Raw genomic sequence first — 72,089 nt, 5'->3', positions numbered from 1 at the left:
TCAGCAACAGAACCCAGGTTCAGATGTAAAATAGCCAACAACAACCAAAAACATTCATCAGCTCAAGTGTCCATCCAGAAACCACAGAAAGCTATACCATATTGTCTGCTGGTTTTCCCTTAACACTCACAAACAGCAGTCGAATAGCTTGTTATCAACAGAGCCAAGACACAACGGAACGCACAGGTTTTCAGGGTTGACTAGGAGTCTTTTTTGTTCCTGCCCCAGTTGTTCTGGAGATTCCCTTCCTTCTCCACATGTCCAGAACCCAGAAGAAAGACGGGTAGAGGAGAAAGACCTAAGTCCAGTTAAATGAGTCTCTTCAGGCATCATCTTGAGTTTGATGTAGTAATAACTCTCCCACTTGTCTCTTCTCCATTCCCCTGAACATCAATAAATATCCTTTGCACTAAAAAGAAAAAAAACATGAATAAGGAGTCAAGACTGGAGAAGTTCATCATTTCATTTCCATTTATTTACAATCACACATTCCAGTCTTTTTCTAAAGACTAAAGCCTCAACTTATGAACTAAGAAGTTACATAAAGTCACATCCAGACTGTAACTACAGGCTACAGCCCTACTAACATTGCTCCATGGCCACCCACTACCTCTTCCCTCAGTACACACGTACACACATACGCACAGACACTTCTTTGCAGTAACTTTCACTATGAAGATGTGACAAGCATATTTGGAAAACTGAATGCCTAATGCACTCTCCTTCAGCTGTAATAAAAGAAATGAAAACCAGACATCCAGTCCCATATTGCTGTAAGTACAGTGCAAAACATCAATGCGGAGCACAAATGTACAACTGCTGTTTTGCACTGTACTTACAGCAATATGGGACTGGATGTCTGGTTTTCATTTCTAAGGACATTTACCAGGACTTCCTAAGAAAGCATTATATGGAGTCATGGACAAGACTGTTTATCACAAAAGTTGGTCAAAAAAGTGTGTCTCTGTTATGTCTGTTATACTAAAGAAAATAATATAGAAAGAAAAAATGACTGTTTAACTTTTTTAGATGAGCTTCCACAAGCTTCATTAGTTAAATAATGGATAACTGATTTAGGGGAAGGAAAAAGAAGCTGAAGTTACATGGACCTTCACACGTTTCCCTGTTTCCCCTGCTCCCTCCATTTCTCCAGGTTGGACACAATGCAGGCCATATAACACAGCAGAGTGGTAAGATCAGCTGCCAAAGCAGCAGCTGAGCAAACTCAGTCTCAGGAGGCAGCAACACCAAGCTCCCAGGGCCAGTCCAGCTGTGACACCTTATATTGTGAGAGATCAAATGAAAATGTTCTTCAGCCCTAGATTTCCAGCACTAGGCTAGTGGTGCAAGAAAGCATTGCCAAGACAGAAAAAAAAAAAAAGTACATGGTCTTCAACCATATACCTATCACCTTACTATATTTATTGTCTCGTAAGATCCAGCTGCAGTTAGCAATCTGCTGTTTGTGCTACATTAGTCACTGCATAAAAGCTAGATAGCAGCTGTTTCGTTTTCTTACAGCACATCTTCTGGGCATGAGACTGAATTTCCAGATAATCACCTTATTAGCTTACTACACTAAATTAAACCTCCATGCAAGAGTGGTAAAAACATCATTTCTTGGAACCATCCAACAGCAGAACACATTCTTGCAAAGTGAATATGAACAGAAGTATTAGCTAATTGTGTTCAGGTGCCTGGAAACTGTAATATATTAAAGGTACTCTGAAATTCAATTCTCAGCAAGACCTGCAGGCAAGACAAATATATGTAGATGTGTATGCAAACCCACCACATACACATTGGGAGAGAAGCAAGGGAAAAATGTACATTGCTGTGTACAATGTACCCCTGATGTACAGTAGCTATTTTGAAATCAGATGAATACTCAGACCAGAAAATCTAACACATATTTATATTCTCCACCTATTTACTTATGGAGAGAGGCAAACAAAATCAAGAGGTACCAAGATGCATAGAAGTTCAACAAGTTACTTTGTACACAGAGAAAAAAGTGCTCAGATTTTAGAAGTTAGCATCAGTATTTCATATACACACAATAGCATACTGTTTTCTCAATTTGATACAAAGCAGGTGGTTGGGAACAGAGTTTTAGGGACTGACTGCAGTGTGGAGTAAGCATTGAGAGCACACGTTCACATTACCCCAACTGTATCACCCATAAACTTTTTAAGTACCAGTTGTTTGTTAACAGAGGGCAAAGGAACAACTGGGGACATAACCTGAAACCCAATTATCCACTGCCAATAGCATTTCAAAGCTGGTATCTTCACTATATTTTTTCCAGTCATAGGGCTGTGTTTACTTACTGCATTGCTACTCCGGTAGTGCACTGAAATTTCCAAGCACTTTTCACAAATGGTACTTTGCTAATATCATACACTTAAGTCAATATGATGAAGGAGGTGTTAGCATCAAATAACTCATTATTTCTTTTTCATTTCTAGAGTGGAATTTGCAGGATAAATTAATATTTTATTATTCTGTCTTTCTTACCCCTACCATACCCACTTGTTTAGTCATTAGAGGATAGATGGCATCTAAAACACTTCCTGTTTATTTTGAAAATAGTTAAATATTATATTTATCCAGCACAATATTCTTCCTCACTCAAGTAGTTTTTTAAATAGTGCCATTTGGCCTTAGCCAAACAAGAGGGCACAAGAGGGTAGTTAAAATATTTTATGGCAATAAAAGTGGGAAGTAAATATAATGACTTAAAACATACAGTTAACAATTTAAACTATGGTTTAATACCTTGAATTGGAGAACAGCTCAATTTTACTTGAAACCTAGAACAATAAAACCAGTTTCCAAAAGGCAACCAAGAAAAAAAGAGTGGCCTCATACCACAATTGTACATGGTTACTATAACATCTAGGATACAGAAGATAGCTGAAAACTCCTGCTAAATAACAGAAGAAAACAAGAGAAGTAACACAACACAAACTAATAAATCCCATTGGCAAGACCGGTTCCTGGCCTTTTGTGGGAAACCATCGACATCATGCAGGCAACAGGAGCTGTGATGTTTAACAACAAAACAGATCAGGATAAAGACTAATTCTTCCCGCACATAGAGACGTATTAAACACAAATACAAAATCGTAGCTCTTTTTAGAACTGACAATGGGGGAAACAGGTGGAAAGCAATTTAGCCAGGAAAAGCAATAAAAATAATATTTGTCATCCTTAGAACTGAAAGGAGGTAGAAAAGAAAGATAAATCAATAGACTTTAGAAAAGCAGACTTCTATAACCTCACAGACTTAGTAGCTGACGACTCATGGGGTGGATGTCTGAAGAAGAGTAGGGAAGACAACTAGACAGGCTTTAAAGGAAACAATAGTTAGGGCAGAAGGGAAAAAAAAAGACAAAGAACACTAGGAAGACACTGACTTGACTAATTCTTCAGTGGTTTCAAAAAGAAATCACAGAGTTGAAATTAGGTTGCATTATTCTTTGATATGATCAATAATTCAGGCAAGAGAAGACAATCACCAAGCAAGACCAAGCCTCAAAAAGTTAAGCGAAAATAAAGATTATTTTGTAAGCAAAAAAGACAATCAGAGATTGGCATGATACAGAATAGGAAATGCTATTATGCCATTCTTGCTGACTGAAGCACTCCATACCAATTTGTTCCATTCTTGAAAGAGGTTCAGGTACGGTAGGATGGTGAATAGGACCAGGAAAGGTCAGGTAAGAACTAAGGCTACTACAGGTTACAGAACATGTTGCACATTAGGCATTTTCGATATGGCAAAGCTGTTGAAATTCTCTTTCAAGCACCCTGAGACTGAAGTTTCCATGAAAATGGAGCAACACTAACAGCACGCAAGTGCCAAGAGGGGAGGAGAGGAACCTGCCTCCTCGCCAGCAGCGTGCTTTTCATTGGCTCACAAAACCAGCCCTCTCCAAAGGCCAAAGTGAGCAGCTCCAGATGTGCAAGCTTAAGTTACCATTGAGAGTTTAAAAGGACCTGGAAGATCTCAGAGAACTGAGGACTGTTGTGTATCTTTCCTTGAAGAAGAAAAAAAAAAGGCGAGGGGAGGGTGAAAAGGAGAGAAAGAGAGAAAACTTCTTCTTAAGAAGAAGTTAAAGGCACACCAAGAAAAGCATCACACCACCAAGGCACCACAAAGGCAAAAGGAGGTGACACAGAGCTACACAGAGTTGTAGCAAGTCACTCTAACCTCCTCTCTTCCTCTGGCAGAGGCATATGTTCTCCTGGACAGGGAGAAAGTAGTAAATGTTAAACCTTGGCTTTTAGTCTTGATTATAAATCTGTTTGAGATTACATCCCCATGACAAAAAGCAGGAAAGCAAATTAAAATACATAAGGAAACAAATTAAATCACAAGAGTATTATCAGTAAGTTAGAGCCAAGTTGGAACGCTGGAGGGAGTGAGGTTTTACAGAGATCTGTCCCAAGTCCAAAACTGTTTGGTATTTTCATTCCTAGCTACAATAAAAAATACAACTGATATGCTTGGTAAATTTACAGCTACTGCCAAAGTGGAAGGGACTGTAAATTGAAGGAGCGGATTTGAATTCAAAATTGCAATTAATTGAATTCTGCAGCACTAAAGAGGAGGTTGGGCTGAGTAGGAGCGGACGCTTGGGGATAACCAGCTGCACAGCTACAGGATAATGGATGACTGGGCACGCAGCTGCACTGCACACAGGTCCAGGCCTACTGCTCAATGGAGGAGCTTGTGAGCTGAGGAGAAAAGCATGGAACAGGCTTCAACACCCATGACAACTTCTTTGCATTGCCCTCAGGTGGACGGGCATGCCTACAGATGCTCTCTTTTGAGAGCAGATTGGACAACGCTCTGACACATGCATTAATACCTGGCAGTCTGACTTCCTTTGATTCCAGCTATGTTGTTATGAATAAAGACGAAGTTTGAAAGAGAAGTCTTTAATTAGCTGGCATAGTCTGTTGAACTATGTGCAAGTAGATGCAGCACCACACCAGTTCTCAAAAAATCTCAAAATGAAGTCAAATCAAGTTAAAAAAAATGGTGCTAAGGGAAAAGGTGAGAGACTGTCCTATATTCACATATCTGAATTATTATGAAGGATATCCCATGCTACAAACAGTTATCTTTTCTTCCATTGACTCTCAGCAACTTCTAGACACAACTTTGTGTTAATATTGCCGTTTTATTCTGATTAAAGAGCCAATTTATGATATATATTCTTTGCAATGCTAATATTACCTCTGTCTTCAGGAACTTAATCTTGAGAAGGATGAAAATTGATCCAGTTCTATTGGTATCAGTAATCTTCACTACTGCAAATGTTGCCACAGAATCAGAGAATCAGAAGACAACTGACTGATAGGCAGCATCTCGTCTAAAAATATGTGTCATCTGAAATGCAAAAGACTTATCTCATGTTGGGACATACAGAAATATTCTTTCCAGAGATAATATTGCTCGCCCTGCCCTTTGGAGTACTTACTCATGCAGATAAATTAAATGTGATACCAGAAACATAACAGTAGATGGCATAATTACACTGTGATCTTGGGGAAATTTCAGCTCCATATTTTTCAAACACCACTTTTGCTTAAATTCTTCAGACTAAACAATATAAAAAAGTGCTCTATATCCAACAAATTTTCTTGAAAAACAGGAAAATGGATAACAAAAGAAAAACACAGTGCAATGGAAAGCAGAGCTGTTTCTTTCTGCTAGAGAAAACTGCACTCCAGACTCTTACAATACCATAGTAGTTACAATACCATAGTACAATACCAAGAATCAAACCTTAGATCTGAGTAAACACTCTGATTTGGGTAAATTAGCATTTGAATTGAAAAAATTAAGGTTTGAATTGAATCAACATGCAGCTGCACCCCTCAGAGATACTGTGACTGAAAATCCACTGCCTAGTGATTTAGCCCCATGCTGGGGTTCAGCGTTTAGATTTCTTGCAACTGCAAGCAGCAAGATTCAGAAAAAGACAACCATCATTTCTTATGTAGATATATATGCAATGTAGTTAATATTACTCACCATTTCTTTAGATTATTTCCTTCCATGTGGATTTTATGGGTGGGTTGATTTACGTGGACGTTATAGTTTGTTAAAAGAAAACAAAAAGATAATAAATACATTTAGAACTATAAGCGTGTCTGAGGTTTTTGTTTTATCTTTCTCAACTATCAGTTATAATTACCTCAGTGCATTTCAGACAATTATTTCAGAGATAAGTACATATTAAAGCATGTTATTATAAAAATAACACCATAAGCACTGTACATACCAGTAATATACAAACTTTACAGACAGAATTAAGTTTCTACTACTGATAGTGGTGAGCAGTATATTGAACTGAATTGCATGATGCTTCTAGTCCATGAAAAAGGGTCTTAAAACATCCTAGCTTGCAATATTCTTTCATCTTTCTAGTGTGCAGAAAGAACTCTCCTGTAGACATCAGCATTACCTTTCCCCATATGATCCTTATTTACTGAGCTCTACCACAGACTTTCAGAAGGAAACAATATATGTGATATATGTGATCTGGCATCTCGATGCAGCAGCATTCCACAGGCAACACTGATCCCTCTTTAGGATCCCAGATCCTGTTTATTCTCACCATGTCTCCATTTCTCAAGACATCTTTACTGCTGCCTTCCCTCATTTAGGGAAATGAAGGAAAAAGATAACAGCTTGAAGCTTTTCTTTAATTTAGACTAAAGTTCTGAAGATCTGAACAAATAAGATGCTCTTACAGGAACCTCAGGCAGAGAAGCGACATTACTCTGCTCCCTATTTTCTTCTTTCTTAATACATGTAGACACAACATAGCTTGTTTTTAAATTACACATATAACCTGACATTCAATGGTTTGTTCTCATGGCTTGGTCTGAATCATCACACACACTTCTCCTGTTCCACAAAAGTCTAATCTTCGATATACCTCAGGTACATAGGATGAGATCCTTCTCCAATGCTCTGGGATAAGAACACCACAGACAGAGAAAGACCTTCTAATGGAAGACTATACTAACAAGAGCTCACAACTTTAAAATGCAAACTACTTTCCACAAATGAGTTCTATTGTTTAATCAGTTGTGACTGCATGAACTTCTCTGGTCATACCATTTCAACTTTTTCTCACTCCTGTTATGCACTGCAGTAGCCTTAATTACAGAATCAAATTTATTTTAATAAGTGAACCCAAGTCATTCAGCGTCTACAATGCTGGAGGTCAGCAACCTAAGCCTACTTAGGATTTTTTGTCACTCCATATGCAGCCCTACAAATTAACACATTCTTCAAACTCAACCCTGAACACCAAATACAATTTATCTCATTGAGGAAAGTGAAATGTCATATGTTATTATATTGTCTTATTGTCCTCTTCCAAACAGACCATAAAGTAAAAAAGCATAATTCCTTTAATTTATTCCTTTTCAAAAAACTAAAGTGCGAGTGCCCAGGTAACACAGTATGACAGCTTCCTCCCCGCTGTCCAAAGTAGCACTGTGTGATTCTTTCCATTCACCAGCATTTAGCTAAGAAGTATAAGTTTGTTTGTGAAGTGGCATACCACAGTATGAGGAGTAGCATGCTATTTTTGAGGAAATTGGGTTTGCTTGTTGATTTTTTAAGTTTGATTTAAGTGGCTAAGATTCCAGTAAGATTTTGTGCCAGACAACAGGTCTTATTTGTAAGACTTCTCAGCCTTACATCAGTCCTGAAGTGTCTGCTTATCACTTAGTCTCCACAAACGTCCACATTTCAGGTTTTATACCTGAAGTGCTTATAATCCTCTCTTATAATGTACTGACTATATAAAATACAAGAGAAAAAGCACTCCATGTAACACTTCCCTCATACAAGAGTATGTTATGCATCTTCTTGAAAGCTGTAGTATTCCCAAATCAGTTTTCAGAGAGCTTGGCAAGAGTGCAACTATCTCAAACATCACAGCACAAGCCTCTGTGGTATATATTGAAATCTCTGAAAGAAAACAGCTGCCCCTGCATTTCTTTCACAGCCAGAAACAGTTTCAAATACATATAATTGAACCTTTTCAATTCAATCATGTTGACACTGCTTGGGATGCCTTGCAACATGCCTTTGACTTGAGGGCGTCCTTATAGAGAATATTACTGTTTCCAGAGGAAAATAATTTGATGTGAGCTGACAGCAAAGAACTCCTCTGACCTTGCCAAATCTATTCTCACTCAAGCTCTATCAAGTTACACCTTAGAGGGATTTAATTTAGTTTCTAACCAAAACAGGCAGCTTTTGGGAAAGTGTTTTGCAACAGCAGCAGGTTGCGCAATTCCTTTCCCACCTTTCTCCAATACATCTTGGAACCCCACTGAAACTTCTGGAGTAGAAAAATATTGAGGATTTGGTCCCCTTCTAAATATTTCTCTCTTTGTAGGCAATGGGAATGGAATAAGTTTGAGGCCAAGCATAAAACGGGTCTAACAAGATATCCTCCTGCTACCTATCAACTGTAACACTGGTTTGGGGTGTTAGAAAAAAAATAAACAAGAAATACACACCACATACTCCATCCAAGTCCTTTGAAACAAGAAATATGTGCACGAAGTTGATAGGAATTAGTCATTCCACCTTTTTAGGTACATCACTGCCATGACCAAATCCTCTCTACCCTAGGAAGGTGTTCTCCAGTTTTCTCTTACAATCACAATCTCTAAACGAATGGCTTTTACATTTTTATCCAGTAACAAGTGTTCACTGCATCAGTATGACCTCATGTAGCCTGAGTCCTAATTTCCTATTTGTCCATAAAAGCCAGGTCACACCACGTACTTCACAGAAGATAATATTGTTCCCTGGAACCAAATAAACATTTCCTTTTGTGTCAACGGCTTCCTTCAATATTAAGGCTACTGTTTGTACTAAGACACTTGACAGACTATAGGCAATATTGAAAAAAAAATACTGTTTACTCTAGGTCAACAGCTCAGTAATCCACATTTTGCTATAATTTCATCTATTACACTTAGAAAAATAATAATAAAATAAAAATAATAATACAGCTTCCAAAAGCTGTATTGCAGTTGTGGAAATTTTTCCATGTTGGGCAAACTGTGTTGAGGCTTGCAAATACAATGGTAAAGGTGTGTCCCTCCTACTGATTGTAGAGCCTGTGCATTTTTGCTGGAGACCAGTTTGAAGTTCCACAGGCCTATGTGTCGTTATTTTCCCTTTCATTACAGTTTTCCAAACATAAAGCCACTTCAATTGTGTCAGGCATTATCTACCTTCTAAAATGGATCAAATCCATCACTTGACAAGTTCTACCTACTCTGTCAGGCATTAACTCCATATTCCAAAGTTTTTATTCACACTCTGATCTTTTAGTAGATACTGACATCCTTCCACATAATAAAAATTGGTTGCTCAAACATTCCAATCTTATTGCAGCTCTGTCCCTGCACCGATCATCTATTCCCCATGTTTCATTTTCACAATGAGCACTAAGTGCTTCGTGTTTCTAAACTGTAAATCCACAGCAGAATCTGGGCAATTGATGCTCTGATTTAACAGAATGTCACTAGACTTAACAAATCCCTCAAATATTCGGTACCAAAACTGAGACTCCTTCCTGAAAAATCCTCAGTGGCTCTCATTACCTTCTCGTAGGGTCATGCGTAATTTCATCTTTCCCTGTTTATCTCTTAATTGCTCCGTGCAGAAGTGTTAGTAAACCACCAGATACAGTACATAGTAATTACACAGAAAGAAGTCTGTTTACACAGAATTTCAACACCAGCTGTTTGCAGAGCATGAGGGCAAGCTTTGGCAAAACAGTTCTTCACCAGCTCCATGCTGTTTCTCAGGTGCCAGGGATCTGCAGCTCTCCTGCAGGAAGCAAAGAATTTCCTGAAACCACTTGGAAATTACCCAAACTGCTCCTGAAGAAGGCAACCCCTTCACGGAAAGGCAAGCTAGAGGAATGTCTTTCTAATGTCTTTAATTTCTTAGTATGTGCTAATATATAAGCCACAAGCCGCTTAAAGAGCATCTGAAGAATATTGTGAAGACGGTCTGACCTTTTCAGAATAAAATTAAAAGCCTCCACCTCAGGTTTTCCAGCAACTATTCTTTAAACAGAATTTGAATTTTATGCAAGGTTACCTGAACCAGCCCTTCACAAATCAAAGCACAAGGGACTCCTGCATATATTTGTCACAGGCTGTAGTTTTTTCAATTAACTATCCAATTTTTCATTTTCGGTTTCCTGGAATACTTCTGGATTCTTTCCACACACCCCCACAAAATAACACTATACAGTCACTTTACTGAACCAAGAATACTTTTAAATAGTACTGATTTTATAACATTACTTGAAAGGAATAAGTGTGCAACAAAAACAGACACTTCACAAAAAAACACTATATTAAAATACTATAGCTACAAACCATCCTCAAATCTATCCACAGTGATCAAGCAAGTATGGGCATTAAAATTAGCTCATAAAGTCCTAAATGTAGTATTAGGGGTTGGCCATGAGATAGCAGGTAAGTGCCCACATACATAGGCTCATCCTTAGCTAAAATTCTGGCACAGATTGTGCACAGGTACGCTCCTGAGCATAGATTTATGGGCCAAGACCGAGCAACAGACACCAAGCATATTGTGACTCCTGCTATAAATATTTGAATAAACAACTATTTTGTCACTAAGTAGGTAACTCATTTATTATAAATCTGTCCAATTTAATTCAAATTAACATTGTAACTAGAAAACAGTTACGTATATTAGACCATGGCACCTAGTGTTTTCAATATAATTGGATCATAATGCTGAGATCAGTCACAGCAAAGAAAAAGGAATGGAAAGTTGTCAGCATTTCAGAACAGATGAGCCACACGGCCCTTAAATGACCAAAAGACATCCAATACAGGAGGTATATAACTAATTAAATAATCAACATTAGCTGCTATTACTAATTGCCAAAGGCAAAGCTGAACTCCTTCAGCACAAGCATAGCGTGTAACAGGCACACAGACCCACATCCTAGCTCTACCCCTCCTAATACTAAAGCCCCAACAGCGCTCACTGCCTGCTACAGGCTCTGCACACTGGGTAGGATGCAAACACAGTGGAGAGAACAGATGTTCCAGTCAAAAAACAACCCACAGCCTGTGGAGTGATTTGCTCAGAGATGAAATAAGAGGTCCTGACACAATCAGCACCTGCTTATGCCTCTGCCCAAAATATGAACCCACCCAGCAACCGTTTGTTTTTCTTGTTTTGGCGGGAGGGAGGGCGTTGTTTGTTTTTTGTTTTTTAATTAAACAATTTCAACAAGCACCCTGGCAAGCATTACCAAATCTATAGTGTGTTTGCAAACAGCAGCATTTGCTCCAGAGAGAGTGCAGACACCCTTTCCTTTTCTGCATCCTGAGGCTTTGTGGCATGAAATCAAGCTCACAATGATATCAGAACCTCCTTGAGTCTCTCCTAACATGCAGCAGCACATCCAGCTGCTACCATAACAACGATGAAAGAGGCAGTAGAGGAGAGGTTATATGCTGCATAGAGATATCCAAAGAACTGCTTTCCTCAGGAAAAGAATAAAACGGCACTAAATATTGCTTTCTTCAGTTGTGAATAATTACAAGCCCACACAAACAAAAAGCTGCTTTCAAAGCTGCTTTTCAGTACTGCTCCATATAGAATTGTATAGCTCAAACGGGAAAAGAAAAACCCTAAAGATTTTTGGACTTCACAAGTTTACTTCCTTTGACACCTGAACTTCCCCCCTGTCCCCCTCCTCCTTTGGATGCTTGTAACAAACATCTGTGAAAACAAGTGCTGTGCATGCTTTCAGGAGGAAAACTGTTAAATATACACTTTTTATCAAATGTAATTCGGACAGAGAAGTAATCTGCCATTAAAGCTTAGCCAGTGCACAAACCAGATAGACCTTTAAGTACATGACAAACAAAATATACTTTTTATATCCCTAACACAATGCCTAACAGCAAGTGAAATCACAAAATAAACCAGGATGAGAATCATGTTTATATAATCTATTCCATGAGCTGGATAGTTTAAGAAGTCCACAAAAGCATTTTAGAATAAATTGAGATCTTTTTTTCTTCCTCCACAGATACTACATACAGATAGGTTCAGGATCGAAAAATGCTCCCTTGGACTGCTCCACACTACTGTTATGATTCACTGACCTACACGTACATTTTTCTTGACCAGTTGATACTTGTTTATTTCAGCTTTTAAGGCATTCAAAATACCATTTTCACATTATTGATTATAGCACGGCCTGTGAAGATTTTGATAGAGAAGGAAACCTATAGCAGGACAGATTCCACTGTTCCCAAGGATCTCCCGGTTAAAGACGGCTCTGCACCCTGTTCACGTTTCTCTGCAGGCACAACAGAGCAATATCATCAACGGCACCTCTCCAGCTGCAGGCTTGGCAACAACGTTCATGCCACATTTGATTCACAGGCTCCTGCATTAGTCTATGCCTGCAACCTAACCTGCAGCCTTCAGGTCTGTCACTGTAACAAGTGTCTTCCAGGAGCAGAGAGAACTGGGGATTACACACTTATCACCAAGGGTGCGTGATCAAGCACAAGCCCCCGGGCACATCCAGAAAAATTCAATGCCAGAGCTGCACCTCCTTTCATTTTTTTAAGTGTCATTTAATATACGAAACATCTGATATCTTAAAGCTCTCGCATGTGAATTGCAGGGATCTTGGTAGATGATGGTAACAAATATCCTCCTGGAAGGCCATTTAAATAAACAAACAAATAAATAAATAAATATAAAAGCACAATTTTCCACTGGCCCAAATGTTTCTTCCTCATTTTTTCCTGATTTGAAGACTCAAACTATTAATCTGTAGAAGTTACTTTTCATTCACCACAGTCTACAGCAGTGGCTGCTGCTCCAAGGCTGAGTCCCCCCACCCGGGGGACAGGACCCACTAGATGGTGCTGCTCAGCAGTACGTTTAGGATATAGCCTTTAGGCAAGGAACACATTCACTGGAAAGAAGAGGGGGAAAAAAAAAATCTTTTCTTGGAACAAAAGAAAGAGGACGAAACTTTACACAACTATTTTATCGGCTTTCTCCTTATCAGTCCTCTGCAAGCAGTACCAGCGCTATTATTTGCACACAATTCCTTTGAGACATTAGAAAACTAAACTTTTTCCAAGATTTAGAAGCTTGGGAGGGGGGTTGTCTCTTTTTTAACTGTTAGAATTATTTAAGGCTCAGATTAGCAACAAGCTCTATTTTCAAGTGAACACTCCACCGTGCCACAAGGCTCCTATGTTACTAACACAGAGATCCTAGTAATATTTACTCTTGCTGAAAATAATTTACAAAGAAAATACAGTCCAGGCTGGAGATAATAGAATGTGATATATGTTGTAGGTAGCAGAACCTGACCTTTTGTTTTCCAAACTTTTTCCCATTTACACGCTGATAAATGTCACAAATTCACTGCGCACAGCTTTTTCCAGATGGCCTGCATTTTGTCTTCGTTTCAAAGTAATAGTCTGAGCCCTCACCTGCCGCTTCAGGGGACACATATGTAATCACTGATTAGAAGATGCAACTGATGTCCTGAACAAAATTTAAAAAAAAAAATCAAGGAAAAACATAAACTAGGTAGTTAAAAAATAATAATAATGTAAAGGTGGTGATTCCAACACAAAATGAAGTAACTTTGACCAGGAAAAAGTAGTCGTGTACATGCAGGATCACAGGAGGAGGAACAGCGGGTTTGGGCATGCAGGAACTTTACCGAAAGAGCGGGAGAAAGAACATGAAAAGTGACATAAGAGAGCGTAAGCATTAAGAAAGATAACAGCCATGACAAGACAATCACAGAATCACAGAATGGCTGAGGTTGGAAGGGATCTCTAGAGATCATCTAGTCCAACCCCCCTGCTCCAGCAGGGACACCCAGAGCACGTGGCACAGGGTGGCATCCAGGTGGGTTTGGAAGATCTCCAGAGAAGGAGACTCCACAACCTCTCTGGGCAGCCTGTTCCAGGGCTCTGTCACCCCCACAGTCAAGGTGTCTCTAGGCATACAGTAATTTATTTGTGATCCTTATGCTTTTAGTTCACTAGCTAGCTTCCTACAGTTTGATCATTGGAAAATATGTTTTCCTTGGAGTAATGCTCTACTGAAATATCACCCAGTTTTATAACATAACATGTAATCACTGACAAGTACAGAAGGCTTGTAATTTAATTTTCAAACATACACATTAAAATTATGAATGTGATTAATATTTGAGATATTTTCTTTTTAAAATTTATTTTATTTTACAAGTTGCCAATGCTGCTGTGTTAAATAGATGTATTTTTATATCATAGTACAATCTCATTGCAAGGGATTAGCAAAAATTGTCAGGAAGAGATTAAAAGAGACTTGCATAAAACAGGTTGTTAAAAATCTAATCCCAGTCACCATCCCTTCAGGGATTTGTGCTGAAATAAACAGATCAAAATTACCATGGTTCAGCTCCTCTTTGTAAGGCCACCTACTGCAAAGTGAGCCAAAAGGGAGTGTAGGCAATTGATGGGAAGCAGCAGGGACTCCCTTAATTCGAGCTGAGAAACAGAAATTTTCAAAGCATCCTCCCAGTTGCTCCAGAGATGTGGGCAGTGTGAGCAGCATATTCTAGCACTCAGCATTAATTGGTAACAGACACTAGATCAAAGTGAAACGAGTTCCTTTAACTGTCCCCAAATACCCTTAAGTCTTCAAGTTTCACTTAACCTAATTGTAAAACCAGCTAGTGCTATTCAACTCTCCAAAGGGTAGCATTAACTTCATTAGTTGCTGTTTGTACAACATCTAAGTTCCTCATTAAAACACACATACAGGTATTTTAGGCTAATGAGGCTGCATTGTTATAACCTAGCATTGCATAATTCTGATTGCTCTGAGTAGCTGAAATGTTCTCTTAATACTGACACAAAATGGAGTTTTCACTGAAAAGTGCTTTTTAAGTCCCTCTCATTAGGCAAAAAAACACATGCCTACAAGCTCCAGACAAAGAATGAAAACAAAAATACCACCCACACCAACACATGTCTGTTATTGCACCATGTGAGATCCTTCCCCTTGTTTGCCTGTTCATTTTTCTGCTGTATTTTGTCGGGAATACAGCATCTGCTTTCAAGGAAGTCTTTTTCTAGTGCTTGTTTGTTTTTTAATCCAATGATTATATTTAATTGTAGCAGAACAAGGTCCTGGCCTGGATTGAGTACTGTAGTGTAAATAAATAAAAACTTGCTAAAAGAGAGAGTAGTGGCAGGAAGAAAAAAAAAATACTTAGTATATGCACTTCAGACTTCTTAATGTAAAGAAAAGCTTCAGGGGTACCCTTGGTGCCAACATGAAAATCTCAGGATTAACAATTTGCATTTGTGGCTCTATTCTCATGGGAAAAAAAAATGATACAGTTGTTTTGAGGAACAGGACTTACAGCTTATCTTTAGGCAGAAGCAGTAGCACAGTATAGTATTTCAGACACCTCTCTCGTCATTGAGCTGGTGATTCACTTTGAGGTACCCAACTCTACCCAAGCATAACACAAGGAACTCATATCTTTGTGCTGAGGTTTCAGACACCACTACAGCATTCAGCCTGCTAAAAAAAAAAAAAAAACAGTATCGCCACGTTTAACTTTTATCCATCAAGGTTTGCTACCAGGCTATAAATTAAACATGCCATTCTCAAATCACCCTAGGCAAGTACATCCAGAAGGATACCCAAAATCATCCAAGACAATTTATAACCGGTTTCCATTCTACCCTCTTCTGCACTAGACCCACACCTCACCCATCTCTCAAAGAGCTTTGCAGGCTCTTTCCTTCTCCAGGAACTAGGAGAAGTCCTAGAGAGGACTAGGCCACCAAGCAGCTCCCCAGTCTGCGGCTAAGGTTGGACAGGCCAATGCACCCATCCCAGCTCCTCACCATCTCCCACTGCCTGCTAGGGCCACTCATACAGGACATCTGAGGGCATCTGCAAAAGAAGGGGAAAAACAAAAGCAAAAACAAACAAAAAAGCTTCCCACTTGCAAACAAACATGAAGTTTGCTACTGTATTGGCCTACACATCCAAAATTTCTAATTTTTTTGCCCTCAAGAAAGAAGGACCCCAGGCTTATGTAATTTAATTTTTGCATATATCTAACGGTTATTATCATCTTCAAAGGAAGAGAGACACCTCTAAAACTTAAGTCCTCTTTTGCCCTGACAAGACTCTTCCTAATTTTGACATTTGGCAAAAAAAAAAAAAGCATTTTTAACAGAGTTGCATAGAGAAAGACAGAATTTCAGATTAAAATAGAATCTTATATATGTAGGAACTGGAATTTATTGCTGAAAAGACTTCTCAAAGGGAAACAAAATTCATCAAGTTAAAAAAAAATATATTTTAATTTCACTTCTCAGGGAGCACTGCACTGTGCAATCACTCCAAGTTAAATCTGTCTCCAACATTCTTCCTTCTATTGTTTGTGTAAAACACAATAAATCACAGAATCACAGAGTGGTTGAGGTTGGAAGGGACTGCAAGAGACCATCTAGTCCAACCCCCTGCTCCAGCAGGGACACCCAGAGCACAGGGCACAGGGTGGCATCCAGGTGGGTTTGGAAGACCTCCAGAGAAGGAGACTCCACAGCCTCTCTGGGCAGCCTGTTCCAGGGCTCTGTCACCCTCACAGGAAAGAAGTTCTTCCTCATATAGAGGTGGAACTTACTGAGCCGTTACCCCTCATCCTGTCACCAGCCACCACAGAGAAGAGCCTGGCTCTGTTGTCCCTACAATCACCCCTCAAGTACCTGAACATGTCTATCAAATCTCCTTTCAGCCTTCTTTTCTCCAAACTAAACAGGCCCCACTTGCATAGTCTGTGCCCGTATGACAAATGCTCCAGTCCCTTAATCATAAAAATATATGGTAAGAGGTAGGAGTGGGTGTAATGATCAGTTCTGTATTCTTCCCAGAGCTACTAGACAGCCGAGCAGCAAGTTGCTACATTTCTTATAACGAACAGAAAAATACATCTTTTAAGTGCTTTAAATTCCTGGATCTTTTTGTCTTCTCCATGTGTAACTATAACCATATGCTGTGAGAACCAAAGCACAAAGCAATAAAATCCATCATTTGTTGAGACTGAGTTTATTGATTAGTGCAGGCAAGATAGTGCTTCTATTAATTAAGTTGTTTTCCAGGCTTCCTCTCCACAGATTAAGTTCACTGTTGCAGCACATGGTTGTCTGACAGAGATCTCATTATTAGTGAGATATTGGAGCTTTTGTTCACTTCAGCGGTTTTGTATATTGCCAAATGCCCATCTCCTTCCAACAAATTGCTTTTACTGCCATGTCTCTCCAAGTCTTGGTGGAGTTTGAATCCTATTACACCCTGTTGCTGTTTCAGTAACAGGGGTGTTGCCAGCCCTCGTCCCAGCGCAAGTCCCGCCATTATTCGTGCCTTGAGTATCTCCCTGGTGCTGCAGGAGCATCCTTGAAATTTCACATCTCGTGCAGCCAAGCCCATGGTCGTGGCTGTGAGGCGGCCCTTCAGAGCCTGACGCTGCACAGAGCCAACAAGTGTATTATGCATGCACTGTGCCAAATGGTTCCTTATTTACCAACTAAAGCACCCAATAAAGCAGGGGTATCTAGGTAGAAGATAGCTGGCATGAGTTCACCGCAGAGAAGGTGACAATACTAGGGGTCAGCAGAAGTTTTTACCATTTTGAGATACTGTTTATTGAACTTGTTGTTGCCTTGCACATCAACAACTGCCAGGCTGGTAAAATATTTCCCACAAGAGTGTTTTGCAGGCCCTAGCTATAATCCTCTTGGTTACAGCAGCAAGTTTGAAAACATGACCTTGGCAAATTCGTTACATATCCTGATTATTTTTGTTAAGTCATCTTATTATAGTACACAGGGAAAAGGAAAAAACAATGCACATTTTTGTAATGCCTGGACTGATAGTAATGCAAGCCTCTAGACATTACTCAAAGAGTAAAACACACAGCTATTCACACAACTGAATTACTTTATTTTCTTTTTAAAGAACATCTTCTACATATCAGTGAGGTATAGACAGCACCCTGCAAAAAACCAGGTGGTAGTAGCTTACTTTCTTCATGTGCCTATATTCTCTACCATAAAAGCAGAATCTCTGCTCGCATTGTCACCCAAGCTATTCAGGCCAGGCATTTTCTCTTTGTGGTTAGCAAGAGCCCTTCGATCAAAGGGCAGGTGTATTTTTGGTTGTTATTGACACAGCTCCTCGGGAGGGGACAAAAAACTCCAGGACTGTATTTCTTGTATTTCATCCTGTATTTCTTTATGAGCCCCCACTGCTCAAGGGACTGTACATGACATTTTGAACAGACCTTGATAGTTGCTAACTTTACCTTAAAACTTTTAAAAACCTCCTCTTCCCCAGTTATTTCATTCTCATTTTACTATTGCCTTGTGTAACCACATCTCATCAAATGGTCTTCTCCACCCAGGTGTCTTTCTTCCAAGGTCACTAGGTGTTGTTGGGTTTTTGTGTTTGGTTGGGTTTTTTTGTTGTTGTTGTTGTTTTTTTTTTTTTTTTTTTTAAGCGGCAGGGGGAACACCTTCCTGCCTGGATGTCGAGGTTCCCAAGCACGGTTCTGGCTGAGTGCTCTCAGCTCCATGTCAGCGCTGTGCAGCTCCAGAGGCTGTGTGAGCCTCAAGGAAGCTCTCGGGGCCAGGTCAGCACAACCGCATCTACTGAGGCAGCCACCCTACTAGAGAAGAGAAAGGAGGTAGATTTAAGTGCACGGTCCTATAACAAGATTAATGAAATGAAAAATAGCCATAGACTACCACAAAAGTCATGATAGCATAGTCATTCAGTTCTTTGTATCATTCCTCTACACATAATACCTGCATGCCACCTTTTCACCTACTTCGACAAGGGCACCTGTCTAGTACATGGAGTCTCCTTGCTCAGTAAATGAGTTTCTCCCTTGCTTGTTTTTTTTTTTTTTTTTTACAGTTTTTCTCTCATTTACAGCAGCACAGAAAAACTCACAGCAATTCCAAATATCTCCTTGCAGCTTCCTAAATGCTTAACAAAGTATTGGTTTAAGTTCATGCAGAAATAAGTTCATGCAGAAATACGCACAACTCACTGTATACAGTTTCACTGCATCACACTGAGCATAGAGGTGAAGGGATCGAACACTATCTCAGCAGCAAAAATGGGGGACATAAAATTAGAAACAGGAATTGAAGGGATGCAAAATAGTTACTAGAAATGTCTCGATCAATTTAACAAGCAAGCTGATCCATGTTTTGTTGGATCTATCTGTTGGAACAAGATAGTTACACTTGGAATGTACAAACCAGAGCAAACTGACTAGTTCCTGCACAGGCTTGGTGCAGGCAGCAAAAAGAAAAGAAAACAACTGGAGGCAATCCTAACCAGGAAGGACAAGGTCGGCTCTGAACCAGAGCAGCTGCTTTTTTATGTACAGCGGGAAACAAAAAAGGGAACCAAACCCACGAAGCCAGGCCTCAGAGCCTCAGGCTGTTAAATAGATGTAGGTTTTCCCCACTCCTCAAGGGATCATTACAGACTAATTATGAAGATTCCTATTCCATAATCTTATAGCCCTGTACATCCTGAGATGCAGTATGAACTGAAGAAACACCCACTTCTCCTGCTCTTTATTATAAAATCTAAAAGGCTTTGTGGGTACACTTCAGCCAAGATGTGAAATGTTACAAGATTGTACATAAAAGCCTCAGCTATTATCCTGAATCACTGGTATGACATTCTGTCCTGAACACAACTGCTGGTTTATTGTTGATTTAATTTTGATTCATTCTTGGATGGTAATAAAATTGAATGTTTTGCTCAGAAAATACTCCCAGTTACCTTTGTACCTTTTCTTTTGTTACTTAATATATGTATATGTACAAATATATACACACACACATATATATAGAAGACTGACTATCATCATGGAAACTTGTAGTCTCTATTCAGTTTCTTATCAGTTACATGGTACATAGCACAAAAGCTTTCTCAGCACAAGCAAAAGCCTTCATTCTGAACACCCAGAATTCATCTCTTTTTCCTCCTCATCTGTTGCATGAGATCCCTTAATAAGACACACGAACTTACAATAGGTGCAACACAATTGCTCTTGTTAAGTTATGTCCTTGTATGTCTTTCCCCAGAAAGACATGTCAATTCGGGCATTGAAAAAGTAAAAATAACCCATCATTTCTTTTAATGGAATAACTCACTTTGAAAAAATCACTAGAGACATGAGGTTAAGAAGAGAGAATTATAATTTATTTAGGACAAAACTGTTACCTTTCAGTGGTGGCTGCACAGGCTGAGAATAAAATTGTGTGAGGTTCAAGGGCACCAACTACTTTTTCCCCATCTGTCTATCAGAAGCAATTGCAACAGTGCTGAACAGGATATAGCCTAGCAGGTAAGCAATGACTGAGTGTTGGTGACAAAGGTCAGCATTAAAGGACATAGCTTGATAATTGAGGAAAACAATGATACTCGTGGCCAAGTAGGCATATGGAGCTGAAGTAAAGTGAACAGAGCAAAAGAAAGAAAAAGTAAAGGGAAAAAGGCTGTTTTCATGACACAAGGCATCAAGAGATGCGTTTTGAGGACAAGCCACAGAGCTAAGCCCTGATGTCACGTTACCCACTTCTTCAGAACGTGATGAACAACTCTCTGGGGAGCAGTGTACAACAGATAGCTACACCGCCAGCAGTATCAGCTTCTCCCCACACCTGATCCACTGCATCAGACCGAAAAGATACACTGACAAAGTGGGTGTCTGTTAACTAATGCTAAGAGATCTGAAACAACAGACTAAGAAAAGTAGGCATGGCATCTACCACAGGTCTTTAGATGTGATGTTTCTAGAGGGATCTGAATCTCCACTGAAAATTTCATGAATATCAGGGTTTGAAAAGACAGAGAGTGAGTGGCTACCCTAAAAATTTGCACAGTGCTTGTAAACAAGATTTGCAAATACTTGCATCAAAAAGGCAATCCCTGTATCCATCAGACAGCAGAGACTCCCTTCCAATAAAAGTGGCATGAGCATAAGTCATACGTCTTGCAGAGGCATCATCAGATGTGCCCACATGGGCTAACTGCAAACTACAGTCTCCTTATCCAGCTCCTGATCAATCTCCAAAACATTTCCTGACCACAGTCATGCAAAGCTACTAAAAACCAGTATTGAACTCAGCTTTGCCTGAGCCTGACAGGGAGAGGGAATCTCCATTTCTTGGACCAGCAACAGCTCCACTGTCATCACCTGAGCTCCCGCGAACTGCATTTTGTGGGCCCGCTTTCCTTCTTTCCACCAGTCCAAGCAGTTGCTGTCTCAGCTCTCGACAAATGTGAGAACACTCCGTAAGCAGCTTAGCAAGAGCCTTAAGCCCTCATCCCAGACAACTCTTTTGCTTGGCCACGTAACTCCAGGGTCCATGCTACAAAGCTTATGTAGCCATGTCCAAGCTAATTGCAACTTAGCTTATGCAGTAATACCTACTGTGTGCCATTTCCTGTGGAGAATGAAAAAAAAAAAAAGACGTTTGGCTCCTCAGCTAAGCACCTAATGGGGTTAGCATAGCAGTAACTTGCAGGATTAAGAGGCTACCTTATTACAGGTTGGAAGGCATACACTTACCTTACTTAGGATGGCTGCAGTGCTCTATAAGAGAAGCTAACTCTTTTGTAGACAAAAGAAGGAACATACAAGCTTCAAAGGAGTAAATCATGTCATGGCTGTTACTCTGAAAGTATTCCTGTAGCTACCCTTTCAAGGGAAAAAAGGTCAAATGCCCTCCTTCTTGCTCTTTAAGGAGAAACACAGTTGCCATTGGACTTTTCTTAAAAGGTTTTCATTGCATTTACTATACAAGCAGATTGTTTTCAAAGCTAAAGATTAATATTTATGGCTCTGGAGTTCAGAATGTCACAGAAGCTTTCTAGTCAGTTCTAAGGATATTTGCATATTTAAAAAGAATAAAGACTTCCCTATCAAAAGTGGATATATGTGAACCAAGCAAGGGAGCCAAGGCCAATTCTGCTTGTGACTAGAGGAGGAGAATAGCTTTACCTTGCTGTATTTGATGAAGGTTATATTTCTGTTTGTTTGCTTTCTAAAAACAAGACTAAAGTACAGAGATAACCAGGCAGTCTTGTGTTTTTATTCTACAGTCAAGCAGAATATGAGTAATTAAAGGCCTAGGTGGCTGGAAATTAAAGTGGCACTAAGTTCTGGAAAGAGCCATTAACTGAAGAAATTTAGCACAGGGGAAGCAGTAGTCCAATACAATTTTCAATCTGTTTAAATAATGCCACTAAGTACAGTCAGTTTAATGTGTTGCATTTCATAGCAAATATCTAAGAGAATCAAGAGTATATTTCATTTCTTTTTTGCCTTCCTTTCTTCTTCCAGGATTTCACATTTCTTATTCCCATTTGGAATTTCAGCCTCCAAGGTAACGTGTTGTTTTGTCTGACATTTGCATCTTGCTGTTGATGTCAATCCTGTATTCTAATAGCTGGCCTCTGTTATTGCTATTATTTACAAATTTTGTTAAAATTGGCTTAATACTGACCACAAAATAAATTCCATTAAAACAAAAGAGGAAAGACCATGCTTTTTTAGTCATACAAAGAACTGACAGAACAAATTAGGCAGAAAGACTAGATTTCTCTGAGCTGACCAGTAAAACATGAGAACAGCCCGACACATTTGGATTGTTTCATAATCTGTTTACAGATGCTGAGAAAGAAAGAGTGAGCTACATTCCACATGTTTGTTCAGTCTCACAGACAAACCCTTACTACTAGGCAGACCCTAACTGAAAGTTTAAGACAATTTCTAGAGGTCTTGAGATATTCATTGCACATTACAGCAGCACTTAAAATTTAAAGAAACACTGCACGACATTTTCTTCAGTAACCTAATCTTTATAGTCATCTTCAACAAACTAAAAACTGTACAAGTTTGCAGTTAATGTTTGCCATTTCCTATGGGGAAAAAAAAAAGCTAGGCACACTGGCTTTGTTCAGATGTTTTGTGATAATTCAAGAATTACATGATAATCTGTATTTGAGCTGAACTGCAATGACTTCATTTTATAAGAGCTATGTGTGTGCATGTATACAAATCTTTTAATGTGGAAGTGCAATGCACTAATTTCGACATGTCTAAAGGGTTGGATACAGTCACTGCTAAAAGATATGCAATTATGTATTTCGAACCCAGATAATTAAAGGCAGGTAGTTAATGCACAAAGTAGAATATATGAGAGGGAACATTACCATTTCTGAAGCTAACCTGTCAATGAAATATCACTTGAATTAGTGTTATTGTTCTACATCCCTTCTTTACTCATCAAAACAATTTATTGTTACTAATAATGATACCCCAAAGACATATTGCACCTGAAATTGATGAGATCTGTTTCAAAATAAGCCTGTGAAGCACTATGAATAAAGGGAAAGCCACGTTATGATGTCATGTCAAAGTTACTTATTAACTGATTTAAATAACCAGCCTGAGCTGGAGTCACACCAAGAATGCACTTCCTATAGCAGTGAGAGACTGTGCTTTTGAAAGATCACTTTAGAGCTGAACTTACTTAACTGTGGCTAACGCCATTACAACAATGAGAAAAAAGAATTTCTCGGAGGACTCTGTTTTCCATTTTGAAAGTCAGAACAGCTTCCGAAATTCAAGTAATGACCCTTCACGCAGCCCTACAGAGAGTTTGGGATCAGTATTTTTAAGGTAAATTCAGATCTGTGTTTGAGTGCTGTGTGTTTGATATCTGGCAGGTGAGGGCAGCAATGCAGGAGAGCGTTGGGACACATGTGGTTATGAAAATACCTTAATGAGGAAGTTTAATTTGTGAAGGCGATGCATGCAGAAATGGTAATTTCACTAGTGTTGCTGATTGTGCTGGGAATGGAAGAGGTAGTGTAAAGCAGAATGTGTAAGGCTTGTTCTCTTGTGTAAGGGAATGTTGTTCTTTGCGTCTGCATATCCATTACGATAAAGTAGGACTTGGAGTATGTATAGCACAGTTCACTAATAAACTAAAGTCTTAAAACACTCCTCTGCCAAGTTACTGAGTAAAATCGAAGTGGATCTGTGTACAAGACAAAAGTAAATTATGTTAAAATAGATGATTTGAGAAAATATTTTCATGAATATTTTGGCTTATACGAAATTTATTCAGTGCTTTTTCAATTATTTTTCAAGAGAAATGCTACCATAAAAACAAGAAGCCTTCATCTGAATCAAGACTTCCAAAGGGTTTTCTAATTGAACAAGCACTGTCTAAGGGCAAATCTATCTTGTTACTTTGGAAGCATGGATTCATACTAGAATTGTGGACTCACACCAGGATTGGTGCATTGTCAGAATGAGTTCTGGATAGAGGGTGCATGTTTTAGGTGCCACAGATAAATGAGTGAAGGCAGTGACGGAAGGTTATTGGCACTTGGCACTTAACACATCTCCTGCAGGTGAGAGATGGGTACATTTCTGTAGTAGCCATTTCAGCCCTTCATGAACAAAATAGCTTTAAATATTTGCTGTTTCTTACACAAGTTGAGAATTCTCTACCAAAATCTATCCTGACACCTGCCCAGACCACTTTGAAGACTAGCTTGCAGAGACTACTTCTCTGGCTGAACTTTTTTTTCTTTGTTGGAGTGTACAAATTCTTTATGTGAGGTGACAGCTCATTCATTAATTAGGTCACAAGTATAAATATGTTTGCTGTCTCTTGTGAATTGTTATTAGGGCTCTTCATTACTTCATCTGTGCGAAGTCTTGTAAAAACTCAAATGTCATAGTGTAGACCAGTTTGAACATAGAATAAGAGATCCGAAATTACAAGTTTTAATTAGAACTCTCAGGGGCTCTTACCTAGAAGAGCCTCTTTTGATCTCATTTTTCAGTTCAACATGGGAAATGAATAGGGAGGGTTCAACACAAGTAGGTGATGTTTAACTGCCTCTAATCTAGGCAGTATAAACTTTACCCTCTTTTTGCTAGCCCCCCCTAGAAAACTGAGCAGACAGATATAGCCACTTTTTTTTTATTTATTTAAACTAGATAACTGGTACACAAACAGCTGCCATACCTGTTCTGAAAGCACTGTGATCGGCCCTTATAAAGAAGAGAGTCCTTTGCCTCGTATTGCTCAATAATCAGCCAGACGGTCAAATAGCAAGTGGCAAGCACAGGCCCCTGGAAATCCAGTTCACTCAGTTGCTGTTTCAGTAGAAGGACAATGTGACTGTAAAGCCCAGAAGTGAAACTATACCCATACCATCAGTACACAGTAGAGTTACAGACTGCAGAAACTGAACAACCTTGTAAAAAGAGTGTATGTCTGCACACCATGGCTGGACTGGGTTTTTCTCATTGAGCTTGCCTTTCAAGTGTTTGTCACAGTTATATGACACATTTATCAAAAATGAGACGCATAGAAAATCAGGGACACCACTTCTGGGAAATGGAAATGCAGGCTTTGCATTTTTAGGCACTATTTTCAGGACAATCCTACTGACTTAAGGAAGCTGCATACACAGAGACAATTTACTGTACTAATGATTGCTATTGTTTGTCCTAATTATTCATGCCTGAGGCCAAATATACTGACTATATGCCTAAGCTGTTATATATTTCTGCTTCTATCTCACTTTAATTGGCACTCTGCAGATGGGCATATATTTACCAGAAATGAGGGTGTGATTAACATTTCAGACAGGAGAGTTCACAGTTTGTCACTATGGCAGCGTGTTACTCTGACAGAGCTGACTTCAGAAGAAGATTAAGGCTACGGAGCTGCAGCTGAGGTGTCAGCCATGCACACACATCAGATATTTATCCTGATAAGAGCATCGGCCACATGTGTATGAAGCACTTTATCAGTACAACTTTAGAGAGCTGTCCTGACATTAGAACAAAATATTTTGCAATAGTCCTGACCAAATATCTGCAAAAGTCAAGAAGATCTCAGCCTCTGTGTTTGAGTTTATCCCTATAACAGACATGAGTCAAACCCCAGCATCCTGATTTCCTACTGTTTAGAAAAAATCTCAAGATTTTTGATTTTGACCAGTCTTCAAAATTATCTTGGAACAAGCATATTGAATACATATGGGAACATGACTTTTAAGCAATTTGTGTCAGGACTACTAACCACAAATGTGAACGTCGTACTGTTAACGTTGTACTGTTAAAGATGCTAATGTTGACCTTAGCAGTAATTAATAGTGAAGGTGTAAAAGATCTAAGCATACCAAATGCTTGTAAACTAAAGATTCATTTGCCACTAACATTAAAAATAGATGATATAGAATAAAATAAATTTTAAAAAAGTTTTCCAGTGCAGAAAGTAATGCTTTCTAAATGCAGAGTCATGGAAATGGCAGTCAAAAAGGTACTTGACTCTAGCCACAACTTGGCAGCTCACTTGGTGTTCAGTCTAGATCAATGTAACACTATATTTACATTTTCCATCTATGATTTGGCTTTAATGTTAAGCTATGTTTTGCATATTGAAGTTTGCAAAGCATTACCTAGGAAAAATGTGTAACTACTTATAATTGTAACATAAAGGGTAAAGGCTGTTCTGCTGCAGCCTTGGGCTTTTGCTTGCACACAAAACAGAGGTCCATATATTCCAGTTTTTCTTTCTGAAGATTTTATTTATAAAGGAAATGTGAACTTTTGTTTCCAGCAAATGTACTTTGGTATTAGAATCGGATCTCTCAGAAACATACCCAATGCACTCCGGTAACTCTGAGCTTAGGTCAGACAAGTTTAAACAGCAATGTAAAACAGCAATATCCCATCTCGTAGAAGATGTATTATCTTTACAGCTCAATTACGACCATTTGAAACACTGCTATTCGCTTTACTGCTCAATGGCATGCATGTGAGATTTGGCATTTATCCTGTGCAGCTTTTACCCTGTGTGGCCTTTATTCCACATTTCTCAGTAGAAATTTTCTCTGAAAACAACACAGACCTAATTCTGCCTGAGACAAAACAGTAAGTCTGTACAGCTCAGTAAGACATCTCATTATTCATAAACCTTCTGATGTAAAGTCTATAACAGATTTGATTCTTTTAAATCATCTTGATTTCTTGTGTCTTTCACTCTAATTTTGCTCTCCTCAAGGTTTCCTAAGTTCCTTGAAAAATCTGGGTATTATTTTTCTAGTGGAAGTTTCAAACAAATCACTCAACCTCTATTTTCATTTTTTTTTTATACTTACATATCATACTGCTGCTCTTTAGAGACTGTGAGATGATCAAGGTTTCTCTTGATGAAATGATCACCAGAATTACATATACCATTAATATGTGCCTGCATGCATATTAGGTTCAGAAAAGTTCCATACATATTCCTTCACTATATATAGCTTCAGCAATTACATGCACACCCACCTTATTCATTAGACACACATCTGTTTGATGTCTGAAACATAGTGATGCACCTGGCTTGAAAATATTTTCCCTTTCATCTATACATAGAAATGCTACATCTATATGTCCCAGGATTTTCTTTAAGGAATACATAAAGAGAGGATGACGGATCAAGCTAAGCTGATACGCGTTCAGCACTTCCTGAACCACTTCCTGGACCACTTCCTAGTTGGCCCATGTATTAAATGGAGGTTATAACTGCACAGATTGCAGTTTACTGACATGAGATTTGGTACTTTGGTTATCAACTACAAGATTTAGGCATTGTAACATTCTAACAGTGCCATCCCTGAAGCACTCAGGGCAAAATGCGGTTTGGGAAATATGGCCTGACTGCTCTTTTTTTTTTTTTCTCATAAAACAGGAGGAGACAGTGGCCTGCATTTTTCTGGTAAATGCCATCTCATGGGCAGCAAAACTGAATTATTACATGTCACATGTTTCCATAAACAGTTTGAAGAGAGGTGAATGTTCCTTTACTTCAGCAATCCCAGTGTGTTTTGCTGAGGCTGCATATTGCAATTAACCCTCCTTTCCACGTTGCTGTTCCGCTCATGAGTTCACAGTGTCTTTGACTCCATGCAGAAAACAGTGTGAAGGTCACTAGTATCAAAACGGCAGTAAATGTACTGATAAAGTTCACTCACAACGTGCTACATGGTCACTGTGAGAAAAGCTGACACCATGTTTCTAATACCCGAGAAGCTGGGTGTGTTTTATGTTTTATTCCCAGAAAGCTTGAATGATTTAAATGGTGATTTCTCTGCTTTTTCCTGCTGAGTGCTGCAGTACATAACTGCAGTCTAGTATATTGCGTTCAGTTGCTCCCATACTGAGCCATGATGAACAGCCTTGGCATTTAGTACCATTTGGTGAGCCGTGTGCTAACTTGCATCCAGCCTAACTTACCTGGCATGCTTTAGGCACCTTCCGGTCCAGAGTAGAGTATTACCAATGCAATAGTCTAGGTTCCTTTAAATAAAAATGGGAATGAGTAGGCAGCTAGTATTTATGTCAAAATTATCATAAGATTTCTCATATATACACATGGAATGAAGCATATGTTCAGAAACAAATGTTTCTGAATCTGCTGCTTGAGGAAGGACTGTCAGGAAGACTAGATCAGGTCAGATGTCACATTGTCCAGGTGGGTCTCCAAAGTCTCTGAAGACTGAGAGCTTACGGCCTCTCTGTGGAACCTCATACAATGACGAAAGAAGTGTTTCTCATGACACTCTTCTGGTGAGGAAGTCTTCTCTTCTTTCAAGAGTATGTCACCCAAACTGCAACCCAGTTCCCTATTTCCCTTTACACTTGTGGCTGACTCACACATATTGCAGAAATGAAGATCTTTCACTGTTTCAACATCTTTCCAAATAGCACGTATCTCATGCTATCACAGCTTCTGTATCTAAGGTATTTAACATAAGTTAGTCTGCTTTCCTATTGTATTTGTACAGAGTGCTTAAGTTAGGAGGGGCTTTTTTGTTTTTGTTTTGTTTTAATAATCATTTAATGGCTTCCAAGACATTTAAATATCCTTAGAAACTGGAATTCTACCAAATACAGAACATGATAGAGAAAACAGAAGACAAGATGTAACTGGGGATATGTAACTAGGATGTAACCCAAAAAGTGCCCACACTCAGGTCCTCCAGATCTTTGCACCTCTTAACATTTGATTTTGAGAGTTTTGAATAATTTTTCTCATTAACAATTTTGACAAAAAAAACACTTTATTCGTGGAAAACATTTAGGCAATAATACCTACAAATTGGAAATTTAATGTTCTGAAACTAATTGCCAGCCTTACCTACAAGTTCTCTAAAGTTACGCTTTGTATTAGTGACTGTAACAGACAAATGATGTTAGAAAAACACATATCCTGTGAGATAATAGTCACCAGCTTAGTTTTAATCATAGCTTATGGCAGCAAGAACTTCTCTTTCAGACCAGATTTGTTTTCAGCTTAGAAAGGAAAAGGTTTTGCTCTACAATTTTTATTGGAGATGAAAAAAAGAAATAGTCTTTCTGATATCAAGACTTCTTCATTAAGTATGCAGAAGAAACTAGGTGCTTGAATTTGTATTCAGTGTAATGTCATCCATCTCCCAGGGAGCTATCTGATGCAGTTTTCAACTTCAAGTTTTGTTGAAATGGAAATTAATTGTAGCATCTGAAGGATCAGGTAGAAGGGTGATTCTGACTTTCACCTTTCAAAGTAGTGGCAACTCCTGGATATAGGAACAGGAGAAAAAAAATACACAGGGGTTATCTAGTAAGGAGATATGTTTTCAAAGTAGAACACCAGTGACTCCTACTTTGGTCCTTCACAAGGGCATTCCCCCGCATTGGACATGAGGAAGTGACCTTAAGCTGTGCCAGGGGAGGTTCGGGTTAGGTGTTAGGAAAAAATTCTACACAGAAAGAGTAGTCAAGCATTGGAACAGGCTGCCCAGAGAAGTTACTGTCCCTGGCAGCCTTCAAGAAATGTGTAGATGAAGCACATAGCGACATGATTTACACATACTGATACCCATCAGACAAACTGAGAAATAGTTAATGAACAGTCTTGATGACTTTACACACACATATACACACATAAAAAAAAAAGAAATGTTTAGATATTGTTGATTAAGATGATCTCTGACAAATTATGTGTAGACTATCTTTTTTATCATTCACTGACAATATCCTATCCAAAAATCTCTAGTCAGAGGACTGCTGTTTTACATTGATTCTTCCAGTGTCTCTCACTGGACTCTTCCCTTTTTCATCCCATTCAAGACAGAATTCGTATTATTCTGATCAGTTGAAGAGATTACAAAAAGACAAAAAAAAGAAAAAAAGACTGAAATTCAACAAGGACAAGAAGAAGGTCATACACTGAGTCACACCTAACAATCAAATAATTAAATGTTAGAAGAGAACAGCCTCTGAATTGTCCCCGTATAAAAGGTTCACGAGGTTGGGGTGGTTCAACAATCAAACATGTGCCGACGTCATGCTGCTGTGATACACGTTAACACCCCACAGGGGTATATAAACAACGGGAGGGTGCGTAGACAGATAAAGGAATCCTTTAATCTTGCCTCTGCTCAGCTCTGCAAGGCTCCCCATGGGTGTCCAGCAGGGGCTCTGCTGTCCAGCCAAGATCGGGACCCACCAGACAGAGCTCACAGTAGAGCAAAAAGCATGATGTAATTTATACTTTTTGTCTTAGGCTAAGGGGAAGGCAACAATGACAGCACCGGGGGAGAGAGTTTTTCTCTCTTTTTCACGATGAATAAAGTTATAAGTAAGGGTTTTCAGTTTCAGCAAGGACAATTTAGGATCAGGTTGGAGATTAAGGAGGACTCCCTCAGGATGATGATAACAAAGCCTGAAATTGTTTGTCTGCATCCATTACTGATTTTTAAGAACAGCTTAGACAAGAATGCTGTCACTAACAACATTCAAATAGCAGGCATTCCTTTGAGACTGGGAATGAACTTGACATCATAGTGAGTCCCTCAGACTCACTCATTTCTATTAATTCATATGTATGATATGTGTATGTAAGTATGAATAATTAGTAAATTAATAATTAGTAAACACTTTCTAATGCCTGTAGGAGCTGGCAGAAATATTCTTTTCTGTTGATCTGTTGACATAGACCCATACGGCGGCAAGATAAGCAGGCCTTCAACAGAAGAATCTTGTACTTCATACCGGTAATCTATAGATTCTGCTTTCTGGAAGAGTAAGTCACAAGCTTTCTCTATCTCAATTTGACCTGTCAGAAAAACCAAGATGTCCCCTCTTGGTTCATTTAAGTGTATATTCAATGTCACTTTTATAGCCTCTGTAACATATGCAGAGGTTCCTGTATTTCTTGGGCCAATCAGGTTGCAAAATATCTCCTGGACTGGATAATTTCTTCCTGGAATATGCAGCACTGAACAGTGTCCAAAGAACTCTGAGAGCTTGTCTACCTCCAGGGTAGCTGACATCACCACCAGTTTCATGTCTTGCTTCCTGCCCAGTGGTTTCTTCTCTAGGAATAGTTTCTTCAACAAACCAAATAAAATATCTGTGCTGAGGCTCCGCTCATGGGCTTCATCCAAAATGATGATGCTGTATTTGTTGAGGAGAGGATCTGCCAATATTTGTCTCAACAAGCACCCATCAGTCATGTACTTGATTGCAGTATCCTCGGAGCTGCAGTCGTCGAAGCGGACCTGGTAGCCCACGACGCTCCCCAGGGTGCAGCCCATCTCCTCGGCCACTCGCCGCACCACCGAGAGGGTGGCCACGCGCCGCGGCTGCGTCACGCCGATGGCCCCGTGCTTGGCAAGGCCTGCCTCGTAGAGGTACTTGGGGAGCTGCGTGCTTTTGCCGCTGCCCGTCTCGCCGGTGACGATGAGGAAGGGCCGCTCCCTCACAGCCTGCACCAGCGCCCGCCGGTAGCCGGCGATGGGCAGCGCGGGGCCCTCCATGATGGCGCCCCCCGCCCCCGGGACCCGCCTCAGCGCCCAGCGGCCGCCGCCTCGCCGGGGAACCGCGCAGCCCACGTGACGCGACGCGCGCCGATGACAACAGGCCAGTCAGCCTCACCTCCGTCCCCGGAAAAGTGATGGAACGGCTCATACTGGCCGTTGTCTCCAGGCACATGGAGGACAAGAAGGTGCTCAAGAGTAGTCAGCATGGATTCACCAAGGGAAAATCTTGCCTGACTAACCTGATAGCCTTCTATGATGAAATGACCGGCTGGATAGACGAGGGGAGAGCGGTGGATGTCGTCTATCTCGACTTCACCAAGGCTTTTGACACCGTCCCTCACAACATCCTCCTGGGCAAGCTCCGGAAGTGTGGGATAGATGAGTGGACAGTGAGATGGATTAGGAACTGGCTGGATGGCAGGGCCCAGAGAGTGGTGATCAGCGGTGCAGAGTCTAGTTGGAGGCCTGTGGCTAGTGGGGTCCCCCAGGGGTCAGTCCTTGGTCCAGTCCTGTTCAATTTATTCATCAATGACCTGGATGAAGGCACAGAGTGCTCCCTCAGCAAGTTTGCTGATGATACCAAACTGGGAGGAGTAGCCGATACCCCAGAGGGCTGTGCTGCCATCCAGAGGGACCTGGACAGACTGGACAACTGGGCGGTGAAAAACCTCATGCAGTTCAACAAGGCCAAGTGCAAGGTCCTGCACCTGGGGAGGAATAACCCCAGACACCAGTACAGGCTGGGGACTGAGCTTGTGGAGAGCAGCTCTGCGGAGAAAGACCTGGGTGTCATGGTGGACGACAAGTTGACCATGAGGCAGCAGTGTGCCCTCGTGGCCAAAAAGGCCAATGGGATCCTGGGCTGCATTAAGAAGAGCGTCTCCAGCAGGTCGAGGGAGGTGATCCTGCCCCTCTACTCAGCCCTGGTGAGGCCGCATCTGGAGTACTGTGTCCAGTTCTGGGCTCCACAGTACAAGAGGGATGTGGAGCTGCTGGAGAGAGTCCAGCGCAGGGCTACAAGGATGATCAGGGGCCTGGAACATCTGCCCTATGAGGAGAGGCTGAGGGAGCTGGGCCTGTTCAGCCTGGAGAAGAGAAGGCTGAGAGGGGATCTAATCAGTGTATATAAATACCTCAAGGGAGGGAGTGCAGAGGACGGTCATGGTATCTTTTCAGTGGTGGCCACTGATAGGACTAGAGGAAATGGCCGGAAACTGAAACATCAAAAATTCCATAGGAACTTAAGGAAAAATTTCTTAACAGTGAGGGTGACAGAGCACTGGAACAGGCTGCCCAGAGAGGTTGTGGAGTCTCCTTCTCTGGAGATCTTCAAAACCCGCTTGGATGCAGTCCTGTGCCACGTGCTCTAGGTGTCCCTGCGTATGCAGGGGGGTTGGACTAGATGATCTCTAGAGGTCCCTTCCAACCCTAAGCATTCTATGATTCTATGATTCTATGAAACACTATTTTCATAATACACTAATTTCTATTTCCCCTCCCAATCTGGATTTCACCAGTTACAAACAGACAAACTACAGTGCAGATATTCACACAATTAGTCTCTGTTGGTGACAGCTTGGTTTTCATATACTGGCTTTACTGTATCTATTACACATGAGCAATTATAACTGTATAGTAAAAGCTCCTTTGTGCTTTTTTGCTTATGTAAGATTTGCCACAGCATATCAAAATTAAAGGATAAGGGTTTAAGATATATTCCACCCAACCTAGCAGCTGCACATTTAATAGCTTAGTAAGGGGAGAATTCCTGCATTGTTTTTTTTTTCTCTCACTGTGAAGTGTCTCATCTTGCTTTGGAGTTGCTGCACCAAACACAGTTTGACAAAACATTGTTACAGATTTTCTTTTTAAAACTTTAAAAAAACACAAACTTAAGGCATTGCTTATTACTGCTATTGTCATTAAAAGAGCATAACAAAGAAGAGCCACTAAGGAAACATGTTTTGAAAATCCACCTGAAACATGTCTCTAATAAGGTTTAAGATAGCATGATATGGAACAAAGTACATTTTACAGATTCATTTTTCAAGTGCAGGCTGGAGGCATGCATTTATTTGAGTGATTATTTATTTATTTATTTATTTGAGTGATTATTTATTTATTTATTATTTCTATAGTGAATACCTTGACAACTGAGCACAGAGGGCTTGGCATACGTTGAGAAACAATAGCTTATACTATGGCCTTATTAAACAATGGAGCCAGTCGATGCTAGAACAACAGACAGTGCAATCCAGGGGACAAGGAGCTGTGTTCAGTCCTTCCACCACTGACAGCAGCAGGAGCCTCAGCAGAGGGGTGAGGAGAACAAGCAGTAGCAGCATTATCTCCTGTAAGTCTGACAGAAGCAGCAGAACAGAAAGAGCTGATTTTATTTAGTGGAATATCTACAAAACAGATTCTAATTTCCTGTAAATCAGCATTATTCTTCTAAAGTGGGTAGGGCCACACAAGACTAGATGAACCTGAAGTCTGCCTTGAGCTTCTAAAACAAGCAGTGAAACACCAGCTGAGCCCTCCAACATATTTCCATTGCATCCCAGCACTGGAAAGCCTCAAAAATGCAAAGAATGCTTCTCTCCCAGTAAGCAATCACTTTCCCTGCTGACTGCAGACAGGCTAGGGCATGCCTTGGCAATGCACGTAGATCGTGACACCCAAGGGACTTGCAATTGCACAAGAGCTGGTAGGTCCCACTAAGGGCCATGAGAAGACAACCCTGTCCCCCCTGACTCCTTTTACCTCCAGCTGATGGGTAGACAGCTCACACTGCTGCAATGGGGCCACTCTGCTGTTCCTTGCACAAGGAGGGTGCAACCGAAGAGCTGCAGCTATGTCTTGGACTGCAGAGTGGAAAAGGCTCTGTGCTGCAGTGCTAACACAGAAGCTCAAGCACTGACTAGAAAAGCTTTGCTTGTAACTGTGAGGGATTTAGGAGGTCTTAATAACTTTTCTTATAGGCTAAGTGTCATTCATTTTCCATGTGTGCTTTGTTTATATATATATATATATATATATATATATATATACATAAAATAATATGTAGGCTGTAGTTAATGGTTTTGCCTAGAAATACAGCTATTTTACACTCCTTTCTCTCTAATGAGGCTGGTGCACAGCTTTTAAATTTCCTTGGACTGGAACTAATAAAATCCTCCTGGTATATATATATCCAAAAGCACAAAGCAAATGCACACTTCCTGCAGGATCTGTGTGCCTGGTCAGCTATAGCATTTTAGCCACTAATTCTTGTCTTGTGCAAACTGTCAACGATACTTTTAGTGGCGGTGCTTTGTAGGCAGGGGGAAAGGAAAGGTTTATCGGGCGAAACTAAGCCTCGGTGGTTAGTCAGGGGAAGCGGTTTTCTCCATGTTCACTCACACTACCCGTGCCGAGGGGCGTCGAGGCCCGTGCCAAGGGCTCTCCTCCACCATTCCCACGTGCGTGGGAGCTCCGGGCAGCCGCACGCGCCGCTGCCGGGGGCTCCAGCGGGGGCTGCAGCGGGGGCTGGCGGCCCTGCTGCCCGGGGGCGGCTCCAGCGGCCGGGGGCTGCCGCGGGGGCTGGCGGCCCTGCTGCCCGGGGGCGGCTCCAGCGGCCGGGGGCTGCAGCGGGGGCTGGCGGCCCTGCTGCCCGGGGGTGGCTCCAGAGGCCGGGGGCTGCAGCGGGGGCTGCAGCGGGGGCTGCCGCGGGGGCTGGCGGCCCTGCTGCCCGGGGGCGGCTCCAGCGGCCGGGGGCTGCCGCGGGGGCTGGCGGCCCTGCTGCCCGGGGGCGGCTCCAGCGGCCGGGGGCTGCAGCGGGGGCTGGCGGCCCTGCTGCCCGGGGGTGGCTCCAGAGGCCGGGGGCTGCAGCGGGGGCTGCAGCGGGGGCTGCCGCGGGGGCTGGCGGCCCTGCTGCCCGGGGGCGGCTCCAGCGGCCGGGGGCTGCCGCGGGGGCTGGCGGCCCTGCTGCCCGGGGGCGGCTCCAGCGGCCGGGGGCTGCCGCGGGGGCTGGCGGCCCTGCTGCCCGGGGGCGGCTCCAGCGGCCGGGGGCTGCCGCCGGAGAAGCCGCGCGGCCACGAGCGCCGGGAGGCGCCGCTGGAGCTGGGGCCGCCTCCCGCCCCCGCGTAACGCAGCGGCCGCGGGCCGCGCCGCCCCCTTCGCTGCCTCCTTCCCGCCCGGGGGCTTTCCCGGCGCGCCGGGGCGGAGCAGAGGGAGCGGGGCCGCCCCAGGGCGGCAGCGGCAGCGGCGGCCGAGGCCGAGCGGGTCGGAGCGGGGCGGATGGTGCTGGCGAGCGAGCCGCGCTGCGAGGCCGAGGAGGCGAAGGCGGCGCGGGCCGCGGGGCGCCGCGAGCGCAGGAGCGCCGCGCTGCCGTGAGTGCTGCGAGCGGGGCCGCCCGCGCGGACCCGGCCCCGGAGCCCCGCGGGGACCAGCCCGGGGGGCGGCCCCGGGGCTGCGCGGGTCGCGGTCCCGGGGATGCTGCGTCTTGGGGTAGGGGCTGGGGAACGCGGAGCTTGCAGTGTCCCGGGTGTCCCCCCTCACGGGAGGAAAGGCTGCGGCTTTTTTCGGGTTTGGAACACTCCCCTTCACTCCCCTTTCCAAATACTTTTCTTTCTTTTTTTCTTTTTTTTTTTCCCCTCTCAGCGGTTTAATTTTAAGGAACAACCCCCACAAGAAAGGGCAGCAAGTTGCCATCAAGTAGCTAGGGAAGGAATTTAAGCAGGTCTGGGCTTTTCCAGCTGCAGTATCCCTGTTTCCAAGCAGGTGTTTTCCTGAAGTACCTAGGGTGGAGAAATCTGTTGCCGGGAATAACTTGCCTGTGGGACAGTGCTAGGAATCAGAGTTTCCCCTGATCTGGTCACACGGGCCGTGCGTGACTTCAGGTTACAGCTGAGGCAGCCGTTCCCCAGCCTTCCTTCTGCTCCTGAAGTCTCGGGTCCTGATGCTCTGCATCACTACGCTGATAAATCTAATGAAAGGCTCCAGGTAGGGAAGATCTGCACTTGAGAGTGGGGCTGAACAAGAGACACAAGCCCAGGACAGTGGATTGGAGCCCAGTGTCAGGGATAATGAACATGCCTGGAATGAGTGAACCTCCGTTTCATCCCCAAATGTCAAAAGCCTTCAGTGTGGAATTTAGTGTAGTTGTGAAAGTTGGGTCGTTCCTCACCGGGATGGTAAGTGGGGGGAGTCTCATGGCTATGACTCTTCATCAGCCCTCAGTTTGTGTGCTTCCTGTAGAGCAGAGGTACCTACGTGCTGGAGGAGGGCAGAGAGTTTTTGTGCTGTGGACAACAAAGTGCACAGCAGTGCCAACCTGGTCATGGAGACACAGGGCTAGGAGAGAATCTTGAAATGCTTTGTCTTAGATTAGAAAATTGTTAAAATGTTTAGTAGATAGAGGGAAAAAAAGCTGGATTTCACTAGTCAAACCCCATTTTAAGTGACAAGTGGATCCTGTGAAAAAAAAATGTTGTGATCACTTGAATGTGAGTTAGCCTCAGAAACTGAGTAACTTTGGTCTGAGAAAAGTGAAGTTGCAAAGCGGTGGTTCAGCTGAAGAGCAGCAACAGAAAATTGGGTTTGATTCAAAACTGGAACAGAACTAGCAAGCTGGACCCCAAAGGTTAGAGTGTTTTTGTTTTGGTTTTTGTTTCCTTTTTCTTGGTGTTTAGTTCATAAGCAAGTAGATTTTTGTGTTTTTGGTTTTGTTTTCCCTTTTCTTTCCTTGTGTATTGTCAAGAAACAATGTACAATCAGAAGAGTTCATGCTGACCTCCACTTGAAAGAAATGCTGGTGCGGTTGTAGAGGTTTGTGGAATCCTACAACACTTTCCCGCGCCCAGGGAATACTTCCATGTGTGTATAGTTATCCCTGCTGCTTGGAATTAAGGCATCCTTAAGTGTGTGTTCACTTTAGGGAGGGACTTTATAGCTCCGTAGGCTTTTGTCCCAACAAAGGTCCCTCTGGGGATAAAATTTCTGAAAGATTTAAGTTTTAGAAAGTTTTTCTATGTGAAGTTTAGAAGAGTTTGTAAGAAAAGATTATTTGTCAGAGATCCCAGAAACTTGAACAGTTAAATATGTTCATATTGACTAAAGAATGGGCTTCTCTGGCGTGTTTAATAACAACAATATCTTCTTGCAAAGCTTGCAGTGCAGCTTTGAGTACTTCCAGTAGAGCCTTAGCAATGATATTGACTAGAAGGTGAGCACAGTTACGGTGCACACCCAAAACAGTGACACACTAAAAACTTGTCATTCAGTTGAGTGTTTCTCCTCAGGGAATCAAAGAAGTCCTGAGCATGCTGTCTGAGTGGAGTACCCTGACCACTGTGTCTTAATGCAGCCTATGGCCGCAGAGGAGTTAACTGTGGTATTTAAAAGATGTGTGTCATGGCGATGCAAATGGGTGATGTCATTCTTTGGTACATTTTTGTTTGCCCTGAACCTGTCTCAGAAACTGCCAGCCCCGTTGCAAGGATTGCTGGTGGAAGAGATGTTGAGTTACTGCAAGCAGAAAGCCGTGTGTTAAGGAGAAATGGCAGAAATCTACTAACAAGCCGATCTTGTGCAGTGATTTCTCTCACACATGCTTGGTTCTGCTCAAGTCAGCTGAGTGTTTTCTGCTTTCCATACATTGAAAAGAGTGCAGACTAATTCAATCCGCTGCATACACTAGTATTTATACCCTGTTTGTAATTCCACCAACCGGGACCACTCTGCTGCATATATTCTCCTTTTAATTCCAGTAGCAGTCCTCCATCTGGAAAGGAAAACATAGTATGTTCTGTAACAAGTTAAATCATGGAAATGGGCCTCCTTCTCAGGATGTTTACATCAGGGTTGGCCGTTTTTATCTTACATCTATACTGCCATAGAGTACAACTTTCAGTAGTGCTTTGTGGAAAAAAAAATCTTCAGGTGAAACTATATCTCAGGTATTCATCAAGTAATGAATTATTCTGTGTATTTGTATCCTGACTGCTGTGCGACATGACTTGCGCTGAATGCTGTCATTTACCATCCTTGCCTGTGTGCAAATTCTCCAGCAACCTGATGAACACCAGTGGGGGGAGGCTAACATTTCTTCTGTTTTTTTTTTTTTTGTTTGTTTGGTTGGTTTGTTTTCTGTGACATGAGGTGATTTCCTGGGCCTAAAACCATTACATCTATCAGTATTTAGGCATTGTACTCAGTTACAGCATTGGAGGTGATTTGTTAAGAAGCTCACTGATAGATGTTGCTAACATTAAGGAGCATTTGGTCCTCTTGCAGTTACACCATGAGTTATAATATTCATATTATATATCCAGTTACTGAGTATAACTTGAAGAAATCATGAGGTTGGCATTTTAGGCTGTAGTAAATTTTTTAAATTTATTTTTGGAGGAAAATTTACACATTGATAAAAATGTGCTTCTCACAGCACTAGAAGATGCTTAAATGCAAATGTTGCTCTCTGGGGAACAGCAAGAATGCAGTTTTTATGGGTTGCACTTGTCTGATATGCCATACTGCAACAGTCAGTATTAACTTATCAACTGATAAACAGTTATGAGGTTAAAGAGGACTAGCTCACCTTTGCAAGATTGTAGCCACTAACTTGTTCTAAACTATTTTACTTGAAACAAATTCAACATGCAGAAAGATAAGTGGAGGCTACTTAAAACTGATAATACAGCTATTTCTGCACTGATCCTGCTTAACTCCTTTTCAACAGCCAAACTCTGTTTTTTTTCGGACAAGGTGAGGCAAGCAGGGGGTCGGGGCTTGTAAATGCCCACATGATACTTGCTTTGTGCTTTTGCTAGAGGAGGAATTTACATGCTTGATGTTACTTTAAAAAAAATCCTTTTTAGTTCTTCTCTGATTTTCTTTTTAGAGCAATGGTTGTAATACGTGACCTGAAAATAAGGCTAAGATTACAAAATGAAGCACCTAAACTCGAGATATGACAGAAAAGAGGTTTCCAACCTCTTTTGTGATCCTTTGATGATCTCCATTTGTTCATGATGATGGTCTTTAATTGACCCCCCTTTTTTTTTTCTTGTTTCTTATTTTTTGCTTACAGCATATATGTGCTTAAGTTACAAACCCAGGCTTTTCACTATAGTTGTACATGAGTTTAATTTAGTTTTTAACATAGTTTCGATATTTGACTATATGTAAGTACATATCCTGTGAGTCTGAACCAGCTGAAATTGTGGTGAGAAGAGTTGTGTGCTTGTCTAGTGATAATATGGCTGGCACTTGTGATATTAATGCTCTGCAAGTAGCTGCTACAAAGCCCATATATTTTGCTCGGATTAGTCATAAAGGATTTGACCTCATTTGACCTCTGCTAGACTAGGAAAAAAGAAGCAAACTTTCCAGGTTGTCAAGCTAGTGGTAGTACTGCATCCACTGTATCTCACACAGTTTTTTTCTAGCCTGTGTTTCTATAGGAAACCATGGGAGGTGTCAGGCCCTTCAGCTAGAGCATGCAAAATGGGTTAACCCATTTACACTGGTGTGCTGTTATGCCAGAGAGATCTTGTATTTGGTCTAGCAATCTTTAAAGACGCTTTGGGGTGGATTTTCTTGGTGCTTTCACGAACTGGAGTCTCTGTATAGTGGTCTGGATCCAGTCTTCCCAAACACTGTCATCCCAGGTGAGGATCTTTCTCTGAGGATCATAGGTAGCAAGGCAAGCTCTCTGTGGTTTTCCCCTTTTGCTCAGGTATAAGTTTCATCTAGAAGCTTTCTTAGCTATGAAAAATGATAGAGAGATTCTTATCATTTTCTTGCAGAGAGACTTGAACAAAAACTTTGTATACCTGAATGTCTGTTCTTTCTTTCAGAAACTGGAAAGGTTGGGGGAGATTCCAAGAGGACATGAGCAACTACTGCCAGCCAGTCCACTGTGGAGTGCTTGTAACATGGTTCAGTGTGCTATTTCATGCTGGGTTGATGTTACAGAAATGAAGATAAGTAGTGACAGATGAGGAACCCAAGTAAAATAAAGAGCCAGGGTCTACAGTGTGTGTACAAGGAGAATGCAGTTGTCACTTCCAATCCCCTGGCAACTGAGCTTCGGTGCTTCCTTTGAAGCGTTCACTTCCTTTAACAAAAACACTTACCTGACACTGACCAGCTTCTACTCTCCACCCTTGAAAAATATGACACTGAAGTGAGGAAGGCTAATATGCTTCCAGAAAGATTGGTAGAAAACAGTGTGGAAGTGTTGCATGTAGGCAGGCAGCAGAGAACCTCAGTGGGATAAAGGACCTAAAGGCGGACTGGGGCTTTCATCCTGTGGATAGAAGGAGGAACTGCCTGGTTACTTCACTGTGAGGCTGTAGTTCCCAAGGTCCCCAAGAAAATCTCCCGTACTGAAGCATGCCTTTTACACATATCTATTCTGTCATGTACTTCAGCAGTGGTTTATCCCTCTGGGAATCTTGCACTATAGGAAATGCAGAGTTTGGGAATGTTGTGCAGAAGTGGTAGACAAAGTACTGCAGCTAGCTACCTTGGTAAAAATGATACCGTCTTCTTTACTTTTCTGAGAAATTGAGCTGTGTTGAGCTGACATTCTTTCCCATCCTTAGAGCACAGTTTAAACTCCCTTTAGAGGGTGGCTTTGGAAGTCTTTAATGCTATGTGCCCCATTAGTCCATCCATTACCTACCTTCTGCTCCCCTCCCTCTTGCTAGCTTTCCTAATATCGACTTTTCCTTTATTGTTGTTGAGTTTTTTGTTATGTTTTCTGTCTTTCTAGTCTACTTATGAAAGATAGACCAATTATACTAAGACATCTTGATGGTAATTTTGTAGTTAGCATCAGTAAATAGAAGAGCTGTTTAAGATCGTCTGGCATTGTTCTGGAACAGGAGTATAATAGTAAAAAAGACCATTGTGTAGCAAAAAAATATTCATTCTTGCCCTTTTATGACCCATATGAATTTGTTATTGCCAGCATAGAAGGAAGTGGGAGTTGCTGTGGAAGAAACCATATGGGCAGTAGAAATCTTTGTACTAGAGAAAGCTTGCAGAGCATTTGGAGTCATCCTCTATGGCACAGAAAATAGACTGATGCTAGTAGGTATCTGACCATCATGTGTCACATTTGATTTTAGTAAGAATACCCATTTTCAGAACTGTAGAAGAAAATTGCTTCATCATAGGCAATGTCCCAGTCAAAGGAGCTGCCATGGCTAACGTCACTTAGAACCATTGCTTGAGGCTAGGATTTCCTACTGTGAAATAATATCTTTTGTCTTAGATTATCTAGGTTGCTCTGATCATTTCCATGAAAGCATAGACATGGATATAGGAAAAAGGGTAGGTTGTAAAGATACCTGCAGGTATTTCAGCATTGCCAGAAGCTTGGTGAGCCAGGAGCTTCCAGTAACTTCACATTCATCATTTTCCATTCTCGATGGAAGGTGGGGTAAAACTGGGTAGATGGACACAACTAATTTGTTTTCATCTCCAGCTATGTTGTTTCGTAGGCCTCATTGTGCATAATTTTAGCAGGGTGATTACAAAAAAAAAAAAAAGTTGTAGTTGGACATCCCTTAAAATATTTACTTGCAAATAGCTTTGCCAAATAGCCCTGTGGCTTGGGGCTCAGCAAGGAGAGTTGTCTTTTTAAGTACAGAAATCTGGTTGGTGACTGTGGGTGATGTATTGTTGATATCAGTTGTCAAAGAAACTGCCATGTGATCAAACCAAAATCTTTTCTTCTCTTTGTGAGTATCCTGACTGAACTACCAAAAAGACTTTTTTTCTGTTATACATCAACTAAAACACTTTGTAATCAGCTTATTGAGTCATTATTTCTAAAAGTGTTGTGAAAGGAGAAGCTTCTGAAGCAATTCCTAGCAGCTCCAGTTTATGTATTTACTTTTCTTAAACAGCTGAAGAAGGAATGCGTACGTTGGGAGGATCCCAGTCTCTTACTGTTCTTCATCATTATAGCAATAATTAATACATTTGCTGGTATCTGCATTTCTCTCTTGGCAGCTAAGCCTTATGTTATGTGGGGGCGTGTCGCTATGCAGTTGTTTCTCTACAGAAAAGACCCAAACCTATCTGCTTATGCTGTGGTGGTCCAGTCTCTCTTGTAAATATGCTTGTGTTGCTGCTAGGAGAGAGCCTTAGCTCCTGTAATGGATTAGATCCCTGTGAAGTCATACAGAGCGCATCAGTTGTATATGGCTGCAGTACTTCTTGTCTTCAATGTGGTATGAACAATTAGGAGTGCTGAGATACAGATGATTTTGTCCTCTCTTCTGAACACTGAAGAAATTGTGGATCAGGAATTATTCTTTCTTTTCTCTTTTTCCTGTCATCTCTGAGGGTTAAAGATAAAAATGTACCGTAATGTAGGGTTGGCATTTTCTCTTCAGTAGGCGCTGTGGTCCTGTCTTTGTCATTCCAGTGTAGACAACGAGCTAGGCTAAAAGCAGTGAATGGAAAAATTTTTCCATGTGGGGGCTCCCAGCCAGCTGGACGACGAGAGCAACATGCTCCCCAGTCCAAAGCAAATATGAAGGAGTGGCTTCCCCTAAGATATTTTTCTCAGACTCTTTCAGAAGTGTGTCTGGCAAGTAGATCTGCGTGATGTACTGTGCTGGGCTGGGACATGCCTTTGCTTACCTGAACAAGTGCTGAACGTCCTGCTGAGACTCCCGTGGGAACTGCGTCATGGGAATGCAGTTGTGCGATTGGGTGAAAAGATATGTATGAAAGAGCTTGGGCTCTTTGAAGTGGTTATCTGGAATGGAAAGTTTTGAAAAGACAAGAGAGCTAAATGGCTGATGTTCCTCTTCTAGCGTTAATAAAATATCTTGTTATAGAGGCTCATATATCAGAGCACAGGGAATTCTTCTGCTTTTTTCACTATGGAACTTGATAGCAGGCTGGTTTTGATTAGACAGGGAATACAGGCAGTTAATAATAGATGGTATTTAGAATGGAGAATTTACATACTTGCTAATGACGTCTGCAGTGTCACAGTGATCTTGCTGATGGCTAACTAAGTGGTAGGCCGGTGTGAAACTTGACCTGGTTATTATGTGAAATGTCTATTGACCTTAAAAAAGAAGCTGCTGCTTTAATCTTTAACAATATTGGAGGAGTTGTTCATTATTATCTCAAAAATTGCATTCATTTTTTTTTAACAGGATATAGAAACACAGACATTTAAAACTTACAAAATGTTTCCTAGAGTTAGCTGAGAAAAAGAAAATAGTAAATATTTCTGAAGTTGTGGTCTCTGATCTGTGAAGCTAAGACCCACAACAAGCAAAGCACTCAAACAGTTAGGCTGGATTCTCTTGCACTGCCAGGTGCTATGTTAATTCCACCTGTGCCCACAGACCTTTTGCATCAGAGAAATGCGTGCAGTAACATGCAGTATATGCATATACATTCACATGCATATGATATTTAACATTTAACATAAAGGTATGACTTTACCTACATTATGCCATGTTTGACTGCTTTCTCATGAGAAGAGAAAACAAAACAAGTTATTCAGGTTACTTTTGGATACATTTGTGGTTGAGTCTCAGTCTGGTTCATGCCTGTTGGTCCCAATGAACTGGGCCTTCCCCTCACGCAGAGCGGTACACCTCTGCTCCCGCAGTGATGCTTTGCTGCTCCCCTTCGTCTTGGGAACAAACACATCTGCAGCCTCTGTCTCCAGTAAACATGCTTCAAAAAGAAGTACCATACTTCCAGAGCCAACTGTTTCACCTAGTCTGCACTTAAGGCTGAAAAACAATGTACTGAGCATATTAAGTTATAGAAATACTGAATGTATTCTGCATGGGTAGATTACGGCTGTCCATAATGCCTGTTATAGCAGCTGTTACTCGATTCCATTTCATTCGTGATCTTTTGTGGTTCGTTTTCTGCCATTTTGATAGCACTGGAGTCTGGATGATAGTATTGGAGCCTCAACCTGCCTTCCAGGTGCACAGTAAAAGTGGCATTTGGTCTCAGAAGTATATTAAAACATTCTTCAGAAATATGGTAGATATGCTTTCTCACATAAACAGATTTGTACCACAACACTGGATTAGTCCAAGTGTCTTACTTTCTAAGTGGTGAGCCATCATAGGAACATCTGAACACTGGATATCTGAATGTTTGGCTTCAGCACTGTTGTTACCTTATCCAGTACAGACACTGCTGAAATTTGCTGTGACAAGGACAACAGAAGAAGTCTGCCCAGGGTGGGAAACATACAGGATAAGGTAATGTAACTGCATTAGATAAAGAATACAGGCTTGACGGAAAAAGCATCATTTTGATTACATGTGACCAAGAAAGATTCTTTCAAATTGGAATGGGATAGAAGAGCGGCTTAGTGGAATGAAGGCCCCTGTCTTCTTGTAGACACGGCAGTATGCATTTCAGCTACCAGAATGAGGGCTGGGATGGCTGTTTCAGACTGCTGCTTCAGGGAAGGGAAGCTTGAGACGAGCGTATGCCAAGGAGGAGCTCTCCAGCCTACGGCAGGCTTGGCGGGCTGCTGTCCCTTCAACACATCTCCTTGGGCAACCTGCAGCAGTTTCTGCTGGAAGCACTCTGCCAGAACAGCCTTCTTCATTTTGCTCCCTCCCCACAGCTGTCTCCAACTGCTGCTGCAAAACTAATCTGTTTAGGTTGAAAAGACATTAAACTGGGAGCAGGACTCCTCAGGTAACCGTGGCTATCTCGTACATATGGCCCATCATCAGTGCGAACATTGCAGCAGTGCTGATTCCTGTTAAACCTTGGGAAAACACCGGTGTGTCCGTGGTTTTGGAAACAACTGTGGTCATTGCTGGCATCTCCGGTGAGTCAGGGTGCCTTTTTACTCCTGTGTGCTCAGTGTGCAATCTATTGGCTGGGCAAATGGCTCCACGTAGCTTTTGTGGCTTTTGGACATCTTTTTAGACCTGTTGCCCAAGCTGCTTGGTCTCCTTGATCTTCATTGTAACAGATCTCAGGAGGCTTCGTGTAAAGGTGTATGTGGTGACTCTGGATGGAATAGCTAGTAACCATTCCACAGTTTTGTAGGTCTTTACCTGACCTATGTGTCTGAGGAGTGTTCATGCTGAAAAGACTGTACGGAGGTATGAAATGTTATTTCATTAAGGCTTAGTTTCCAAACTGTTGTCCATTAGTGTATTCTTTTTGTGTTGTTTTACATTATTTCTATTCGATGTCTCTCATTCAAACAAGTTCTGTAAGGATTTTTTTTTGTTTTTGTTTGTTTGTTTGTTTTCTTTTTTCTTTTTTCTTTTTTTTTCCTTTTTTTTTTTAAAAAAAAAAAAAGTCCCTTGTTTATTTGTGGGACACTTTAAGCATAGTTTCCACAGGAAATCTGAATTTTCCAAGATTTAGAGAAGATTAGCTCCAAACAAAAAAAAAAAAATCTGAAGTTCAGAAGGCTTGAGGTACACGTCTGTTACAAAGCTTTTGTGTCCTGACTCTTAAAAATGCATTTGCTAATAATGCATCTCTTAACTTACTCTGAGCACTTAACTGAAAGAAAACTTAGCCCACTGCTGTGGTTAATGTATTTCTTTACACTTTCCGTTTCCTGTGACTTAATCCAAAATTACTCAGGTCAGTTATTGGTGTATATTTTTAAAAATACAGGAAGTACAATTTTTTTAAACTTAGCTTAGCTTACAAGGATATGATCCCATAGTAAGTAAAAGCCATGGATTTAAAAATAATCCTTCTTTATTTTGGAGAATAGATGTTTTTTCCTTTATTTTAGCATTTATTTGAAACAGAGTTCCTAGCAGTACTGAATACGGAATGCGTGTTAAATTAAAGAACGTTTATTTTTGTATCAACCAAACCATAATACTTTAAAGTTTGTTTGCTTTGCCCTCGATTTTGCAGATATGGTTCACTTATGTGGAGATATTAATAGCTGTGTTAAGTATCACTTCAGGTGCCCTTTGGTCTTGATTCCCTTTGCCCCCTTATTTTCCGTGTGGACTGCCGGCTTTTGTGCTGTTTTTACAAAGCATCTGTGAGGCCTGATGCACACACAAAAATGTGAGGAGCGCTTTAGTTTTCCAGCGACTTGATGACAAATAATTGTGCTGGCTTTAGGTCATACCTGTGATCAGTGCAGCTCCAGAGGGACAGGTAAAATAAGATTCTTCTCCTACCTTAAAGGTACCTGCTAGGGCCTTAGCTGCTATGTGGAGCTGCAATTATCAGAAGCATAAAGACAAATCGTTGAGTGTCCTTTCTTTATGTGAGGCTTTGGACATGTGGTAGGCAGGGTGAAGGGCGGAAGAGCACGGGTGCTTTCCCCGTGCACTCTCCATGCAATGGGGAGTGTTGGCTGTCACGGAGGATCCTGAGGAGGTGGCTGGTGGCTTGGGGTTTTTCTGCTTTTCACCCACTGCTGTCAGTGAGGTTAATGTGCTGAGAGCCCTGCTTTTGTCCCGTAGTGCTCTGGCATCTGAAAACAACTGGAGGCAATCAGCTGGCAGATTTGGGCAAAGTGATGGATGGTAGAGAAGGTGAGGAGCTCACCAGCAAACCCAGCAAAGAACTGTCTAATGAGGTTAAGTGCAAAATAAGGGAATAATGGAGGGGGGATGGAGAATGTGCAGTAAGTAATAAAGCACTTGAGAGCAGCAAAGCATCCAGCTGGCAGTGCTAAGCAGCCTCTGACCTCGTGCGTCGTACGTAGACTTTTATGGATATTCTTAAACCGCTGGATCCCAGCAAAGCTCCACATGGCTCTAAAAGCTCTGCTGTCTCCTGTGTTCCCTCTTGCCTCTGGAATGGCTCCCCGTGTGGTGCCGCTCCGCTCCGCGAGCCCAGTGCCAAGCCAGGAGCGCCGCGCGGCAGCGGCATCGCCAGGCCCGGAGAGGCAGCCAGCGTGGGCACCAGCCCTGCCCTCCTTCCTCCTTCCTCGCGAATTCCCGCGCTGTGCCGCCCTTCCGAAACGCAGGCATGCAGGAGCCTGGCAAACGTGCCTCGTCCTGCCCCTCATCCCACTCGCGCCTCTGTCCCAGCCTGCCTCGAAGCCTGGGAATTTAGGAATGGGAAGCAAGTAGGTAGTGAGACTGTGCGTGGGCAAGAGCTTTGCCTGTGAGAAGCACCTTGTCTGGGTGATTTTCTCCATTTCTCCAAAATTAAAAACTAGATAAAACTGCTTAGGTTTGCTTGAGTTTTCCAGGTGCAAGATTGTGTTCCACTTAGGTCTTTCGAATTGCTCACTTAATGCTAATTTATGTTCGCTATAGATAAAAGCTGCTGCCTTGTGCTTAAGCAGGACAGATCCAGGAATGAAGTAATGACAAAACCATTGCTTTTTAATTTTTTTTCCCCCACATTGACTTTCTTTGCGCTGTAACCCTTAGTGCTGCACAAGCTGTTGATTCAGTGCCTCCGTGGTGGGAGTGTTAGGGTGTAGGAACATGTTAGATAGGGCAATGTCTGCTCTAGGTAAATACACAACATTTTAGAGAAAAAAATCTAAGCATCAGTAGTAAGGCAAACCTCTGTGTCTTGTATTCTTTGACATAAGCTCTGGTTTAGCTGACAGACAGGGAATGACAGTTCTCATTAGGCCTCCACAAATGTGTGCTGCTATGTGTCTTCCGATCTGATTCACAGATTGGTTTGGTTACGGTTTCATCTTTTTTATGCCCTTCCTAAAAGAAAATGGAGATTAAATCAGTCTGGGAACCTCTGCCAGACTTCTGGCCAAGTATGAAAATAAACTTTTCATTATTATCATGATACTTCTTTGTGATGGCAGTGCCTGTGTGGTTGCTGTAAAACTGCAGTGTGTATGTATTGTGGTATATATAATGTAAAACATTTAATGAAGCTTTTGTAGATGTGGTCATAAAGGCAAGGCATTAAGATACCTAACAACATAGTTTAACTTCTTTCTTTAATGCTACAAAGCTTCCTATAATCTAACATTTTAGTCCCTGAAAAGAAGGGCTATGTGTCTTGTTTGAAACACTGCTGTTTTTGAAACCTTGTTTTTAATGACAGCTTTTTCCTCCCTGCTTACATTTTCTGAGATAATACTCTGTTAGAAATTGACGAAAGTTGGAAGCCAGGAAAAGATTCTGCTGGCACGTTTCTTAGTCTTTAGACCATAGTTTGCTAGCATGTATTTAAAGAGGGGTGAAAATGCTGTGAAGGGGCAACTCAGTGTTTTTGTAAAATGAACCCAGTGCTGCTGTTACTCTGCAAGGATCCTTCGTTGTGAAAACCCTACAGGTGGGCTCTCATGGAAGGTGTAACCAACGGGCAAAATAGGACCTTGATTCAGAGTAAGATGATTCTGCTCAGACAACTTTCCCCAGATTCCCCTTAAAACACAGAATCACAAATATTTAGTTAAGTGCTGCATACTGTAATGCAGGATGTTTTTCTCCCAACTTGTCAATCAAATTAACTTTGCTTAGTCATCAGGTTGAGTACTAAACACAGTCTCACTCAGGAAAAATTCATTCCTTTTGGAATGGAAGTTAAAGCTACAAATGTTAAGTCTGTTTGAATATTTGTGGCAGTAATACAGTTTTTAATCTCTGTTGCTAGAATTTCAATATCGGGGCTTATCCTTTTGCTCGGATGTATAATACTGCCAAGCCAGGGGATGCAGCGTGTTGGTGTTAATTAAATGTCATAATTTTGGTCATTAGTATGTGCTATGTTGTCAGCACATTGCAGTAGCTTTTAACTTTGGTATAAATCCTGCAAAACATGTTGATATCTATTTCATCTTTCATTCTGCAGTTCAGATGGAGAAAATGGATCAGATGAAAAAAAGCCTGGAAAATCACCTACTATACTGCTGCAGAGCCCTACCAGTGAAGTGGAGTATTTTGAAGACCGGAAAAAAGCTGGTGTTGCCAGGTAATGCCAGCCTTCTGGTGGTGAGATAATCGAAGTGGTTGTGGCTCATTCAAGAAGTGAGAAAGAAGTTTTACGGGACATTATCATCCCAGTTGTGTTAGTAGATGTGTGTGGGTAGCCCAGTTGAGCCAACTTAAAGCGTGCAAACAGGGATGGGAGCCCCCTTCCAGAGGCCGATGTATCATCCACCACGAGCAGCCAGAATAGTGCAACTTTGGACCCCCGTGCTAGGGAAACATATTGCTGTGGTCGGCATCATTGCTGGATATTTCCTTTTTCACAGCTGTTGAAGCCTGGGAGGAAGTCAAACTGAGCTGCAGTTTGACTCCTGGGCTGTTTCAGGAGCACTGGATTAGTGATCATGCACAGTAAAGCCATGAATCTTCTGGATTCTCACTGAGGCTTCTTTGCACTGCATATTGCATCGCATGGCTGTAGTAATCTCTCTGTAAAAAATAGTCATTCTTTCATTTTGGAGAATTGGAGTGCACTTGAAACTCTTCTAAAACAAACTGGAAGAGTATTAAAATTCTTCTTCAAGAGCTTGAATGCAAAACTTGAGCAGATTTCACTTTGTCAGCTGAGGTCAATGTTCAAATGATAAAGTCAGTAGTCGACCTGCTCTTTTGTTTTCAGTATTTATGAAACATCACTTACCTTCCTGAAATACCATTTGAAGAAGAATGCAACTACTTCCTGTCCTTGCAGTCTCACCTTTCTCATACAATTAATTGTTCTCGCTGGAGAGGAGCTTTTTTTTTTTTTTTTTTTAAGGCTGTCTAAAGTTTGAGCTAAATGTTACATACACACGCACAGACACATGTATGCTGTAGGTTTCTTCTATGAAGGAATTGAAACCAGTCTCCCTGCAAGCTAAATCAGTCCTCGTGGGCAGTTTCTTTTAGCTCACCTGTGCAACACTTGAGTGTTCTTTCCCTGTTCCCGTCTTACAGTTTTTATTGGAAACCCTGACCATCTCAAGTGTAGAAAATTAAGGAAGATGTACAACGGCAGATAAGGTGCACTGATGGAAATTGAGATTTTTGTAGCACCTTTCTTTCTCCATCCTACCCTAGCACTTTGCAGCATATGTTCTCCACGTCATTTAGTGAGGCCTGTGTTGTGCTCTTCCTTCTGCTCTTCCCCAGTTTGCTTCTGAAAGCCTCTGAAAAAAAGCCAACTTATTTTTATAGCCTGTTGATGCCTTTTTGTCTGTGCTATAATTGAAAGTTCTCAGGGATAATCTTTTCCAGCTGATTTCTAAAGCAGTATTATCCCTCCTCTGTTTTTATTATGCTAAACAATCATGCTGTGCATTTCTGCTGCGTAAAAATAAAAATGATTTTAATGGCCATCCTCACATCCTCAGACTTCCTCTCTAATTGTTCTACTTCAGAGTTCTTGTGTGTGTGTGCGTGTGTATTTCTTCCTCCCTCTGTCCAATATGAATGTCCAAAGTTGTACAGATATGACTTCTTATACAACTGGCACTTGTAATTCCCCTTTGTGTATTAGCAACTTTGCCCTCAGAGTTGCCGGCTCTTTTAGTGATTTCATTACCTTACCAGTTCATGGCTTTGATTTGCACCTATTTCTTCTCCGTTGCACTTTTAAAACAAGTTCCCATTTTGTAGTATAAATTCATAGTTTTGAGTGCATTGCATTTCACTCTGTACTATTTTTATCTTACTTTCATCAGTGTGCTGTTAAGAAAACAGTATTTCATGTGTTAAGCTAATATCTGTGATAAATTATCATGTTGTAGGAATGCCTTGAACTTGATTCCTCCCCACTTTGAACTATAATTTAGAATATTTCCCTTAAAATACAAAAAGACTGGGGTTTTTTATGACATGAGAGCTGGTGCAGCTTACCATTGAGATGTATTCCTCTTCGGTGCTTGTGTAATCCCTGATGAATCAGATAGATAAGAATTCATACACATGCAAATGTGTGGCTTGTTGGTAACTACCAAGACTGATGAAAAGAGGTCAATCATGTCACATGAGTGCCTTTTTTATTCTTATTTTTTCATTTTTAGGACAAAGAGCAGTGCAGACAGCCCACCCATAACAATGGACATCAAGAGCAACTCAAAGACTGAGAGGAAAAAACGTGTCTCAAACCAGGTAGTGCAGATAATATACTTGCTTATATACACACTTACTATGAGTAAATAGATGCTTGGCAAAAGTAGAGATTTATGGTAATTTGGGCGTAATGGCAAGGTAGGAAATGGAATTGGATGCTTGCTTATAAAGATATCTAATAAGGCATTTGTCTTTGGGTGTGGGCCTCTCTGTTTTTTAGCTGAAGGCAAATGCACACTTTCATAAGCTGTTTATGGAGGTTCCCATGGATGAGCCACTGAAACAAAGTAAGTATTAATCCCCTCGTCATTGCTGACTCTGGAAGAAAGATATGGGTGACATTCAAGAGCCACTGCCTGAACCCTAAAAACCATAATTCCAGTTGCCTACAGCAGCAAGGCTTTCATCCATATGCACTCACTGGATATTTCTGTTGTAATCTTTCAGAATTTTAATTTCTTAAATCTTTAGATTTTGAGCATCTTTGGGAGTAGTTGTCCACTTTGCTCTTCTAAACAGAGCAATCTGCTGCAGCCTTTTGCTGGTACTCATATTTTTTACTTAACTGTAATAGAACTGGTTATATGCCTACATGTTTGTAACTTATTACTGCTTTAAAATTTAAAAGCACTGTCAGGAGAAGGATTTACAGTGCCTAAAAGTTAAAGAAAATGTTGTCTTGGTTTGTAATTACTGTAAAGATTATAAAATGGCTGTGTGTTTTAGGTTTTACGTGTGCTCTGCAGAAAGAAATTCTGTACCAAGGCAAGTTATTCCTTTCTGAAAACTGGATTTGCTTCCATTCCAAGGTTTTTGGCAAAGACACTAAGGTTAGTGAAAATTTCATCTTGTTGTGCAAGTCTTGAATAGTGCTAAAATTTCTGACTGGCTGACTGTTACTGGATACTGTAACCGCCATGCAGCAATGCCAGAAAGTTACTTTAGAACTGGAGCACTACTGTTATTAAAAATCCATTCCACCTCAGAAGGGAATTCCTGTGTGGAAAAAGAGATGGCAGGAAAGGAAAGGATCTGACATTCAGCAGTGAGGATGTTGCCAAGCCCACATAGCAAAAACTCTCCTGGGAAAAGTATGAAAAAAAGAGGAGGTGGCGGCAAGGTGGAAAAACAAGGTCAAGAAGGCTCTACTTGAGAACTGGAGGGAATAATCAAGCCCGTTAAACATCAGAACGATTACACATGGAAAAACTAAACTTGGTTTCAGAGCCAAGTGGTTAAGGGCTGTGAGGGATTCCTCTGGCTGCATGAGCCTAGGAAGGAAAGAGAAACCGGTTGCGCTTCTCAGCCTAATGTGAAAAGCAGAAGTGGGGCCTGACTAGTCAGAAAGACAGTTACTCACTTTATCGTTGCATGCTCTCAGCACAGATAGCTGCGGCTACTGAAACTTTCAAACTAGGAACCTTTTTTTTTAACTATAAAGGACCCACTGAAGGCTTGCCCCCCTCAGGTGAATGCTATGGATACAGGTGATAAGAAATCCTGTCCAACAGCCAGTGCTCTCTTCTTGTTTTGGAGGCTGGGGGCATTTTCACATGTTCACAGAAACTGATCTGTCTTTGAGCTTTCATTAGGAAACGGAACTTGATTTACTGCAAGAATCCTTTGCTTTCTAAGGTACTTCCTTGAAACTTTCTTAAACAATATTCTGGTTTAAATCTTGACTCTTGTTTAGTGAATAGGGTGCTCATCTGTACTTTCCTTTAAGTCAAGAAACAGTATCTCTTTTCTCTGCTGTGAACTATTTTGATGGTGTGCCACCTATTTTTGAAAGAACCCTCTTAAAGAAGGTGAAATAAGTTCAAGTTTAAAGAGTGATTAATGACACATGTTTGTTCATAGTGACATTATGACTTACTGTGTGTGACTACCTGGCTCAAGAAATTGAGTTATTATTAGTTGCCAGTTAGTGGATGTTCTTAGTTATAGGTTGTGCATTGATATAGATGGCATATGTGTCAGTGGAAGCCATATGGCATGAATAGGAAATTAACAGATACTGTTAATTCTAACTCATAGCAGCTATCTTGGCAAGTAGTTTCATTTAAAAAAAAAAATCTGATGAAGATATTGGCTAAATAGTCTCCACTTCAGCACAACTAAATGTGAATGTGATTACTCCAAATTGAGTTGCAGCTTTCTAAAATTCTAATTAAGCTACATACATACAAATAAAATCTAACAAAACTCTATCAAGTAGAATAGAAAGACCTGGGGAAGGATGATGTAAAAAGATAATCATACAGTCCTGCAAAGTGTTCCTTTTTAATAGAAAATCAATAAAGTTCTAGTTTGGGGGATATATATGTATTCATGTATGTATATGATGCACAAGAGTAACAGTATTAGAGCAGAGTAGGTTTAATATTTCTAAATATGGTTGTAATGGTATTCCATCTTTGTTCTATTCAGCATCCCAGTTTTTAAAACTGTATTTTAAAAAGGAGGGAAAAATTGAGATCATTTAAGGAATAAACTCAGTTGTTTGCTGCCTCCTGCATCTCACTTTGGAGCTTGGTTCAGCCACACAGAGCAGGCACAAATATTTTTAGAAATGTTATCAGCGAAACAGCTGGACAATTAAGGATATAATGAAGAATAATGTCGTGGGGGGTGGGAAGAGGAAATCAAACTTGCCAGGAGGAATAACATTCTTGGCAATAAGGTATGTTGATAAAGTTGCCATGACACAAAAGCTTTATTGCCTGGAACTTGTAAAACCATCTGAACTCAGTCATAAAACTGTTCTGTTGTGAGAAGAAGCAGGATCACATGTTCTGATAAATTTCTCACTGTGAATTCTTTTACCTAAGGAATTTTTTTAATAAAGACTGGGAGGAAGAAGCGGGAGGGTGAAACAGCTATATAAGTCTGCACCTCTGAGTCTGCGGTGAAAAAATCCTGCTTGCTTGAAAATAAAATGCCTCTGCTGCAGGACTGAGTAAGCTTTGAAAGACAGCACTGCCTCTCCAGGTAGCTCTGTATTGGCCTGGTATCTCTTTTCTGGAGATAAATATCATCTTACACATTTTAGTTTCTCCCTTTGTTGCTTACAAGTAAACTATATTTTCCAGAAGAGTTTTTATTACAGAGAAGTAAAATACTTTGCAGTGATTCAATCTAGTTCTGGGGTAAGAGTGCACTACACAAGTATTTAATCCTCCTTACGGACTCTATTGTCTTGATTATGGTAATGTTATCCATCAAAATAACATGCAGGAGAATGAATTAACATCTCTGAGTTAAGGTTCTTTGAGATGAACTGAGCCAGTTAGAAAACTTCTAAGTTGCATTTCTTATTATAATTATCATTCATGATTTTTGCTGAAAAATCTCTTCAAAAGAAGTTAAGCCAATTCTGACCCAGAGCGGTTCTTCTTCCTGTCAAAAAGATTTCATAGCTGTTCCTTTTCCCCCTTGCTTGACAAATAAGTTTTTTTTAAAAAAAAAAACAAACAAGCATTGCAGTACTGTGAAGCACAACTATATTCAGTCCAAGAATAGAAAATATAGTGAACTACTTCTTTAATGACACATTTTCAGAAGATTTGGTCTCTTACACAGGACAAATAGATTTGTCATATATAAAATATATATATATATATATTATTAAAAAAATCACTAGAGTGGTGGTGGTGGTCAGACTTACAAATTCCTTGATGCTGTCTTCCAAAATTACAGGCTTTGTGATTTGGAATTTTTCTGGTTTATTTTTTGTGCTAGTACCCTTTCTTAACAAAACTAAATACCAAGTCTCTGCTCTGTAGATGACAAGCAGAGATTTGGTTTGGCATCCATATGTAGTGCCCGACAATCTTGCAGCCAGACTAAGGTACAAAAATGCTTTTTTGTTACCTGAAACAGGAAATAATTTAAGGACTTGCTGTTACTTTGTACTTATTTTTCTAAATAAAAGTTAACAAATAAAAATGCTCTGGGATGTTGTTCTGCACTGAGCTGTGTTTTTGGTTTTGTTTGTTTTGTTTTGGGTTTTTTTTTTTTTCTTTCAGTGCTGTGATCACCTATCGATCAATCTTCTGATACTTCTATCTTGCCTTCAAATTCCTTGGGTCACTGTGGTGGTGCCCTGATGACATTTTAACAAGAGCAATAGCCAGAAGTATCCTGGATTACTGTGTTTGCCCAACTTGCTATCAGTCAGCTCTGGGTTTTTTAATTAAAAGTCCAAGCAGCAAATCATTTGTTTGTGATGTGGGATTTGTGAGAAGCACCATACAAAATATCTGAATTGAGATATTCTGAAACTTAGTAGGTAGTTTTCCCATATTAATGGGGTTGAGTGTAAAGAAAAAAAACGGGAGGGAAAATTGTTGAGTGCTTTTTAGTATCAATGTAGAAAGGCTGACACAGGGATCTATTTAAATAAGTGAATAGGTGTGTGAGTATTGAGCCTTTTGACTACTGCAGGATAAGCAGTTTTCTCAGCTGCTTGCTGCAAACTAAGGATTCAAAGTGGTGAGGAAGAGCAAGAGTTGTATGTTCAGTGTTCAACAAGCATCTCCTGTCTGATAATGTTTCAAAACCTTTTGTTCCTAAACAAAGAAACCTCTAAGCCTGGTTTGCTCTGCAGGTACACAGTGATCTGAGCCTGTAGTCTTGTAAGAGGGAAGGGATCTAAAAGAGGAAGCACAAAAAATAAAATCTGCAGTTGAGAACCGATAAAAGTAGAGGTAAAAACAGTTGAAAAGTCATATTAGTCTGAAACCATACTTGCTCCATGTGGGATGTAGCAGAGAAATCTTTAAAGAAGAGTGTTAAAGGTCTTCCTCACCACAGTTGCTAGGTTTGGCTCCTTAAGAAAGGGCATTTGGGCATGTATGCATGTTTTGGGACTATAACAATATGATGGTCTTGTTTCAGATCAGTATACCTGTGCTCTCTGTGACGCTACTAAAGAAAACCAAAACTGCCCTCCTTGTGCCAAATGCTCTGATCATAGCAACAGTTACAGATAAAGTAAGTACTGGAAAGGGGTGAAGCTATCGTACCTTGCCTGCTTTCTTTTTCCATTTTTTCCTTCTTTCCTCTACTTATTTGCAGTTGTCTTGAAGGTTTCTTAAAAGGTTCCAGGTGCAAGTTTATCAAGGCAGAGGATTGGCCACATGTGCTTGTTGAGACTGAGAACTCCAGAGGATTTTTTTGGCGGTAATTTGGATCTACGCTGCTCCCACTCTTTAGATAGGCAGTGACCTTTTTTTCCTTTCCCTTAACTCTGTGTTTTCTTCCTTAGATGTACAGTAAACAGAGCGATATAGATCTTGCTGATTTTTATTTGGATAAAAGGAAGTTTTTACGGGGTGCCTTTTCTCAACAGTTTTGGAACTTTTGTTTTTCAGTACATGTTTGTCTCCTTGCTCTCCAGAGATAACACCTACAAACTATTAAAATCCATCTGTGGACATCTCGAGGTGAGTACTAATGGAAGTGATGATATATGTTCATTCTACAGCTCTTCTGCTTTTACAGGTTGGGCAATTTCTATTATGTTCATTGCTAAAACTTTTTCTTTTTTTTTTTTTTTTCCTCCCCCCGCCCCCGACAGGATACCAGCGTTGGCAACAGTCCCAATCCCTCTTCTCTCGAAAACAGTTTCAGGGCTGATCGTCCTACAACTCTATCACTGGTCAGTGACTTGGGTTTTTGTTAGCTTTTTGTGTGGCACTATTCACTGCAAGTCCTGTTTATAATGTCCTCAACTGAAGCAAATCATGTGCTTCTTGTTTGTAAAACATCCATGAGCCTCAGGAAGCAGTGTAAGTGATGGGCATGAATGTACTTTGAGCTGATCAGATGCAGTATGAGTGCGCACATAAACTGTTCCTAGCAGTCAAGTTTCATGGTGTTCTGTAATAACTTATGGTTGCTGCTTCCCTTGCCATGGGTAGCAATCTAGCATTGCTTATGAAGTGTTTCTGGCTGCAGTCCTCTGCAGTCCAGTTCAGGCAACTGAAAGAGATGTGTAGCCACGCAATGAGCAGAGTCTAACTTAACAGTCTTTCTCTTGTTCATGTACCCAGGCTTTTCACCTAAGCTCGGGTGAGACCTGAACTTGAATTCTGGTATTCATGGTATTCATACTGTGCTTATTGTGCTCTCTTGTTCTCAGTGTCTTGGTATTTGAGCTTGTTCCCAGCCAGACAATTTTAAATCTCTAATCATTGGTTCACTTTCTCAAGAGAGGTCTAAGTAAATCAGGCTGATCTTTCCTGTGACTCTTCCCTTAATAGGATTTCAATGAAGACTATTCTGATCTGGATGGCATAGTGCAACAGAGGAGGCAAGAGATGGAGGAGTCCAGTAGCACAGGCTCCCAAACCCCAGAGCTGGAACGCTTCCAAGGTGAGAGCGGTCCTTGGTTCAGAGAAGATGGGAATGGCACAGCTCAATTTTGCTTCTGTAATCCCCTTCTGATGTGGAAATATATCTCTGATCCCCATAGACTGGGAGAACAATTTTACAGTCTTTGTTGGAGCCACAATAGCTGGATTTCTATCACTATTTACATGCCTTCTTAATCCAGAGTCGAATAATAGTTCTGTCAGAAACAGATCTGGTTCCTATCACTAATGTCACTACTGCATCCAGTTGTTTATTCATGCCCTGTCTGCTCCCCTGTATTTCAAGAATTTTACCCTATCATTATTTCAGCTGAGATGCAATGTAAGATGATCTTCCTTTAAAGACAAAAGAAACTATTAAAAATAGTTCAGGTCATACTGTAACTTCTTTTGATCCATTTAAAGAACTTTACATACAGAGGCAGATTTTGATCATCAGAGAAAAAAAAACTTTGATATGGTTGCATTTTTTGTTTTGCTTTATTCTTTGCAGTTACTAAGACACTTGAAAATACTGCCTAATTTATGTTTGTAACAAACACTACCATTTATTTTTACATATCTCAGATTCTTCACATCGTCTGCCGTCATGTTACACAGAAAACAAGTTCTGTCATATTTTTGAACTCTTACATATGCATTTTTTTATGTGGCACATAGTGAAGGTCATTAGCAGCAAAATTCTAGGGATCCCAGTTAGTGTGTTAATATTTATTGTGTTGGCATTCTATGATTCCTCCAGGTTTTATCTTGACTATACTGAAGTTGTATAATTGGAAACTTGTCTGTAGCCATTACTTTAGATGAAACATTATCAATTCTCTCTTTCTTAAATAGCATGTTTTAGTTGGGTTAGTTCTTACTTAATTCTTTTTTTTTCTGTGTCTTTTTTTTTAGCTCTATGATTTAGAGTTATTTGCTTCAATTTGTTGTTTGTATTTACTGAGTCTGTACATATTTTAATTGTTGGTGTTTGGAAAGCAACAACTAAATTATGTTGACATTACTTGCTGAGTGAATGCTTTTGAATAATTATCTAACTTGCTGTCTTGCTTCCTTAAGGCCAATAAGAACTTCAAGCCTTTCTATTTTCCTTTCCACAAGAAAAGAAAAAAAAGAAAGAAAGAAAGAAATCCAGCTAAAAATATCTCCCTAAGAATAGAAATGAGGTGGAGAAAACCTGTCACTTGTCATTCTGTTTCTTTTTCATCATTAAAACAGTCCTGGATATGCAAAGCGGAACAAGTAGACAAAACTAAATGTGACTGGATTTTTCTGTCCCATCTCACTCAGATGTCTTTTGCCTTAAAAAAAAAGGTCATGAACTGGAACTACAATTTCATTTTTACAGTAATAATCCAGTATCTCCATTGGATGTTATTATAGTCATTTGAAACATCACTGTAGGCTATTCAGTCCTCTTGAGGGATGACTTTTTTTTCCCCTGACTGGCAGATTTAGTGATAACCTGCAAAGTTTGCATGGGTTGCCATCTTTCAAAGGGCATGGAAATGTAAATGCATCATATGTCATCCTTTCCAAATTCTCTGTGTTTTGCAATTGTGTGGAACTACTGTGCAAACCCTTAGGATTTCTGAAGACGATTAAGACTTAAACTATCTGCTGCTTTCTATTCTGAATCCAGAACTGCTGCCATTAAAATCCTTCTGTTCTCCAACTCCTTGGAGTTGATTTAAGTTACTGATAGTTTTCTTTGGTTTCATAATCAACTGAAATTGTTTTTTTTTGACAGATTATCATGTTATTGAGACACAGACCCACTTGAAAGTTTCCAAGACTGAGGCAAAGTCTGTCCGTTCGGATGTACACAGTAAACGTGTACCTGAAGGAAAAGCCAGGAACACTCCTCGGAATGGTAAAGAATCAAGGGAACATCTTCATCTGGGGTTGGATATGTCCACATAGCTGTGTCAGTTCATACTAGCTGTGGAAGATCTTCCTCTGTGTTGCATGTTTGCAAACTACATTTGTCTGCCGTGCTCTGCTTTGATTAAAATGACACTTTGCTCTTCTCCCAGCAGGTCATTTTGAAGCCTTCGGGTTCTTCCACAAAGTGAAGTCCCAGAAACTTGTATCTCTGAACCAAATACTTATATTTTATGCAGTTCTGTAAGTAAAATTTTGAAAATGTTATTATTTTCATGGTTTCACATAGATTAATATAATCTAAGTTCCTCTTGAAAAAAAAGAGGAGATTGAGGGGGATTGTGGCCCCTTGTTTCAGAATAAATGTCAGGACAGATTTAATAGGCCTTTTACTTGTAGAAGCAAAAGGAATTTTGGTTGGGTAGATGTCAAAACGTTTAGCTGCTTGCAAGCTCAGTGGCACTTAACAAAGCTGTACTGCTCAGCTAGGACTTTCAGAGCTGCTCAAATGCTCAAACTGAGATGTATTTCTGAGGTGTTTTTAAAAATGACACCTTTACAATACATGTACAAATGTATTTGTACAAAATTGTACAAATTAAATTAAATTGTACGAATGTACAATTTAAGTGGCTTTTACTGTTGGTCTTGTCAGATATATCTTAAGTTTCCTTGTCCATACAAACTCAGTTGACATAACTTATTTTCTTTCTCTTACAGTGTCTGCGTATTAATATTTTCTACCTTCTACATGAGATACAAAATCAACGTCCTAGAGGAACGTCTTATTTCCATGACATCCTTTGAGTCGCATGTTAAGGAGTAAGAATATACTCTGTAAAATTATTTTTAAAGAGCGGTTTTCCAGTATCTGTCATGCTTATCCGTGTTCTTCAGAAACCTGCGTGATACTTCACTACCCTGTAGTTTTTATGTCTGTACTAGCCACATGTAATAGCATTCTGTTTGAGACTTCTAGTACAAGTGCGATGTGTTGTGGTATATGGCTGCTTTCAGCATTTTTCAGACAGCTGTAACTTCAGAGTTAACTACTGAAATGAGGTCCTTTCAGGAGCCGGGCCCTGGGGGGGAATGTAACTTACGTCTTCAGTCTTTATGTCACTTGGTTAATTTCACGTTAATTCATCTGTCTTGCTTTTATAATGTTTTCTAAATCTTTGGGCTACCTACATCCTTGTTAGAAAGGAGTGCCCTGCCTCACTTCACATATGCAATTTTTTTTTTTTAAAGAGAAGTGGCAGAAAGATGACAAATAGGAAAAGGAGGTAGGGATTTCCCTGAGTATAAATTAGAGTCACAGCATGTCATTACCTCGTGTTGGCTCACAGCACATAAGAAATACTCAAGTTGTATGAGAACAGCCAAGATCCTCCTACTGCTGCGAAGGTTTGGGGAGGCAGCAGTGTAGGCTGTTAATATTTTCTTAGACATCTCCCAGTACAGCTCTGATGGTTCCGCTTTGTAGTTCACAAATGTGAACCTACAGCCACCTTTTTTAAAAAATTCTTTTCCCCCTTGTTTTATGAACAGGAAATCTGCAAACAGATAATGAAGAGGCATACAAAAATATACCACTGTAAATTGAACTAGCTTTCTACCCTTTTCCACAACAGAATATAGTTCAGCTAATTTCTCAGACACTGCTGAGAAAACTAACCAGTTTCTTCAGCACTAAAAATCAGTGTGACATGTAGGTCACTCTGACTGCGTGCTCTCAGGAGTCATATTCAACAACTGCTGTGCTGCTTAGGGCCCAGTTGCTCTCGGCTATGTTCTGTGGATAGCAGCAGTTTGTGCCAGAGAATAGAACTAGGCTCTTTGTAACAGATTTGAGGAAATAGGAAGGAAGTGGTTCTTTATGTGAAACAGGCTTGTATTTGTATTTCACTTAGAGTGCAGGGAGGGGGTAAACATTGCCTAATAGTAGGCAATGTTAAAAGCTTCTCTCTCACTTTTGGCATACTTTGATTTTCAGGATACTGTGACCCCCTTCTGAAGCACTCTTTCTAACAAGAATCTCCTGTTTTCTATCATGCTGATCCCAAACAGTGCAAGATGGATTATGACCTCATGTGCACTTTTGCAGTGTCAAGGGGTTGGGCTTTTTGATTTCCTCTAAGTCACAAGACACAGGGAACTTATGCAACTTTTCAACTTATTACTGGTGGAAATGGCTGTGTAGTTTTCCTTCCAAGCTACTGGAGAATGAGACCTCACAAAGACTGTAGTCAAGAGACTCAGGCGTGTGTGTCTGTAAACAAGTAGAGATCAAAATGTTACCATTCAAAGTATTTCCATCTACATACATGTCTGTTCTGTATTTTTTTCTTTTTCCGTTTCCCTCACACTTGCTTCCTTCTTTTGTTTGACAGACAACCAGTTCGCCAAGGTTTGGGATCTCATCTGCAAGTTAATGCTGATGCCCTCTGTGATGAGTTAACTGCTAATCTTATAAAATTGGAAAAGGTAATTTTATGGTATGAGCCAAGTGCTGAAACACTAATCATGTTCTGGCAGAATTTCTAGTTTGTTACACTGAAAAGTGCCAAATTACTTCCACATCTGATACCAAGAGCAGCATGCTTTCCAAGGCGAAATGCTGGTGTCGGACTACAAGTTAGTCCAAGTATTGATATGTGTGAAAGTTTTCCTTTAAGATAGATTGAGCCTTAAGACCATGAGTACTAGTAAACTGGCCACTTCAGGGGTAATTACTGCATTTCATTATCTTGATTCTGGTCCACCGAGGCCAAGGATTCAGAACTTAGGTTTTTTTGTTATTACTTGATTATATTTGCTGTGCGTGGCTTTCATTTGTGGTGAGTGGGTGTATTCTTTAAAAAAAAAGAAAAAAAAAAAAAGAAGAAGTGGCTTTCATATGAAAAAAAAAGAAGCGGCTTTCATATGTAGCCACATAAAGCATAAACCTGCCTGTTTCTCTTGAGTAGCAAGCTGTGCCAGCTCTGTCACCACCTATAGCTGACCTTTATTTGTCATTCTCGAATTGCAAAATTAAATGCACTTGCTGACTGAAGCTGGATACCTACTCAAAACAGAAATGAGTGGGAAGCCTTTTCTCCACTTTAGATGTATCAAACATACACAAAAGTTTGTGTGCCCTCGTGGCCAAGAAAGCCAATGGGATCCTGGGGCGCATTAAGAAGAGTGTTTCCAGCAGGTCGAGGGAGGGGATCCTGCCCCTCTACTCAGCCCTGGTGAGGCCACATCTGGAGTATTGTGTCCAGTTCTGGGCTCCACAGTACAAGAGGGATGTGGAGCTGCTGGAGAGAGTCCAGCGCAGGGCCACAAGGATGATCAGGGGCCTGGAACATCTGCCCTGTGAGGAGAGGCTGAGGGAGCTGGGCCTGTTCAGCCTGGAGAAGAGAAGGCTGAGAGGGGATCTAATCAGTGTATATAAGTACCTCAAGGGAGGCAGTGAGGAGGATGGTGCTGGCCTCTTTTCAGTGGTGGCCACCGACAGAACTAGAGGTAATGGCCAGAAACTGGAACACCAAAAGTTCCACAGGAACTTCAGGAAAAATTTCTTAACAGTGAGGGTGACAGAGCACTGGAACAGGCTGCCCAGAGAGGTTGTGGAGTCTCCTTCTCTGGAGATCTTCAAAACCCGCTTGGATGTAGTTCTGTGCCACATGCTCTAGGTGACCCTGCGTGTGCAGGGGGGTTGGACTAGATGATCTCTAGAGGTCCCTTCCAACCTTAACGATTCTATGATTCTATGAAAAGTCCTGGAGAGAGGAGGGTGCCACTGGCCAAGCATGAAAAAAAGAAGCAGTGGAGTATAAATAGAAGTTATTTGAATTGCTGTATACTTAAATTGTATGGGATATTTCTGCCTCTTTCCAAAACTACGTGCTTGCCAAAACCTTTCAATACCTATTTCTATAAAAGCAAGTTTCTCAACTTGTGTGAAGCTAAGATAATATATTATAGTCTCACTGTTTAGTGTGGTGGAGAGTCTTCATGATACCACCAAAAATCAAATGGGAATCCTTCCCTTCACCACTCACACCTTGTCTATAAATCTGGATTGATGTCAACATAACCCTTCTCTGTTGTGAATAATGATATGAATATGATGAGAAAAATGCTAACCAAATGATTGTCAGATACTGTCTCTAGCCAGATCATGCCATTTAAGGGATTACTGTGTGCTGTCTTTCTGGGTCAGGCCCTCAGCTGGCAGCATGGTTCATTGGAGACCTTACTTCATTTCAGTGGGAAACCAGCCAGCCTGTTGCAGCAGAGCTGTGCTATTTCGGTCCCTTGTATAGTCTCCAGTCAAAGACGCTGTGAAAGGCAGCTGGACAGTAGTAATACTAAACGTTTCCTGGAGAAGTAGTCCTCTGTCCTGAATTAGAGGGACTCAATCCATGTGCCTTGTTTAGTTTGTGTCTAAAGAACCAAACCCCTAAATAAGTCTTAGCTTGACTTGCAAAATACTCGGTCGCTCTCAGCTGCTGGCGATCTCAGCTAAATGGGCATCACCTGTAGCTGCTTTTTGCTACATCCTGGTCCTCTCTAATCTGGATCAGTCAGGGTTAAACAGTGAGCCTGACCCTTCCCTTGTACTGCAAAACTGGTGGAAATCTAACAGCTTTACTGTAAACTCAGCAATCAATGTACACAGGCCTTGTGTCTTAATGAAACATGTTAGCATCTGACTGCTGCTGGCTTGGCCAGTAGAGCTAACATCAGTTTGTTTAATGTGGCTTGTCGTCTCTCCCCCCTCCCCTCCTTGTCACTGCAACTTTATAAACTAGAGCACTGTAATGATCTGGGTTAAAGGCTGTGAATTACTCTCCAGTTAACAAATGTTCAGTACAAGATTACGTTGCAATGACTCTTTTAGCATGACCTCGTGATTTCTTTTATCAGTTGAATGCCATTCTTGAAACCAATGCATTTCCATAGCTTAGCAGAACACTTTGGTATTTGAGTGTTTTTGACAGGTTTTAGGTTTTCAAAATGCACCATGTTGGGGTGCATAGTTAAACTGGGAAAGAGAGAAGGTGGCCTAATGAAACTTCTTCTGTTACCCTACTGCTCAAATAACTTTAGAGTCTGAAATATGCTACAGCTAAACCTTCTGTAGACATTGATTTCTGCTTACTGAGATGCAGAGAAAACATGTCATGGGATGTAGCCTGCTGTGTCCCTTTCACTCTGCTGTTAGGGGCAGGAGGATAGAAGTGTGTGTGCAGGGGAACAGGTCAAGTAAATCAGATCTGTGCAAATTACTCTGAGGATGTGACTGTCTGCCCGCCTTCAGCTGAGCTGAGAGAAAGTGGATAATTGACAGTCAGTGGGAGCACTGAATCTGGGCCTGCAACACGCCTGCTCATGCCTGGAAGAGCCCATGTCGCAGTGCACAGGTCAATGTAGCTGAAGCTGTTGTAAAACTACTTAAAGTACGCGTTTGAACCTAAAAGTTGTTTTTTTTTAAAAAAAAAAAAAAGTCTAAGACTTTCACTGTTCTTCACGTTTAAAATACTGGTAGCAGGGTAGTGGCAAGGGGGTTAATCCATTTCTGTTTCTTTCTAGCTCTATAGTTTTTCCTTTTTTTCTCCTACTGCTACTGTCTCATGCCTAGGAAGGGTCTGTAGGACAAGAATGCAGGAGAAGATCATAAGCTGTATCACTTTGATTTCAGTTGCTCAGCCTGGCAGGCTGTTGGCTCATTGTATCTAGATGTTTTATTTGAGCCTAGCACAGAAAGTATTTAACATACATACCATGGGTATAAATAGCGTGAGAGACTGCACACAGAGAGAGTACTGAAGAGTATGTCTTTTTTTACTGCAGTATGACACTCCCTGCCTCCTAATTTTTTTTTGTCTCTCTTTTTTTTTTCTAAGATACAAAACAACTTGCAAAGACTACTTGAAGATGGTGAATGAAATGTTGATGTTCTTAGACTGCTTCAGACCGCTGTCTTTTGCTCCTGACAAGCAGTTCCAAAAAAACTCTGCTGGCCGGAGTTCAAGCTTCTTCTTTTTGATCCAAGCCAAGTTTAAACTACTGTTTATCTCCTGTCACAATGTAGAAAGTCTGTCTATTCTTGAACAATTACATATATCTATATATTTTGAAAACAATTTTTTTCCTTTGCTATTGAAGTGTGAAATAATTAATAGATTTTGTAGCTTGTTTGATTCTTGACTTGCTTATACCAGTGTAAACCTGGTGTAACTGTATTTACCTCATAATCTTTTTTTTTTCCTGTACTTTCTCATACACGTGTAAAGGGGAAGAATTTCAGTCATGACCTGTCACATGCAGAAGAGTGTTGTGTGAATGAATTGGGTATCATCTCGTCACTGTGGCTCTGAACAAATGCTCTTTCCTCTGTCCAGACCTGGCCTTCCAAAGATCGCAGAACAGACCCCTCTAGATTTGATTCTGCGTAGTGTTGAGCACTGAATACGTGCTCAGGTATCAGGTGCAGTAAAGAGGCTCAATTCCTCTGCCAGAGGCAACTGCATCACTGCTGAACGGGAGGCCTCTTGCTACTGGGCATTCAGTTTCCACTGAAGTCAAGCTTGAAATATATGTGGACTGAATAATCTGTCAGTCAGGTCTTCAAAAAGGTGCTGTAGTTTTTCTGCGTGCTCATACAGCCTCTGTCCATGCAGCTCCTTGGTGCTCAGAGCCGCAGTCGGCACTTAGAGCCGCGTGGAGTCTTGGTTGGCCAAGCAAGTGCGCTTCATGTTCCCCGTCGTGGCCTCTAGCCTTTGTCTGTGATTCTGGGCAAGGGAGTCTTCCACATAATGGGAACTCCCAAATTAATGAGGTAGCAATAGAAACAGAAAGGGGATGCCTGCTTTGTTATATTCAAACAGAAAGGGGATGCCTGCAGAAAGGGGATGCCTGCTTTGTTATATTCAAACAGAAAGGGGATGCCTGCTTTGTTATATTCAAATTGTTTTCACGGTTCCTGAGATGGGGTGACTGTGTTTTTTGTTTTGTTTTGTTTTTTCTCTCTGATTCACCAAGCAGGCTAGTTAGTTAGTTTTTAAAAAAGCAATATTTAGGATTATATCAATTAGTATCTGTAAAGCAACAGTATTGTTTATATATGCTATGCATTTTATGACCATTTCTGTGAAATGTTCCTTACCTTGTTTAAATAAACTGGGGTGTTTTTTGTAAAACTGTTTACTGTTAACTGTAAAACAGATTACTTGAAGTACATCTGGGGCCCATCTATCTGTTTTAGTGAAATGTGGTATTCACAATCTGAGTAGGCTTATACCTCACAGTCCAAATTTTGATTGTTCAGAGGGAGGAACATCTTTCTGCTAATGCTCCTTTTTGCCCATCTATATCCTAGACCTTGCCAGACTGAGGAGACAGAATAGTGGGAGCAAGTTTGGCCCCCAGCGTTAACCCACACTTTCTACAAACTCAGACAGACTTGACTATTCTCCCAGTACAAGTTCTGGCCTTCCTTCCTTCCTCAGCCAGCTCGATATTAGTGGAATCAAGTTTTCTGGGGGGGAAAGGATTTTTTTTTCTTTTATTCTTTTTTCCCCTCATTGTCTTCTACTAGCTTGATAGCTTATACAACTTCTGGGATTCTTACCTTTTCTTCCTTCTCCCCTTTCCTCTTTTTGGTGTTTTAATAGCAGAAATATGCTTTTTAAATTTTACTTTAAAAACTGAGGACATACGTCCCTCTGTTGCTCCTACTTCAAGGAATCCTGATTATACCTACAAGCTGACCTGAACTGGACCACTGCTCCCTTACATCAGTGGGGATGGTGTTTTACTCTAGAGAATGTATGTCAAGTGCTTTAGGAAGGGAAGGCGGAAGCCGTGTCATTAGCCCTATCATTAGCCTTATCATTAGCCATTGGTGAACAGGATAATGGCAGGAGTGACTAAGTAAACACAGGCAGATGGGAGCCCTTTGGCCTGCATGGCAGCAGGACAGGAGTCTGGACAAAGGTGAGAGTCTCTCAAAAACAAGAGAAGCAAATTGCCCACAATGACAGAGATTGCAGATTGAGATTACAGATCATGGCTATGGGGATCTTGTGGCTGCTGCTTACCTTAGAACTTGTGCCACGTGGCTGCATTTTCCTCTGTCTTATAAGCTCGTTTTCCTCATAAAATGACTTCGAGAACTTAAACTGTTCAGTAAGGTCTATGCACGTGGCAAGCAATATGATACCTCTGCCACACTGGGAGATAAGACTTTGCCACACAAGACCTTGTGGAGATGAAGTGTGGTGTGCCAAATGTGGTTTGAGCCCAACACTGGTTTGCCCTAACCCTGTTTGGAAAGGCAGCAACAGCAGCAGTCAGGAGCAAGGAAAAGCTGCTCTCCCAGAGCCCAGGGAGAGGCAAAGGCTTGGGGGCTTCTTCCCTCTCTTCCTTTGAGCTGACAACAAAAAGAGGCCACAGGAGGAGTCTTGCTGGTCTGCCAGTATGAAATACTGATTGTACTGCAATAGGAGGATGGATGTGCAACTTTGGGGAAGTCAACCTACACCAAATATTAATAACTAATAATTTGCTGTACAGACTGTCTTGAAAGCTGACTGAAAAGTCAGTTTAATTTTATCTGTCTGTCATCTCTAACAACTTATAGGCTGGAAAAGACAAAGGCTGCACTCTATCAGCTGTGGAGCATCCAGTACCGCCCAGTTCTGGGAGGACAATTTGAAACTACAGGTTTATGGAAGCAGCAGGCTCACATTCTTAATGCTTTTTTTTTTTTTCTCTGTGCAGCTGCTGACCTCATTTTTTTTCTTCTGAGCAGGCTTAGTGCAAGTGCGTTCAGTTCGCATGAGTTCTTGTTCTAAGAAAACAAAATGGCTCCATTTCATAAAAAGAAAATGGTATTTGAAGCAGCTGCCAAGACTCTCTGGTGGTGTGAGCAGGTGTTGTAGATAAGACCTGACAGTGCATGCTGAGAATATCCAACAGAGTGCTAAGGGATTCATGCTACTGCGGGCAAGCAGGAAGCAGCAGCTCCAAGGAAAGGCTAGGAGAATGAGGAGTCCCCTTTCAGCACAGCATGAACTGCAATAACTTCCTGTTGGCATTTGCAGAAGAGTCTAAGGAATATGTATATTTGTTGGATTTTTTTTAATACCTTCGCTGCTTTCACCTGAATCTTCATGCAGGTGGTAGTCATGTTCTCCTGGCTAAACCTGCGCTTCCCGTGCGCTCTCCCTTCTAAGCTTCCAGCTATCAGTCACCTGATAGACACTGAGTAAAGCACCAGGCTGGTGCCAGCCTGTCCTCTGACGGCTGTTGCTGGAACAGCTCAGCAGCAGCAGCAGCAGCAGCAGCAGCAGCAGCAGCAGCAGCAGCAGCAGCAGCGAGCGCGTGTCGCTCCTGAGAACACAGGAGGTTTCACGTTTACGGAGCAGGTGTGACGTGCAATAAGGACGATGGGAAAGCTGCCTATTTATACAGAGAACTGAGCAAATAGTTTCCTTTGTGCTCAGGGTCTTAGCGTGTGGTTTTACACACAGCAGAGGAACAACCTCAGTAAACTCGTTTGCAAAGGTTTTTACCAGCACCTGCTGTCAGTTTGCTTGGTGGAAGTAGCTGAGCCTTTGACATACCAATTTACTCAAGTAAGAAAATGGGATAATCTCATTTTGCACTTTTAGCTATATGGTTTGAGCTCCATAAAACTTTTAAGCTAAAAGTCATTTAGGTAATGAGACTTTACAAAGATTTTCTGAGTCTTGGGTTACAAAATCAATGTAGTCTGATTTAATAATAGTGGAGCTTCATGAAAACCTATTGCTTACCTAATAGGGCAGGAAGTTTCATTTGTCTCTTAAATTATTCCCTGTTTATCAATATCATTCTTGCATATTAACCAACAAACAGTCAAATCATTACAAATAAATAACATACAGTATGTACACTGGTCAGGAAGATCAAATCTGTGAGTGCTAGCACTAATTAGGGTTTATTCTCTGAACTTCTACAAGATGATGTGATGCCTAAAACTATTCCTATTCACAATGTAGGAAGAATTAGCTGTTTTTTTAAGACTTCCTACTTCCTCCTCCTGATAACTCTTATTGACCCTCAGATTTCTGTTTAGCCAAATTGGCTGGTGATATTGTGCCTACTCATTTTCAAATACATCTCAAAAAATGTCCTCTGGTCCTCTAAAACCAGTCCTCTGTCTTTACGGCAACATGGTTGGGAGCCTTTGCCTACATCTGCCATGGTAGGACCTCAAAGGGGATGGTCCCAAGAGAGAAGTGATTAGGTAAGTGCCCTCAGAGAATCCCAGCGGAACTGGCATAATAGTCAGTTGTTTTTTGATAATTTCCTCAAACCAAAAACTTCCAAACACTTTTCAACATTGTAATCCTTGATGGAAAGGAGTAACCATCCTGAGATGGATGTCTGTTTATCTCATAGGCATCTGTGCTGAAAATCTCAGAAAGAAATTAAGTCCTTGAGAAGAGCATCCGCCAAATTAGTGTCCTCCATGAAGTACATGTAAGTTTGCAACTGACTGGCTTTCCAGTTCCTAGCCTCCATAAATTCAGTTTAGACAGCTTTTTTTCCCCAGTATCCTGTGTGGAGCCTTTGCCAGTATCCTGCTGTGTATATATGTGACTTGCTTGCCTTGTCAACTTGTGTACTGAGTTGACTGGAACACTGCTTAAAAGTCCATTATGTTATTAATATTGAAGAGATGACCTTAGCCTTTTGCAGGGCTTGTATTACAAACAGCACATTCAGATCATAATGCATGATGATGCAGGAAGTGCATCCTGTTTTGAAAGTATAATATTCCATATTAAACTTCCTAATAAAGATTTATTAGTCTCCGACAATGCAGGTTACCTGGAGGTTGGGCTGTATGATAAAGGTCTCTTCAATTGCTGTTGTTACTTAATGGTATTGATAAGGTAATTTTCCACTGAGTAGGCATTTTAACAGTGCTTAGTAAGAGATTAAAGGAAAATCATTCCAATGTGCTGTCAAGTACAAAATTAAAAAACAGCTCATCACACAAACTGCAGATAGATAGATGAGGACTCCTTCCATGGAAAAAAAACAATGAGTAACTTAATAACTTGATTATAACTTTATGTGCTGGAGCTGGCATGCAGGGCAAGATGTAGCTGTGAATCTTTACAGCACTTGTGGCTTGCTGCCATACCGATGTGCACATGTGCCTGAATTCTGGCACAGAAACAAGGTGAGAAGAAAGCCAGCTTGTGCTAAAAGCTATTTCCACTACGCACATAATGAATCTTCTCTCTGATTCTGATGAATTAGTTGAACTAATGAACTATTTTTCAACTAACTCTGATGATTTAGTTGAAAAATAAATGCTCTGTGAAATTTGCTTAGAATACTAGGGTCAAGAGATGCCCTATTTCCTATCTCTGCCCCATCCCTTAAAACAGGTCTTAGTGATGCAACTAATAATTCACATGGTAAAAAAAAAATCTAGATTGCCTAATTTGGAATTGGTCAGCCTTTCTCAACCACATCTTTCTGATTTACTATAATTGCTAGATGGAAGATGGTGGCCCATTTTAAAAACTCAAACTTCTTACTTGTGAGAGCACATCTTTTACACTTCCCTTGACACATTTCGGGTTCTGAAATCACTCTTTGACCATCAGAGTAAACCTTACACACTAAAATATTCATTGGTTTGAGGTTTACCTGCATTAATGAAAGCAAGGACATTGGATTAATGTTAGGGCTAACTAAATCAGCCCA

The 72,089-nt window shown here is 41.0% G+C and overlaps 1 protein-coding gene and 1 pseudogene across 1 annotated transcript; one reads left to right on the top strand and one right to left on the bottom strand.

The window, feature by feature from the left end:
- Window positions 1–31,135: 31,135 nt before the first annotated feature.
- LOC148594787 (putative ATP-dependent RNA helicase DHX40 pseudogene) lies at window positions 31,136–32,089 on the bottom strand (annotated as a pseudogene).
- A 4,269-nt stretch (window positions 32,090–36,358) lies between these two features.
- Window positions 36,359–66,553, top strand: GRAMD2B (GRAM domain containing 2B). The gene is made up of 14 exons (XM_088523960.1): window positions 36,359–36,450; window positions 49,853–49,972; window positions 52,014–52,101; window positions 52,283–52,349; window positions 52,789–52,892; window positions 56,962–57,057; window positions 57,438–57,509; window positions 57,644–57,724; window positions 58,329–58,440; window positions 60,193–60,315; window positions 60,482–60,569; window positions 61,047–61,148; window positions 62,720–62,813; window positions 66,224–66,553. Exons 1-14 carry the CDS (start codon window positions 36,359–36,361, stop codon window positions 66,263–66,265), a joined length of 1,281 nt encoding a protein of 426 aa, XP_088380086.1. The 3' UTR covers window positions 66,266–66,553.
- The last annotated feature ends 5,536 nt before the right edge of the window (window positions 66,554–72,089 follow it).

The sequence above is a fragment of the Tinamus guttatus genome, unplaced genomic scaffold (assembly GCF_059628265.1).
Source record: "Tinamus guttatus ecotype Peru unplaced genomic scaffold, ASM5962826v1 Tinamus_guttatus_pri_ptg000199l, whole genome shotgun sequence".
Taxonomy (NCBI): Eukaryota; Metazoa; Chordata; class Aves; order Tinamiformes; family Tinamidae; genus Tinamus; species Tinamus guttatus.
The sequence above is the reverse complement of the archived record's forward strand: the minus strand, read 5'-3'. Positions and strand labels throughout refer to the sequence as shown.

Coding starts and splice junctions, on each gene's coding strand:
- GRAMD2B (XM_088523960.1), top strand. CDS start 36,359: ATGGTGCTGGCGAGCGAGCCGCGCTGCGAGGCCGAGGAGGCGAAGGCG. Junction 52,350..52,788: donor GGATGAGCCACTGAAACAAA/GTAAGTATTAAT, acceptor TGTGTGTTTTAG/GTTTTACGTGTGCTCTGCAG. Junction 52,893..56,961: donor TTTTTGGCAAAGACACTAAG/GTTAGTGAAAAT, acceptor GTCTTGTTTCAG/ATCAGTATACCTGTGCTCTC.